Below are 71903 nucleotides of genomic sequence, written 5' to 3' on the forward strand. Positions count from 1 at the left end.
ATTAGTTCTGTGTGAAGACTATGTATTAGAGAGAGTGTATGAGAGTGTATTATTTGTGTGTATGTGTGTGTCTGTATTTGTGTGTCTGTGTGTGTGTGAGTGAGTGAGAGAGAGTTATGAGAGAGAGAGTTACTCGAACAAGCCCGTTTACTCAGCCCTGCACAGGGCTGCCTGTGACAACGTAGTTTTGAATGTTTCTCAGAATGCTAACTAAAATGTAATAGGCAATGACAATGAAACGTTTCCCCTTGGAAAGTTGGCATGACACCGCTGAACGGTCTGCCACTGCACTGACAATATTTTCTCACCTTTCCTCCTTCTCTTTCCCTGCTCTTCTGTTGGCTGTCCAAACCTTAATTTAGTTTGTTGCAACTTTTTCATTTTGCACTCGGGTAAAGCCCTATAATGCTATGTGACTATTAGCCTACGTTAGGTTAGGTAGGCATATGTAATAGAGTGTAGACCACTGGCGGCTCGTTAATAGGGGCGATTTGGGCGACGCACTCCCAAACAGGGAGGGAGATTTTTTTTTTTATCTACTCCTACTACCACGGCAACAGTAATGTCATTGTCCAATCAGGCTAAGGTCGCGCCTGGTGTAGCCACGCCCTTTTGGGGAGATTTCTGTCAGGTTCAGATTTGCCCCAAAATCTCCCATTGACACTAATGGTACGTACGTTTTTTTCGAAAATCATGCTCCCAATGCATTTTCTATTAGGTTTTATGTGCTCGCACAAGCAGCGTGCTTACGTCATACGCCTGTTGCGCCGCGCAAGTGTTGCCAGATTGTGCATTTTGGCGGGTTTTGAACATAATTTTGGGCTGGAAAACGCAACTTGCGCGGGAAATGTGTGAACATTCTATGAAGAAGATGGCGAGTATTGAGTGCAACAATACGATAGCGTCTCTGAAAGAAGTTCCCTTTAGTCGTCGTACCAATGAGGAGAAAACGGCAATCAAACAGCTAGGACCTCCTAGACCGAATTTAAACATCAAGCAAGTGTCTACGAAGGGGGAGAAGACCTACTCAAGAGGTTTTAACCGGAAAACTTGGCTAGCTGGCTGTGATGTAGTCAATGCTCTTTTTTGTTACCCTTGCGTTCTCTTTCACCCTGGAAGTAGCACAGCAGACGGTACAGTGATATCTGATATTTTAATTTACTAGGCAAAAGGTTTTGTGTGTGTGTGTGTTACCAATGGCAGTTGTTTTACCAATGGCAGTTTAACATTGCCATGCTTGGAATATTTCAGTAGCTTCAAGTTCTCTCTGACTTGGTGTAAATTAAGCATATTTTCAGTTTTTATATATTGTACAGTATGTGTTCATTGGAGCCAGCAGCACCTTACCTTTTTTCCAACTTGTTAAGCCAAGTTGCACTGACTACAAAACCTTGTGTAACCTTGTGTGTATATAGCTAAATAACTAAAGCCTTTTGTGTTCATTGACATGTTTGTAATACTTTAAATTTCCTTTTAAGGCATGGCTTTCTGGAGGAATTCTTGGGAAAAAAACTGCAGAATTTATTTAGAATTATTATTTGTTGTTAAAATGGAGCAATTCCATATAAAAAAAAACACATAATTAAGCTGCACATGTTTGTTTGATGGTTATGCTTTTCTTCATCTTTTTCAAAACTTAAATAAACACTTGTTTTGGATTTATATCCTGCCACTTTAATTGCATTCTTTAGAACTGAAGAAATTATAATATGTTTATAATTAAGAATTTGTGTCTACTTATTATAGAATACTGGAATAATATGAGAAAATAAATGAGTACTGTAATATTAATTGATTGTGATGCCAAATGCTTTGCTTTGAAGGCTTCACAATGAATCTTCCTTAGTTTTAGCCTGGCAAGCCAGACTAAATGTGAATATTTGCCACTCGTAGGCAAAAATATTTTTGGCCGCTAGGCGGGTGGGTCTAGTTTACTAGGCTACCTTAGTTTGCCACCTTTAACTTGTTTAGTGTTGCCACCTAGTGGAGAGAAGAGATATTGTCTGTATTGATATCTGAATTTACCAGGCAAAAACAAGTTCGGCCAATTGATTTGCTACCTAGGTCAATTTACTTCAGTCCTGTGGACGTTTACAGTCCGTGTAGACATAACGGGGGAAAATTGCCCCCCCCTGAAAAAAAATTCAGGAGCCGCCACTGGCGTAGACTACACCCTGCCTGTTTTATCCAAAGCCCAACTTCCCCGGCCAACACTAGTATAGGCTATGTCGCGTGATGCTGCGTTAGACACAGCAACAATGGAGATAGAGGCTGAGAGATTTCAGATGACATTAGACAATGTGAGTTTTATTGGGGGGAAATACAGATGACATGTGGATGTGGACGCTGCATTTTACATTGATCACTGCTCGAATTCAGCGTAGTCCAATTTGAAATTTCTGAAAAAAATACCGAGGACATGACCTCAGTGTCCTCAATGGTAGTTACGGCCATGCTTGACTGTTGTCCAGAAGATGATCACTGATGCCCTCCACAAGGAGGGTAAGCCACAAAAGGTCATTGCTGAAAAGGGTGGCTGGAAAAGGTGCACAAGCAACAGGGATGGCCGCAGTCTTGAGAGGATTGTCAAGAAAAGTTGATTCAAGAACTTGGGAGAGCTTCACAAGGAGTGGACTGAGGCTGGTGTCAGTGTATCAAGACCCATCACGAACAGACATCTTCATGAAAGTGGATACAACTTTTGCATTCCTAATATCAAGCTACTCCTGAGCCAGAGACCATGTCAGAAGTGTCTTATCTGGGCTAAGGAGAGACAGAAATGGATGGTTGCTCAGTGGTCCAAAGTCCTCTTTTCAGATGAAAGTACATTTTGCATTTAATTTGGAAATCACGGTTCTAGAGTCTGGAGGAAGAGTGGAGAGGCACAGAATCCAAGGTGTTTGAAGCCCAGTGTGAAGTTTCCACAGTCTGTGATGATTTGGGATGCCATATCATCTGCTGGTGCTGGTCCACTGTATTTTATCAAGTCCAAAGTCAACACAGCCATCTACCAGGAGATTTTAGAGCACTTCATGCTTCCATCTGCTGATGAGCTTTTTGGAGATGCTGATTTCCTTTTCCAGCAGGACTTAGCACCTACCCACAGTGCCCAAACTACTACCAAATGGTTTACTGACCATGATATTACTGTGTTTGATTGGCCAGCCAACTTGCCTGACCTGAACCCCATAGAGAATCTATGGGGTATTGTCAAGAGGAAGATGAGAAACACCCGACCCAAAAATACAGATACGCTGAAGGCCACTATCAAAGCAACCTGGGCTTCAATAACACCTCAGCAGTGCCACAGACTGATCACCTCCATGCCACACCACATTGATACAGTAATTCATGGTAAAGCAGCCCCAACCAAGTATTGAGTGTATAAATGAATATACTTTTTAGAAGTTGGACATTTCTTTATTGTAAATCCTTTTTGAGATTGATCTTAGGGAATATTCTAATAATTTGAGATACTGGATTTCTGATTTTCACGAGCTATAAGCCATAATCATCAAAATTAAAACAAAAAAGGCTTTAAATATTTCACTTTACATGTAATGAATATAGAATATATGAAAGTTTACCTTTTTGAATTAAATTATGAAAAAAAAGGAATTTTTCATGGTATTCTAATTTTTTGAAATGCACTAGTATATATATAGTGTATGTGCAAATATGCTTTGCCCGTAGCCAGGGCGTGGCCAAGGACGTCATGGCACCCCACCCCAACTGCCATGAAATTGCATTGGGGGTATGTGCTGACATGCTACAGCTGCTCCATATCAGGTGGAATAATGCCAAACTCATGGTCATGTGAACCTTTTTACTACAAATTTTCAATAATTACACCAGTATAATTGAATGCCAGTCTTTTCTATCCTTCCTAAGCCGTATTCAAACACCAACAGTTCTGGAAGCGTTTTGACTATTTGAAAAAGTAAACTACATTAAAACTTATTAAACAATGTATTTCAGTTCGAAAGACAAAACTCAGATTCCACAATTTCTTCAAAAATGTACCTTTTTGCATGATGGGTCACAAATTTTGCTGCAAGTAACAAACTCTGGCAAGTTACTTGGGTGACAAGTCTTCACAACAAAAAGTGTCAGACTGAAACTATCCATTTCCTGTAAAAAAAAAATATATATATATATATATATATATGTATATATATATATGTGTGTGTGTGTGTGTGTGTGTGTGTGTGTGTACATCACAAAACACATTTATGCTAACGTGTCTAGACTAAGTTCTTCAAAATGTGTTTGGACAGTTAATGGACTAACCTCAGATACGCCATTCTTGCAAGGTAGACCCAGATAATCTAGGCACAGCCTGTAGTTTGACAGGTCCCTCTGCTGCCTGCTGCTGTTGGCCAGGAGGGAGAGGGCAGCAAAATGACCTATGACAGTCTCCCCTTCCTTGGAATTTCCAGGATTTGGAATCAATTGTTCTGGAGATGAGTGGCGGTGCTCATCCAGCTCCATCATGTATCTGTACAGCCCTTCCATCCTTTCATTCATCTGAATGATGCCATCCACCAAGTCATTCTGGACTTTCTGTTAATAAGACATGAATTCAAAATCATTAGAATATGAAGTAATTTTAAACAAGAAACAAGCAGGAGCTCACGTAATTATAAATGAACTGTGTGGTTTTCAACTCCGCATTTGAAAAATTTGCAAAACTATATATCCTAATTTTTGATGGAATTTTTACAATATAAATATAACAGAAAATAGAATTTATGCATTCTAAAAATGAAAAGAAAAAACAATTTTTAAAATTTCAAAATGGAACTTATGTTAAAGGAATACTCCGGAGTGAAATGTGGGTGGTAGAAAAGGGCAACTGGACTTGCTTGAAGATTCTTGAAAACGTTTCACCTCTCGTCCGAAAGGCTTAGTTCTGTCTGACTAATAGGGAGTATCAGATATTTATCCTCTCCTGGATCAGAATCAGAATTCTGATAACCAGCTCATCTAAGGTGGGGTTTACATTAGACCGTATCAGCGGATCATCAGATTAACGTTTTTAAAAACGATTAGCGTGCACACAGCAACGCCAATACACGATTCGCGTGCACACAGCAACGCCAATACACGGATATGCTAATCACATGACTAATTCGGCACTTAAGTTGAGAAATGTGTCAGTGCAGCTCATCGCTTCCTCCTCAGCGGCTGCGCTCCAAATCACTCCGCCCTGAACAGCGAGTGCCCTCTGGAGGGTGCGCACTCCGGCCCTGCGCAGCTCACAGAGCGCGCGAGTGAAGTGCACGAGCAGTGATTTGGGACTGAGCCGCTGTGCGCAAGTCACTTACCACTTGCAAGTGGAAGGATGGCAAGCCTAAAGACAATCATAACTACACAATGGGCAGTATTTGCATCAGTATTTGCAGTATTTTCATACTTTTATACTCTTTAATGAAAGGTGATACAAGGCGGAAGTCCGCGCCGTTTTTCAGCAGTCGCGTCACATGACCAACGCCAGCGAATCAGGAAGGTGGATGTCACAGTGACGTTGTCCAATGACGACGCCAGCTAGAGCTCAGCACAGCGTATCCGCGTATCTCAATGTTTACACAGCACCGGACCAGACACGATCTGGATTGAATACGTGGACCCTGGCGGATTCCCGTTTCCCGGCGTTTCCAGGCGTTTTAATGTAAACGGACAGTGCATCCGCGAAGAAAACGAGACAGATACGGTCTAATGTAAACTTGGCCTAAGGTGTCATTGAGGCATCATGTTGGTGTGGGTCACTGGAGGCTGGGTGTGAACGGCGAGTCATTAGGGTGATCAAAGGATTGCCCATTAGGGTGATCAATGGAAAGCTGACTCTCTCTGTCCTCCTGTGAGTCACTGAAAACAGCTGGGTCCTGGCGTACACCCAGCCGTCTGGGAAGAGTGTCCAAGACCGCATTGTAGATGGTTGATAAATGATGTCTTAGACCCGCACCTCTGTTCAGTGATGGCCGTTCCAGGTTGACAAAAATGGCTTCTTTAACTCCTCGCTCATACCAACGATCCTCTCTGGCTAAAATGCGTACGTTACAATCCTGAAATGAGTGTCCTTTGTTGTTAAGATGAATATAGACAGCCGAGTCCTGGCCTGAGGAGCTGGCTCTCCTGTGTTGAGCCAAGCGCCTGTATAGCGGTTGTTTCGTTTCCCCAATATACGAGTCCGTGCAATCCTCACTGCACTGAATTGCATACACTACGTTGTCCTGTTTGTGAAGAATCTTCAAGCAAGTCCAGTTGCCCTTTTCTACCACCCACAGTTTACTATGACCTGGATGATTGAGAATCTTCACAGACATGTCCGGAGTGAAATGCTTTCTAGGTCTATTTTCACATTTTTGAGAGAAAAATGTCTGATTACAACCCGAATCCACCAAAGCCTGATGTGTACCCCCTTGCATACTCACAACTATCCTGTATGCCCCCACTTGATCAGGGGAAGCCTGAGGTGCATCGGGAATGCGAATCAGTAGCCCCACCTCCTTGCAGAAGCGCTGATTCCCCCCGCCTTCCCTCCGTGCCTACAAACCTGCCCGAGCTCGCTCTCGGTTCTGGTGGGCATGGATGAGTTCATCTTTGGAGAGAAAGAAGGTTAATGGCAGCACAGACACAGAAGGAGAAGGGAGAGTAGAAACATGAGGATAGACATGGGTGCAGGGAGCGGGTTTCAGGGTAGTTGGCCCCTGTCTCTGCGGGGCTGGGATAGGGGAGGGGTGAGGAGAGGAAGAAGGAGAAAGTGAAAGTGATTGAGAGAGAGGGAGTTGTAACAGAGCCTGCTTCCAGATATGCCATCAGATGATCCTCAGCCAGTTGGACCGCCTCCTCCAACGACGTCGTTCGGTGACACCGGACCCATGCTGATGTCCTGCTTGGCAGCTGAGCAACAAACTGCTCCAGTGTCCACAGAAGCCATGGTTGGCAGGCATCTCAGAGCTGTTGGGTGAACAGGAACAGCCAGCCCACTTCGCCATAAGCCAGCAAGCTGAAGCACTGGTGCTGCTCTTCTAGGCCGCGGCCAGCCCGCTGTAGGATGGTTCGCTTCAGGTTGGGGTACTCCAGCATGGTAGTGGGTGGGAGCTGTTGAGCTGCGAGCTGGGCTTCCCGACAGGAGCGGCAGTAGGCGAGCTACCCCCTGTGAGGTTGGCTGGCCAGGAGCTCACCTCTGTGACATGCCTGAACAGCTCGTGGAAGGCATCGGGGTCGTCCTGCAGCCCCATCTTCACCAGCTTAACGGGCACCCTGGCCGCAGGGACGATGGCTGGAGCATCTGCAGACTGGACCCAGCTCCTTATCACCTGCCGATCCTCTGCCTGGGCTTCAAGCAGAGCCCGGAAGTGCCAGCCCTGGTCCACGGACAGTGCAACAAGGGTGTGCTGCTGGCACTGGAGGTTGTCGGCAAGCGGTTGGAGGAGTTCTTGGACTGGTTCAGATCTCATGGTGGCGTTCGTTCCTCAAATCCTGGGTTTTGGGAAACAGGAACGCGAAGCAGGTTTCAGAACAGGTGAGTTCATTTTATTGTGCACACTTTTCAGTGACTATTCACTAAACATAAACACACTAAACACACACGTGGTGGGGTGTCACAGCTCTCTCTCTTGTTCCTGACTGTCTGAAAGACACTCAGAGACACAGGTTAATAGACAGCCAGTAATTCGACACAGGTGCACCTCATCACGTTACCTATTCGTTCAACCTACCTCCTCGACGTTCACAGCCGACGCTCAACCGCACCCCTGCTGCCACATTGGTCCATGATGCTTTGGATACCTGACAATTTAATAGTCACCACATATTTGGTACACAAAAGTTTCCAAAACATTATTCCTGAAGAAGGAAGTTTATTGCTGGACTTATGAAGATTCATTACAAAAACAGCCATTTGAAAAAATAAAGACGGAACCATTGACATGATATTGGTTGGTATAATTGCTCCTTGAGTTTAGTGACCACAATATGCAGCATTACACAGTCAAAAGAAATTGTATCTTCTTTATGTAAAACGTCTGATAAAATATGCATTAATCATTATGCTAATCAGTGGAACATTTTTTAAATAGGAATGCAAAAGACAAATAGGGCTAAAAATATGTTTACACAATGCTGGTCTAAAATATACACTGCATTTTTAAAACCTTTTTTATTACCATGAAGTAGTCACCAAAATCCTAGCCACTGAACATTCTATTTATTAATTTAGCACTGCAAATAACTAACACTTCACAGCTAAAAGATAAGCACACTTTTTTTTTGTTTTCATGTTAAGATCAGTTTCTTGTTTCCTCAAGATTTATTTTCAAATACGTTATGAATGCAATAATTCACCCATAGTCTCAGTTCATGGTTATATTATTGAGCCAGTCTCTCTCACTTCAAACTCGCATTCATGGACTTCTACTCCTCTGTATTGACTTGTTCCAGAATGTACTCAGACAATTGGTTGATGTCTGTAAGAGCTGGGTAGCACTGTAGGGTCATTGTAACCACACTCTCCTGCCCTGGAAAAATCTGCACTAAATCCTGTTTCAGCCTGAGTGTCTCCTCTGCTGACCTCTCCATCTCCTTTCGCTCCTGAGAATGACCTCTGATTGACCCGTGAGCTCTGCTGATGCCTCCAGGTGTCCGGTCACGGTACTTCAGTACTTCTGTCTGAGCTCTGGGTTGAGAGGAAGGTTGGGGGAAATTTGAGGCCATACCAGCAAATGTGTGTCTGCTTGGAACAGCAGGCCTGGGTAAAAATAAAGACAAAGAAAGGGTGTGTGTGTGTGTGTGTGTGTGTGTGTGTGTGTGTGTGTGTGTGTGTGTGTGTGTGTGTGTGTCAGGCTTCCAATAATCATTAATATATGTTTGTAAGTATGAATATATGTGTTTCTCTACTCTTGTTCCCATGCAAGCGTATATCGATCCAGGCACGAACCTGTTCTGTATCCGTAAGAAGTCATTAATGTGAGGTCCACTTCGGCCTAGAGGATCATCCGGCACCATAAAGAGGTCTCCTGCAAACACATACTGAAGCAACCTGCAGAGACAGTGTCAAATATTTCTATTAGAAATAATATAAATAATGCCTGTATTTCACACAGACTTTATTGAACATTTATAGGAGAAATTACAGCACTATTACCTTGTTTCTGGTGAGTACTATGTTTATACAGTCTGGCATGTAAATCTCATCTCATTATCTCTAGCCGCTTTATCCTGTTCTACAGGGTCGCAGGCAAGCTGGAGCCTATCCCAGCTGACTATGGGCGAAAGGCGGGGTACACCCTGGACAAGTCGCCAGGTCATCACAGGGCTGACACACAGACACAGACAACCATTCACACTCACACCTACGGTCAATTTAGAGTCACCAGTTAACCTAACCTGCATGTCTTTGGACTGTGGGGGAAACCGGAGCACCCGGAGGAAACCCACGCGGACATGGGGAGAACATGCAAACTCCGCACAGAAAGGCCCTCGCCGGCCACGGGGCTCGAACCCGGACCTTCTTGCTGTGAGGCGACAGCGCTAACCACTACACCACCGTGCCGCCCTGGCATGTAAATGACATTACAAATTCCTGCTCAATAATAATAATAATAATAATAATAATAATAATAATAATTTTTATTCAAAGAGCACTTTTCATAAATGTGCCTCAAAGTGCTGTACAATCAAATAATAAAAATTAATACATATTAAAAAATAATGTAATTGTTGAAAGTGAAATGATAAAAGATGAAGTGAAATTATAAGTACAAAAATAAGTGTAAGCTAAAATAATGAAATGATAAAAATTAATGTAATAGAATGCACAGAATAAAATAATTGTCTGAGTACCCTGACCACTATCAATTAACGATCAGCAGTATAACCCTTTCAAACCATGATAACTTGTTGTTTCAATGTGTGTTCGTCTTACAATATGTACATATATTTTGACTTGATGAGATGGACTTAGAATGCACAGCAGTTACAACACTGTCAGATCTTCAAAATATGAAAAAAGTCCAATTATAAAGTAAAAATAAACAAGAAAGGAAAATAATCAAATATCTGAGAACCACCCATTTTTATGTTGAGTTGAGTTAATACTGTCGAAGTGGAATGCCCATGATTCTCTGAGTAAAGCTTACTGATTGCATATAATACTAGTTCATGTTGTATAATACTCACTGGCCACTTTATTATGAACACCCATCCACCTGCTGTTTTATGCAGTTATCTAATCAACCAATTCTTTGACAGCAGCACAATACATCAAATCATGCAGATACAAATGAAGAGCTTCAGTTAATGTTCACTTCAAACATCAGAATGGGAAAAATTGTGATCTCTGTGACTTTCACTGTGGCATGGGTGTTGGTGCCAGATGGACTGGTTTGAGTATTTCAGAAACTGCTGATCTCCTGGGGTTTTCACACACAACAGTGTCTACAGTTTACACAGAATGGTTCGAAAAAAAAAAAAAAAAACACTGAGTGAGCGACAGTTCTGTGGGTGGAAACACCTTGTTGATAAGAGAGGTCAGAAGAAAATGGCCAGATTGGTTCGAGCTGCCAGGAAGGATATAGCAACTCATAGTAACTCTTTACAACCATGGTGAGCAGAAAAGCATCTTGGCATGCAACAGCAGAAGACCACATTGGGTTCCACTCCTGCCAGCCAAGAACAGGAATCTTAAAATCAAGAACAAGTTCCTATTAAAGTGGCCGGTGAGTGTATATTGTCTTATATTTCCATATCATCATAACACCTACCCCATGCCAATCTTTCTTTTAAGTTTTTGGCTCTTAGGAGTTCTAATTCACCTTGTCTTGATGATTTCTTTCCATCCAACTGACTCATCCACAAGGTCTCTCATGTTGTCATTCGTTACAATCACTCCATCTGTCTGCCTTGCAAGCTGCAGCATAAATCTGAAAGCATGTTACATGGATAGTTTTGTGGGATATCATCAACATGGTGCTTTGTATGATGATGATGAAAAGTACCACGATCTGTATGGACAGTGGATTTAATTCCACTATACCCTGGAACACTGGTTAAAAAAACATAGAGGTATAGAGTTTATAACTGCTCTCAACAAGAGATTTCTTCAAACTACTCTTGCAATTTTGCTTGTACCTGCGTACAATATTTTCTAACAAATATAGTTGCAGGTTTGACCACTGACCACTTATATGTTAAAAAATCTCCCACTGGCATGCCTTTTTTTGTTGTGGGGTCACATTTTCAACGTAGAACTCTAGTCTCAACTAGATGAACATTTTGGGCAAGCTTTAAAGAAAATGCAGAATGAATATTTTATAAAAAAAAAACAACAACAATATGCTAACAACAGTAAGTTGAATATCATTCAGAAAGAGGCAGAAAAAAATAGTTGCAGTGATGTGTGGATATACCTGTCATCATAGGAGTTTATCCTCTGTCCTTTAAACTCTCTAGATGGGGTAAACGAGAGGAGACCAAGATCTTGCAGTTGTGCCATAAAATGCTGCTCTTTAAAAGAGAAGATGCTATGAATATATACAAACCCACCAGATAAAGTCTTAATGGAAATATGTAAGTTATATACTAATTACCTTTTATTTTTGGATCTTTCTTCTGTCTCCACTGAGGAACAAGTGCTGTGATTTTGCGATGGCCTTGGTTCCAGAAGTACTCCACAGCCAGAGCAATGCCTCGACAGGAGAAAAATATTCCCAAACCATGCCTTGGGACAAGTACAGTACATTTCATTACATTACAGGTATTTAGCAGACATTCTTATACAGCATACCCAGAGCAGCCTAGGGAGCAGCTAGGGGCTAGGAGCATTGCTCAAGGGCACATCAGCCATTCCTGCTGGTCCAGGGAATCACACCGGTGACCTTTTAGTCCCAAAGCTGCTTCTTTAACCATTAGGCCATGGCTTCCCCACAATATGAAATCAATATTCATAATGATACCACATGATACAGTAAAATATAATGTGCATAGCTTTCTTCTGTTATATGTTTCGCAAATTACTCCATATCAAATGATTGTGGCTTGATGGCATTTGTTTAGGTAATGACTGAATGTTGCTAGTGGCACATACTGTATATCTAACAGCTATAGGAAACATTTCCCCCCTTAAGAAGTGGCGGCATATGTTACGATGTACAATCTAGCCAAAAACAGGTACACATCTCAGGTAAAATTCTGTGTTGGGTACTAGCTGAACAATTATCCAGCTACAAAGTGAAGTTTAGATAAACTTTTGCTTGCTTATTCCTTTCCTGGAGTCTGAAGCTGGTTAGTTGGATAGAATATGTAGTAATATTCAAATTCAGGCATTTGACATCACTTTTAACAGTATTGCAACTGTTAAAGATCTATTCTATGCAGTCTACTCTCATCCAAATTTAAGACATGGAAATGACCAAAGTTGTCATTCTCTATCTCTTGCTTTTCGCTAATCTGGTTTGATGTGGTCAAGCCTCTTCTGCTCTACTGTCTTTATCCTGTCCCTTTATTCTTAATTTAAATTGCTTGTTTACTCAATTTGTCCTCCTTAACTATTTTCTTACGTCATGGCAACATTGCTCCCATCAATGATGATCTGCCGCAGCCCTGGGTCACCATGGTCATCCTTCAGTTTGAGGACAAATGGTGTCTCTAAGCCTTCCAAGAAGCGTTGCTGTCCGGTGATGACTGCACCTGATTTGCTTGGTAGAGCTTTGTGTTTAGGCCTGAGGAAAGTGGGCTCTACTGGGGCAATTTTTTCTTCTGAGATATTGGTGTGCAGTGGAGATGGGTAAGTCAGCTGAGGAGGCCCACATACAGAAGGTGGAATGGTATGGAATGGGGGCTGATTTTGAGAAGATGAAAAAATATCTGGTGTAGTCCTTTCCAAGTCCATCGTGTCTGGCTCAGTTAAGTGTCCTGGTAATCTTGGTCCCACACTTGACCTTCCTCTCCGATGTGCTGGCACATCCTGCTTCTTTTTAGTCACTCCTTCTAAACTTGTTCTTTTTTCATTCTCAGTTTTTTCTACATTTGTTAGTCCACTCTCCCCATGAATTCTCTCAGTTTTTTTCTCATCCTTTAAAGGTCCTTCTTTGGCTCTTTGAAGGATGGCTGCGTTTCTCCCCGGCTCCTCTATTTCTTCTGCTTTCTTTCTCTCGCTATCATTCCTGGCACTGGGTTCCATCATACCCTTTTTCTGAAGTTCCAGGATCAGCTCATGTGGTTTCAATTCAGGGATGTTGCTGTAAATCTCAGCCACCTTCTCCTCGGTGTACCCACAGCTGGCTGCTGCTTTCTTCATCACACCAAGGACAAAATCATCATCTTTGGCCCCTGTAGCCCCATTCACCTCCTGCTTTAAGATCTGAATCACTGTTTTATCCTGCTCTTGCTGGATCAGGTCAAGAACCTGGGAGGGTTCTCTAGGTCCAGTACGGGCCAAAACCCTGCATACCACCTCATCATTGAACCCCATAGCAGTGAAGAATTTAAGTAGGTGCTCATTTTCTTGTTTGCTTGCTGTGGACAACAGGCTTTCTCCATGTTGATCCTGCTGATTTAACTGTTCTTCCTCCTCTATATCATAGGATACACCTTCGGACCACTTCTGCACTTCACTGTCTTGTTTCTTTACATCTGTACTTGCAGTACCAGGCCTTGGTTCTGTGCCTGCTACAAAATAGTTGAAGTAGTGACTTGGAGGCTTTTGTTTATTAACTTGTTTTCCTGTATCATTGATTCTAGAATCTGGAAAGTTAAAAAAAGGTGTCCCACTTGCTCTGGGAGAAACTGTGGCACTCTTTGAAATCTCAAGGTTCTGGTTCTCCTTAGATTCTCTTAGTATCAGTCTATCCATGCACTCCTGAAGTTTTAGAGGTTCTGTGGCTCCGACTGAAACTACACTACTGTCCAACGTGTTGGGATCTAGTCCTGACTGCTTAACTAAGTCCAGAAGAACTTCTTTAACCATCACTGGCAGGACCAGCAGTTCCAAAGTGTAAGTGTCCTCCAGTCTCTCTGCCAGGGATTTGAAGGCCCGACGAGAATCCATGCACTCACTTCTTGCCTCAGTGGGTTGTGCTTGGCTACAATTGTACTTGTCTACTAAGTCTATGACAAGGGAGTAAGCCTTAACAACAGGCTCGGTCAACCCAGAGATGAGGAGACACCCAACTGAGCCCACCTGGGGAAAGGTAACACAAAGGTAAATGCATACACTAATAGTAAATATGAATTGTAAAGAAGACAAAGTAGACCCATTTCACCATTCTAACCCTACTTACTATTATATGCGCTGAGGTAATTCTAATCAGGCAGTCAATAAACAACTCCTTGGCACCGCAGAACACACAGTGAAGGACTTGTGGATATTGAATTTCCTTCTGAGCTTCCTGGTTTACAACACCTTTTATAAAAATCTGACAAGAACAGACAACCAACAAGACATATAATGAAACAAAAACAACTGTGACAAATATTATTTTAAGTAATGAGTGTCCAACTATTCCTGGAGGCCTACCACTGCATGCATATTGACATATCTAAGGAAGTCCTTTAGAACTATCTGCTAATAAAGACTATGTGGAAATTGGCATTGAAAGCACCCAGTGCAAATGACATACAAGCCTGAATGTCAGTCATCAAGCAAGCACTGATAATTAAGATCAGCTTCCACTAAGCACTGTACTGCAAAGCTGCTTGGTGAAGGAACATTTTAAGAATGAAACCACAGTGGTTTGTGTAATAGAACAAACCCACCTTTGCTGCCTCAACGTCTTCTTTCCTTCCCTTCAGTTGGAGCCAAATTTGTCCATCCTGAGAGGGATATGAGGTGTCTTCCCCACCAATTCTCAAAGTCACACCAAACACTCGTTCCACTGTGGGTTTCAGAGAGAGCAGAGACCCCTGCAACACACCAGGGCAGGCAAACTCGTCCTCCACTTGCTGCTCTCCTGCCATCTTATCCCTCCATTCTGGGATGGCTGAAACAGCCATGATGGGGTTGAAGTGTAGGTAATAGTCAAGATTTACTTGTCTGTATTTACGTTTGTCCAAATAGTGGAGAGAGAAACAGACAGATATCACAATCATTTGTCAAAAAGTACAGTTGCAGAATAACATTATAACAATAACACCAACAGAGTTCATAATTTGCTGCTTGAATCCCAACAGAAGAATACTAACTACATTGCTATGAATATTTCTGCTAAGCAGTTGTAACATGTTAATTACTATTGTATATTTGGTCTGTTTACAAGAATATCTGGTCATTCATTTTCTGGCTAATCTGCTCATCCATTGCGGATTGTGGGTGAGCTGGAGCCAATCCCAGCTGACACTGGGCGAGAAATAGGGTACCCTGGACAAGTGGCGGATTTAGCAAATTGGGGGCCCCAGGCGAAGGTATGTATGGGGCCCCCCTCATCCGATCCGAAACAAAAAAAAAACAAAAACAATGTACCGAGTGCATGGTGGATAGGCAGGTAAAGCTAATCTATTGGGAAGTAAAGGTTGGAGAGGAGAAAAAAACATTCCCCTTTAAACCCTGCATACACTTCTTTACTCCAAAATGAAGATGGAAAGCAGAGAACACACAAAGTGTAGCACTACACGACCGCTGGTGGGGGGCCCCAAGCAGCCGCCTACCTATGCCTCTATGTTAAGACCGCCCCTGCCCTGGACAGACTTTCCAGTCTATCATGAGGCAAAAATAGAAACAGACAGTCACATGCGTTCAGGCAATTTAGAGAAGCTAGTTGACCTAATCTGCATGTCTTTGGACTGTGGGAGGAAACCAGAGCACCCAGAGGAAACCCACACAGGCACGAGGAGAATGTGCAAACTCCACACAGAAAGGGCCCCAAAGGTTGATTAGCAGGTTCAAACCCACAACCTGCTTGCTGTGAGGTGATAGTGCTAACCACTGGACCACCGTGACACCAAATCTATTCGAAAAATACAAAATCAACAGTTAGATGTCAGTTGAAACGTTACACCACGGGCTTACTTCCAGCATACTGAACCTGGCATGTGGACAACTTCTTTATACATTAGCTATGAACAATATGAACATGTATACCTGATTTCTGGTTAAACAGATAAAACATTATAAATGAAAATCATATGATTTTTATTTACAGTTTTTGTGTGACAATAGAAAAATCAGAAGTTACACAATCTACCCAATAACGTTACAGGAAAGCATACTAATAAGACAATAATTAGCATTCAGTGTGATTTTAGAAATGTTTACCATGGCCACTTCAGCACTTTAAACCGCACCCTTCAATCTTCACCTTTTTCCAGGTTTAAGTTTCGATTGCAGCATATCTACAATCTGTCTTCTGTAATTCTATGAAAGGCGATTGGGTCCAAAGTTCAACGTCTAATTCGCACCGAAGCTGTGTTAGTGATCAGTTATAAACATTATTCATATCGTTTTAAATACTGAACTGTTTTTGTTTTTTTTGACAATTCTCTGATGGCTTGCGTTTAAACCTCCGTCCCCACTCAGAGCTCAGCTTGTTGTTGTTGATAAAGTGAAACTTGGGGAAACACGAAGGAGGCGTGCAGAAGTGTAACTACCGTAATACAGGGATGTGATGTCGCCTAATTTATTTCTTCGAAAAGCTCCCTTTGGTATTTGAGACCTTGATACTTTGAGACTCTTATAGTCTGACCCAGATATAACCACATGACGATAATAAAGACAATAACCTCTTCAGCGAGAAAGCACATGTCCTGTTGTAAATCCGCTGCGCATATATTGTTGATACGTAATGTGGGAAATTCCACTGACGTCAAAATGAAATTTCCGTTTTGTGTAAACAGAAATGTATGGAAGCCTGTTTCCTCCACTATAATAATGAAAGGTTTCTCAGAATTTTGACTGAAGTTCTTATAACAATGACTGAGTATCTCACAACAATGAGATAATTTTCCCTCATACTTATGACTTAGTATCTCATGACTTAAAGTGCCATTCCACCATTGGATGTATTTTTTTGACATAAAATACAATATATTTTATGACAACATGACTAGACAGAGAAATCTTTTAGCTTCAAAATGATATATCAAACGGGCGGCATGGTGGTGTAGTGGTTAGCACTGTCGCCTCACAGCAAGAAGGTTCTGGGTTCGAGCCCCGTGGCCGGCGAGGGCCTTTCTGTGCGGAGTTTGCATGTTCTCCCCGTGTCCGCGTGGGTTTCCTCCGGGTGCTCCGGTTTCCCCCACAGTCCAAAGACATGCAGGTTAGGTTAACTGGTGACTCTAAATTGACCGTAGGTGTGAATGTGAGTGTGAATGGTTGTCTGTGTCTATGTGTCAGCCCTGTGATGACCTGGCGACTTGTCCAGGGTGTACCCCGCCTCTCGCCCGTAGTCAGCTGGGATAGGCTCCAGCTTGCCTGCGACCCTGTAGAACAGGATAAAGCGGCTACAGATAATGAGATGAGATGAGATGATATATCAAACGGGCAGCATGGTGGTGTAGTGGTTAGCACTGTCGCCTCACAGCAAGAAGGTCCGGGTTCGAGCCCTGTGGCCGGCGAGGGCCTTTCTGTGCGGAGTTTGCATGTTCTCCCCGTGTCCGTGTGGGTTTCCTCTGGGTGCTCCGGTTTCCCCCACAGTCCAAAGACATGCAGGTTAGGTTAACTGGTGACTCTAAATTGACCGTAGGTGTGAATGTGAGTGTAAATGGTTGTCTGTGTCTATGTGTCAGCCCTGTGATGACCTGGCGACTTGTCCAGGGTGTACCCCGCCTTTCGCCCGTAGTCAGCTGGGATAGGCTCCAGCTTGCCTGCGACCCTGTAGAACAGGATAAAGCGGCTACAGATAATGAGATGAGATGAGATGATATATCAAACGGGCAGCATGGTGGTGTAGTGGTTAGCACTGTCGCCTCACAGCAAGAAGGTCCGGGTTCGATCCCCGTGGCCGGTGAGGGCCTTTCTGTGTGGAGTTTGCATGTTCTCCCCGTGTCCGCGTGGGTTTCCTCCGGGTGCTCCGGTTTCCCCCACAGTCCAAAGACATGCAGGTTAGGTTAACTGGTGATTCTAAATTGACCGTAGGTGTGAATGTGAGTGTGAATGGTTGTCTGTATCTATGTGTCAGCCCTGTGATGACCTGGCGACTTGTCCAGGGTGTACCCCGCCTTTCGCCTGTAGTCAGTTGGGATAGGCTCCAGCTTGCCTGCGACCCTGTAGAAGGATAAAGCGGCTTGAGATAATGAGATGAGATGATATATCAAACATAATTTTTTTGACAACGACAAGCAGGGGTGTAGTGGGCGTGGTACGCGGGGGTACGCCGTCCACCCACTTCTCCCGAGGTGAGATTCAAAAAATGTGAAATGACAATAAATTTAAAGAAATACTCAAGTCTTTAAGAAGGAGTGCATGGTAGGGCTTAACCCAATGGCTGCATGTCATGTATTTTGTATACGCAGGTGCCTCAATCGCGCCAGACTAAATGCTTGATTTATTCGATTGGTGCCTTTTATAATAAATTTCAGCCCATTGCTGGTTTGTATGCGATGTGAGTGAGTGACGTGACTTTTTTTGAACTTCTGGACACATGCTGTAGCTGTTGCCACGGCAGTAAGTAGGCTAGTAAAAATATCGAATTCCGAATGCAGCTCGGCTCAAATGAACATGAATCGAACATGAACAAAGGTGTTTGTGTATCATAATTTCCAATATTTTGGCTTCACGCCTGATAGTCCATGTTAAACCTATGCAAGGTTTATGTTGAGTTCCAGCAGCAGAGTGGTGCTGTCTACGACGATGCATTCGGAAGGAGAAGGCGAATTTGTTCCTCTTTAGCCATTTCGGCATATTTATTGGAGACAAAATAAACCACGGCTTTTCGCCATAACAGTTGGGCTGTACTGACAAACACAAATGAAAATTGCACACATAAAAATGTCTGAAAAAAAGTGTCTTCTTGTGCCCTCTTGTGTTGTTAAAAGAACGTAACATTTATACAAATCATTCATACCAAATATAGGCGACCAAACAAAGGCTACCACTTCTGACATGATATCAAATCGATGACATCACGAATCGCGTACCCCCACTTTAAAACTCTCCACTACACCACTGACGACAAGTATATTAATTTTGCGACCAAAGTCACCTACCCTTTTAATTTCTGCGCGGTAGTGAAACGTGATGTCATCGGCAGGTTCCCCTTCTTGTGTACCACGTCACGTGTGACGTGGCACAGATTATCAGCAATGGCGGATAGAACGCGATTGTCAGCTTCGGAAAAGAAGCGAAGGAAAATAGCAAGTGATGCCCAAAGGAGACGGTCGATGGTGAATATCGGCACAGCAATCGACAAGTGGAAATTGCGTTCTATCCACCATTGCTGATAATCTGTGCCACGTCACACGTGACGTGGTACACAAGAAGGGGAACCTGCCGATGACATCACATTTCACTACCGCGCGGAAATTAAAAGGGTAGGTGACTTTGGTCGCAAAATTAATATACTTGTTGTTGTCAAAAAATTATGTTTGATATATCATTTTGAAGCTAAAAGATTTCTCTGTCTAGTCATGTTGTCATAAAATATATTGTATTTTATGCCAAAGAATACATCCAATGGTGGAATGGCACTTTAAGTTCTCATAATAATGAGATAATTTTCTCATCATGATTTTCGACGTCATAATAATGAGATCCAATCTTATAGTGACTTACAGTGGTGCTTGAAAGTTTGTGAACCCTTTAGAATTTTCTGTATTTCTGCATAAATTTTAAGAGAGTAAATGTTAGAACAACTATGAAAAGTATGTGCATAACAGTCTGTGGGGTGCAATTGTGGAATGGTCTGGAAAATGAACTCAAAAATAGTACCAACATAAAACTGTTTAAAAAATTATACAAAAACATGTACATAAAAATATATGAGAATGAGGACAGGCAGACTATATAGGTGATGATGAAATTGAGAGCAAGTCTGTGACTGGTCTCCTTGGATTTAGTGTACAGCTATAGGTATGTGTATATGTATGTACTGTATATATGTATTGTATGTGTGTATATATGCATAACATAAGTATCTGTATATATGATTTGATTTGGTCGATATTATACCATGTCGGTATGTTTTGGTATGCGGGTATGTTTTCTTTTTTGTTTATTGATTTTGTTTTCTTTTGTATATATAGTTTATTATGGTGGAAAGTGACATTTGATTAGCGGTGGTATAGAGGGTTAGGATTGGATAAGTTATTACTTCTTCCTAATCCTTTCTGAACATTGTTATGTTATTGCCTTGTGGCTACGCTATTCTGTTTGTTTATGACGATGTTTTGATTATTGCATTTTTTAATTTAAATTTTTTATTTTTATATCTTTCTTCTTTATTGTTCAGAATAAAGTAATCAATCAATCAATAAATATGACCTAAAACATCATCAGATTTTCACACAAGTCCTAAAAGTAGATAAAGAGAACCCAGTTAAACAAACGAGACAAAAATATTATACTTGGTCATTTATTTACTGAGGAAAATGATCCAATATTACATATCTGTGAGTGGCAAAAGTATGTGAACCTCTAGGATTAGCAGTTAATTTGAAGGTGAAATTAGAGTCAGGTGTTTTCAATCAATGGGATGACAATCAGGTGTGAGTGGGCACCCTGCTTTATTTAAAGAACAGGGATCTATCAAAGTCTGATCTTCACAACACATGTTTGTGGAAGTGTCATGGCACGAACAAAGGAGATTTCTGAGGACCTCAGAAAAAGCGTTGTTGATGCTCATCAAGCTGGAAAAGGTTGCAGAACCATCTCTAAAGAGTTTGGACTCCACCAATCCACAGTCAGACAGATTGTGTACAAATGGAGGAAATTCAAGACCATTGTTACCCTCCCCAGGAGTGGTCGACCAACAAAGATCACTCCAAGAGCAAGGCGTGTAATAGTCAGCGAGGTCACAAGGGACCTCAGGGTAACTTCTAAGCAACTGAAGGCCTCTCTCATGTTGGCTAATGTTAATGTTCATGAGTCCACCATCAGGAGAACACTGAACAACAATGGTGTGCATGTCAGGGTTGCAAGGAGAAAGCCACTGCTCTCCAAAAAGAACATAGCTGCTCATCTGCAGTTTGCTAAAGATCACGTGGACAAGCCAGAAGGCTACTGGAAAAATGCTTTGTGGATGGATGAGACCAAAATAGAACTTTTTGGCTTAAATGAGAAGCGTTATGTTTGGAGAAAGGAAAACACTGCATTCCAGCATAAGAACCTTATTCCATCTGTGAAACATGGTGGTGGTAGTATCATGGTTTGGGCCTGTTTTGCTGCATCTGGGCCAGGATGGCTTGCCATCATTGATGGAACAATGAATTCTGAATTATACCAATGAATTCTAAAGGAAAATGTCAGGACATCTGTCCATGAACTGAATCTCAAGAGAAGGTGGGTCATGCAGCAAGACAACAACCCTGAGCACACAAGTCATTCTACTAAAGAATGGTTAAAGAAGAATAAAGTTAATGTTTTAGAATGGCCAAGTCAAAATCCTGACCTTAATCCAATCAAAATGTTGTGGAAGGACCTGAAGCGAGCAGTTCATGTGAGGAAACCTGCCAACATCCCAGAGTTGAAGCTGTTCTGTACAGAGGAATGGGCTAAAATTCCTCCAAGTCGGTGTGCAGGACTGATCAACAGTTACCGGAAACGTTTAGTTGCAGTTATTGCTGCACAAGGGGGTCACACCAGATACTCAAAGCGAAGGTTCACATACTTTTGCCACACTGCCGCCCAATCAATGTACTCGTGAATCTCATACAATTAGAATATCATGAAAAAGTTCATTTTTTGCAATTTAATTTAAAAAGGTAAACTTTTATATATTCTATATTCATGACACATAAAGTGAAATATTTCAAGCCTATTTTTGCTTTAATTTACGTAGATGATTATAGCTTATAGCTTATGAAAAGTAGAAATCCAGTATCTCAAATCATTAAAATATTTCCAAAGATCAGTCAAAGAAGGATTTACAATACAGAAATGTCCAAAAGTATGTTCACTGATACAATCAATATTTGGTTGGAACTCCTTTACCATGAATTACTGCATCAATGTGGTGTGACATGGAGGTGATCAGCCTTTAGCCCTGCTGAGGTGTTATTAAAGCCCAGGCTGTTTTGATTGCAGCCTTCAACTCGTGTGTATTTTTTGAGTCAGTTGTTTCTCATCTTTCTCTTGACAGTACCCCATAGATTCTCTATAGGGTTTAGATCAGGTGAGTTGGCTGGTCAATCAAGCACAGTAATATTATGGTCAGCAAACCATTTGGTAGTAGTTTTGGCACTGTGGGTAGGTGCTAAGTCCTGCTGGAAAAAGAAATTGGCATCTCCAAAAGCTTTTCAACAGATGGAAGCATGAAGTGCTCTAAAATCTCCTGGTACACGGCTGTGTTAACTTTGGACTTGATAAAACACAGTGGACCAACACCAGCAGATGACATGGCACCCCAAATCATCACAGACTGGAAACGTCACACTGGACTTCAAATACCTTGGATTCTGTGCCTCTCCACTCTTCCTCCAGATTCTAGGACCTTGATTTCCAAATGAAATGCAAAATTTACTTTCATCTGAAAAGAGGACTTTGGACCACTAAGCAACAGTCCAGTTCTTTCTCTCCTTAGCCCAGGTAAAACATTTCTGATGTTGTCTCTGGTTCAGGAGTAGCCTGATATTAGGAATGATACAGTTGTAGCCCCTTTCCTGAAGACGTCTGATTATGGTGGCTCTTGATGCACTGACACCAGCCTCAGTCCACTCCTTGTGATTGTCTTCTGGACAACTGTCAAGTCAGCAGTCTTCCCCATGATTGTGGTTGTGTGTACTGAACTAGACCAAGAGATTCAAAAAAGTTCAAAATCCTTTCCATGCCATGTGGCGCTGCTGATCCCCATAGCCCTCAGCCTCTCGCCTATTACATAGCTAGGGTTACAGTGGGGGGCTGGTCCTCTGGTCACCGCAAGATTTTGACTCTCCACTCGCATCTGTATTGCAGCGTGCCTTGCCAGAGAGCAGGTATCATTTTTATGATGGTCTTTGGTATGACCCGACTATGAGTAGAACTCGCAATCTCCCAATCAAGAGGCGGACACGCTAACCACTAGGCCAACTCGCAGTGCCAGACCAAGAGATATATGGTATTTATGCTGTTTTACTCAAACTCGAAATGAAATATTAAAATATTTTGAGATATGATCTTTTCTTTTGGGCGGCATGGTGGTGTAGTGGTTAGCACTGTTACCTCACAGCAAGAAGGTCCTGGGTTCAAGCCCAGTGGCTGGCGAGGGCCTTTCTGTGTGGAGTTTACATGTTCTCCTCGTGTCTGCGTGGGTTTCCTCCGGGTGCTCCGGTTTCCCCCACAGTCCAAAGACATGCAGGTTAGGTTAACTGGTGACTCTAAATTGACCGTAGGTGTGAATGTGAGTGCGAATGGTTGTCTGTGTCTATGTGTCAGCCCTGTGATGACCTGGCGACTTGTCCAGGGTGTACCCCGCCTTTCGCCCGTAGTCAGCTGGGATAGGCTCCAGCTTGCCTGCGACCCTGTAGAAGGATAAAGCGGCTACAGATAATGAGATGAGATGAGAGGCCATAATTTTTAAAATTAAAAAAGAAAAATACTTGAAACATTTTAGTTTACATGTAATGAGTCTAGAATATATTAAAATTTCACTTTCTTACATAATTGATGGAAAATATTGAACATTTTCCACGATATTCTGATTGTTTGAGATGCACTAGAGTGGAAAGGAAATTCTATTTTCAGGTAAGCAGGTAGACAAGACCAGACGTGTTTAGACCGCCCTCTGGAGGCAGTCCCTGGTACTGCATGCTTTCTTTTATCCTCTTTCTTCCTTTGAGGAAGCGAAAGAAATGGACAGACTGTATCAGAGTCGGGTGATTTGTTGATCGTCGCCATTTCAGTATGTCAAATTTCAGTAAAACAGCAGCCGCTTGGCAATGAAATCGCATGTTCTGAAACTCCACAACCAGTTTTATTGAGAAGTTCGAGTGCCGATTTATGTTTAAGTCTCACCAACCTCATCAAGGGTAAGTTGAACTTGTTCAGCCATGTTGGTTATACATAATTCATTGTTGACGTGACTTTAAACAATTTATCATAATTCTAGAGTTGTAACTTTTGGGGTTAAACTCAGTGTCAGCTCTTTTCAGGGTAAACTATTTAATGCATGCCGAAAAAGTTGTTAGAAGTCGCCATTTGACGTCATGGGTCGAATTGCGCAATCATAGCTTCGTCACCATTATTTGCAGAGCAAAACATGAAAACCTGATGCGAAATGAAGAAGGAAGATTTTCTCATTTAAAGGAGTGACACGACAGTTTAAGCCAGTATCTCACTGGGCTGCGGCAGCTTGCGACAAATTGCGAATGTCATTCGTGAGAGAGTTTCAAAAGTGTCTTGAAACATTCGCTTCTCAATTTCCTCGTATGAGTCGCAAAGTGTCGCTCCTTCGTCGCTGAAATTTTGAACACGTACAAAAAATTCGTGCGACAAAATTTCTCTCAAAATAGCCGCAAATGCGTCTCTGGTGTCGCAAAGCCGTCGCGAACCCTTCTCAAGCCGTGAGGCTTCCTCGACTTTCCTGCCTGCCGAGGGAAAGCCGGGCTGTGACAGCCTGCGACTAGTTGGAGACACAACATTCATGTCATTATCTCTAGCCACTTTATCCTGTTCTACAGGGTCGCAAGCAAGCTGGAGCCTATCCCAGCTGACTACAGGCGAAAGGCGGGGTACACCCTGGACAAGTCGCCAGGTCATCACAGGGCTGACATATGCCCCTTTTCCACCAAAGCAGTTCCAGGGCTGGTTCGGGGCCAGTGCTTAGTTTGGAACCGGGTTTTCTGTTTCCACTGACAAAGAACTGGCTCTGGGGCCAGAAAAACCGGTTCCAGGCTAGCACCAGCTCTTTGCTGGGCTAGAGGAAAGAACTGCTTACATCAACGGGGGGCCGGAGTTGTTAAGATCAACAACAATAGCAAGACCGGGAAAGGTCGCCATTTTTAAGCGACGAGAAGCAGCAGCTGTACAAACGCAAAGTTATCCATTATTGTTGTTGTTGCTGCTTCTTCTTCTCCGTGTTGTTGTTGCTTCGATGTTCACGCCAAGATTTATGCAAACACAGCAACGTAACTGATGTATACAGCGACGTAATGACGTGGCTCCCTTTAGCACCGTGAGCTATGGAAAAGCAAACTGGTTCTCAGCTGGCTCGCAAGTTGAACGAGTTGTGAACCAGCACCAGCACTGGCTCCAAACCAGCCCTGGAACTGATTTGGTGGAAAAGGGGTACATAGACACAGACAACCTTTCACACTCACACCTACGGTCAATTTAGAGTCACCAGTTAACCTAACCTGCATGTCTTTGGGGGAAACCGGAGCACCTGGAGGAAACCCACGCGGACAACATGCAAACTCCACACAGAAAGGCCCTCGCCGGCCACGGGGCTCGAACCCAGACCTTCTTGCTGTGAGGGGACAGCGCTAACCACTACACCACCGTGCCGCCCAGAGACACAACAATTACGATAAAATATGCGAATTAGCGACAGTTTCCACTTGGAATCACACTGAATTAATATTCGCATATTTTATCATAATAAGTAGAGGAAGCCTCACAGAAACTGACTTGAGAAGGGTTCGCAACGGCTTTGCGACACCAGCGACGCATTTGCGGCTATTTTGAGAGAAATTTTGTCTCACGAATTTTTTGAACATGTTCAAAATTTCAGTGACGAAGGAGTGACACTTTGCGACTCATGTGAGGAAATTGAGAAGCCCCTCGAATGTTTCAAGAAACTTTTGAAACTCTCTCGCGAATGACGTTCGCAATTTGTCGCAAGCTGTCGCAGCCCAGTGAGATACTAGCTTTACTGTTGACAGTGTAAGATTGTGTTGACATGATGTTATCTGATGAAGTCGCTGTTGAGGAGATCTTCCTGATTTCCCTAATTTGATTTGTAGGAATTGCAAGTTGACGAGATGTTTTCCAGGGTTTTTCCTAGTTGGAGATCAGAAATCCTGAATTATGAGCTTCAATTGGACACAGCATTAGAATAGACCAGATTTGATTAGACAAGAATAGTTTCATCAGAACAGAAAATTATTTTTATATACAGTGGTGCTTGAAAGTTTGTGAACCCTTTAGAATTTTCTATATTTCTGCATAAATATGACCTAAAACATCATCAGATTTTCACACAAGCCCTAAAAGTAGATAAAGAGAACCCAGTTAAACAAATGAGACAAAAATATTATACTTGGTCATTTATTTATTGAGGAAAATTATCCAATATTACATATCTGTGAGTGGCAAAAGTATGTGAACCTCTAGGATTAGCAGTTAATTTGAAGGTGAAATTAGAGTCAGATGTTTTCAATTAATGGGATGACAATCAGGTGTGAGTGGGCACCCTGTTTTATTTAAAGAACAGGGATCTATCAAAGTCTGATCTTCACAACAGATGTTTGTGGAAGTGTATCATGCCACCAACAAAGAAGATTTCTGAGGACCTCAGAAAAAGCATTGTTGATGCTCATCAGGCTGGAAAAGGTTACAAAACCATCTCTAAAGAGTTTGGACTCCACCAATCCACAGTCAGACAGATTGTGTACAAATGGAGGAAATTCAAGACCATTGTTACCCTCCCCAGGAGTGGTCCACCAACAAAGATCACTCCAAGAGTAAGGCGTATAATTGTCGGCAAGGTCACAAAGGGCCCCAGGGTAACTTCTAAGCAACTGAAGGCCTTTCTCACATTGGTTAATGTTAATGTTCATGAGTCCACCATCAGGAGAACACTGAACAACAATGGTGTGCATGGCAGGGTTGCAAGGAGAAAGCCACTGCTCTCCAAAAAGAACATTGCTGCTCGTCTGCAGGTTGCTAAAGATCATGTGGACAAGCCAGAAGGCTATTGGAAAAATGTTTTGTGGACAGATGAGACCAAAATAGAACTTTTTGGTTTAAATGAGAAGCGTTATGTTTGGAGAAAGGAAAACACTGCATTCCAGCATAAGAAACTTATCCCATCTGTGAAACATAGTGGTGGTAGTATCATGGTTTGGGCCTGTTTTGCTGCATCTGGGCCAGGATGGCTTGCCATCATTGATGGAACAATGAATTCTGAATTATACCAGCGAATTCTAAAGGAAAATGTCAGGACATCTGTCCAGGAACTGAATCTCAAGAGAAGGTTGGTCATGCAGCAAGACAACGAGCCTAAGCACACAAGTCACTCTACCAAAGAATGGTTAAAGAAGAATAAAGTTAATGTTTTGGAAGGGCCAAGTCAAAGTCCTGACCTTAATCCAATCGAAATGTTGTGGAAGGACCTGAAGCGAGCAGTTCATGTGAGGAAACCCACCAACATCCCAGAGTTGAAGCTGTTCTGTATGGAGGAATGGGCTAAAATTCCTCCAAGCCGGTGTGCAGGACTGATCAACAGTTACCGGAAACATTTAGTTGCAGTTATTGCTGCACAAGAGGATCACACCAGATACCGAAAGCAAAGGTTCACATACTTTTGCCACTCACAGATATGTAATATTGGATCATTTTCCTCAATAAATAAATGACCAAATATAATATTTTTGTCTCATTTGTTTAACTGGGTTCTCTTGATCTACTTTTAGGACTTGTGTGAAAATCTGATGATGCTTTAGGTCATATTAATGCAGAAATATAGAACATTCTAAAGGGTTCACAAACTTTCAAGCACCACTGTGTATATATATATATATATATATATATACACACACACACGAGGGGAAGTCAAAAAGTTCTTAGACAAATTGAAAAAAAATCTTTATTTATGAAAATAACAAAGCTATTTCTTTACATATCCTCCATTTAAGTCGAAACACTTCTGCAAGTGGGGGCGGCACGGTGGTATAGTGGTTAGCGCTGTCATCTCACAGCAAGAAGGTCTGGGTTCGAGCCCCGTGGCCGGCGAGGGCCTTTCTGTGTGGAGTTTGCATGTTCTCCCCGTGTCCGCGTGGGTTTCCTCCGGGTGCTCCGGTTTCCCCCACAGTCCAAAGACATGCAGGTTAGGTTAACTGGTGACTCTAAATTGACCGTAGGTGTGAATGGTTGTGTGTGTCTATGTGTCAGCCCTGTGATGACCTGGCGACTTGTCCAGGGTGTACCCCGCCTTTCGCCCGTAGTCAGCTGGGATAGGCTCCAGCTTGCCTGCGACCCTGTAGAACAGGATAAAGCGGCTACAGATAATGAGATGAGACTTCTGCAAGCGGTGTTTCCATCAGAGAATTCCTTCTTTGTAGAATTCTGGGGGACGTCTTTCACACCTTTTGAAATTATAACATCTGTCTGAGATCTTTATGACTTACCCTCATGTATATATGTGTGTATACAGACAGTGGTGCTTGAAAGTTTGTGAACTCTTTAGAATTTTCCACATTTCTGCATAAATATGACCTAAAACATCATCAGATTTTCACACAAGTTCTAAAAGTAGATAAACAGAACGCAGTTAAACAAATGAGACAAAGATATTATACTTGGTCATTTATGTATTGAGGAAAATGATCCAATATTACATATCTGTGAGTAGCAAAAGTATGTGAACCTTTGCCATTAACTTTTTTCTTCTTTAACCATTCTTTGGTAGAACGACTTGTGTGCTTAGGGTCGTTGTCTTGCTGCATGACTCACCTTCTCTTGAGATTAAGTTCATGGACAGATGTCCTGACATTTTCCTTTAGAATTCGCTGGTATAATTCAGAATTCATTGTTCCATCAATGATGGCAAGCCATCCTGGCCCAGATGCAGCAAAACAGGCCCAAACCATGATACTACCACCACCATGTTTCACAGATGGGATAAGGTTCTTATGCTGGAATGCAGTGTTTTCCTTTCTCCAAACATAACGTTTCTCATTTAAACCAAAAAGTTCTATTTTGGTCTCATCCATCCACAAAACATTTTTCCAATAGCCTTCTGGCTTGTCCACGTGATCTTTAGCAAACTGCAGACGAGCAGCAATGTTCTTTTTGGAGAGCAGTGGCTTTTTCCTTGCAACCCTGCCATGCACACCATTATTGTTCAGTGTTCTCCTGATGGTGGACTCATGAACATTAACATTAGCCAACGTGAGAGAGGCCTTCAGTTGCTTAGAAGTTACCCTGGGGTCCATTGTGACCTCGCTGACTATTACACGCCTTGCTCTTGGAGTGATCTTTGTTGGTCGACCACTCCTGGGGAGGGTAACAATGGTCTTGAATTTCCTCCATTTGTACTCAATCTGTCTGACTGTGGATTGGTGGAGTCCAAACTCTTTAGAGATGGTTTTGTAACCTTTTCCAGCCTGATGAGCATCAACAACGCTTTTTCTGAGATCCTCAGAAATCTCCTTTGTTCGTGCCATGATACACTTCCAGAAACATGTGTTGTGAAGATCAGACTTTGATAGATCCCTGTTCTTTAAATAAAACAAGGTGCCCACTCACACCTGATTGTCGTCCCATTGATTGAAAACACCTGACTCTAATTTCACCTTCAAATTAACTGCTAATCCTAGAGGTTCACATACTTTTGCCACTCACAGATATGTAATATTGGATCATTTTCCTCAATAAATAAATGACCAAGTATAATACTTTTGTCTCATTTGTTTAACTGGGTTCTCTTTATCTACTTTTAGCACTTGTGTGAAAATCTGATGATGTTTTAGGTCATATTCATGCAGAAATATAGAAATTTCTAAAGGGTTCACAAACTTTCAAGCACTACTGTCTAGGTACTATAATAACACTCATGAAACATGTCAAAAATGGCTATTTTTTGTAGTACTTTTATAATGTCTGTAAGAAATGTAATAATTAACAATACAACTATTCCTACATAATAGAGTAAAAAAGAGTAGTACGAGATTCCAAGTAACTTTGTCACAAAATTACTTTTAAAATGACTCAAAACTAGACATATCATTTGGCATTCAGACTAAAATCTATTGGATTAGAACTTAGAAAATAGAAGAAAATAAAAACTCTATTAACATATAAATAAATATCCTCCAAAGCATATGACTGTGACTGTCATTCTTATTATGAATGAAAAAATAAATACACATAATTGTAACAACATAACCATTGATTGGCAGTTTGGCACTTAACATAATACTGTACTGCAAAGTTTCATGTAAACTGAACTCTTAATCAACTGACTGGATTAATCAAATACTGTCAACCCTAAAACACTAGTTCAACTGCATTGTGCAAGTAAAACAACAGTGAATACTGAGCGTATTATTATTGTCTTATTTAGTGTGCCACTCGGGGAGAGGGAGGTGCCTGTAAATTTTGGCGGGGCTCATATATAATATATACTAGTGCATCTCAAAAAATTAGAATATTGTGAAAAAGTTCAATATTTTCTATCAGTTATTTAAGAAAGTGAAAATGTTATATATTATAGACACATTACACATAAACTAAAATGTTTCAAGCATTTTTCTATTTTAATTTTAATCAGTATGGCATACAGTACAAAAACATAAAAAAACATCTCAGAATATTAGAATATTTAATTTCGAGTTCGATTAAAACAGTATGAATACAGTATCTCTCGGTCTAGTTCAGTACACACAACCACAATCATGGGGAAGACTGCTGACTTGACTGTTGTCCAGAAGATGATCACTGATGCCCTCCACAAGGAGGGTAAGCCACAAAAGGTCATTGCTGAAAAGGGTGGCTGGAAAAGGTGCACAAGCAACAGGGATGGCTGCAGTCTTGAGAGGATTGCCAAGAAAAATTGATTCAAGAACTTGGGAGAGCTTCACAAGGAGTGGACTGAGGCTGGTGTCAATGTATCAAGACCCATCACGAACAGACATCTTCAAGAAAGGGGATACAACTTTCGCATTCCTAATATCAAGCTACTCCTGAGCCAGAGACAATGTCAGAAGTGTCTTATCTGGGCTAAGGAGAGAAAGAAATGGACTGTTGCTCAGTGGTCCAAAGTCCTCTTTTCAGATGAAAGTACATTTTGCATTTAACCCTTTGATGCAAAACATGGGTCAAAAGTGACCCGGCTGAGTTTTTATCTTCTATATCTTTGCAATAAATTAATTCCATCATTCAGTATTCAAGGTATTCCTCAATTAACTTGTTTTTGATCATCATACATCCTTATTTTATTTTTTCCTTTCTTACTTTTTGAATAAAAACCCTTTTTGTATCACTTCCCTTCTAATGCACAACATGGGTCAAAAACGACCTGCATTCATTTTCCAGGTTATTTCATGTATGGCTGAGTGTTTCTATGATATACTTTTGAAATAAATTCATTTTGTCATTTACTTTTCCAAATATGCAGTAAATATCTTGTTTTTGTTTAGCACAAATCATCATTTTTATTTTTCCTTTCTTAAGTTATGAACAAGCACAGCTTTTGTAATTCTACATCAAGTTTACACACATGGGTCAGAAACGACCCGCATGCATTTACTCCAGCGTTTGGTGGGAACTGTGAATTGTGCTTGTGTCAGACATTTCGCAGCTCAGCACAGCGCCCTTTGCCCATCTAATTCATGTAAGTAATGTTTTTCAATTGTTCTAACATTACCTTAGAAAAAAATTGATTATGTTTAGGTTACCTTGAGAGTGAGTAGATTACTTGTCAGAAAGTTACAAGTAATTACTATTAGCTACCTAGCTGTTGACATATTCTACTTTAGTTAGCTAATTTTATTGTAGTTGGCTTAGCTAACTACATAGTTAATAAATAAATAACTGGCCCCATTCACTGCTAAAGTAATTACTTGAAACAAATTATTATTATAGTATTAAGACATTTAATTTTAAATCACACTTGGATGACCCATGTGTAGTAATATAAAAAGTATTTTTGTTCATAAAGTAGGAAAGAAAAAATTAAATTAATGATTTGTGGTAATTAAAAACAAGATATTTAAAGAATACTTGGAATATTCAATCATAAAATAAATTGATTTCAAAAGATAGAGCAAAGAAAAACTCAGTCAGCATGAAATAACCTGGAAAATGAATGCGGGTCATTTTTGACCCATGTTGTGCATTAGAAGGGGTGTGCATACACAGCAAAATCCCCAGTGTTGAATTAACACCCACACTGTAAAACCCGATAAGGTCACTGAGCTCAAAAATTTTATTGAAACCGATTACGTAAAAATTTTTGAGGTAAGTAACTTAAATTTTTTAAGGTAAGATTTCTTAAAAATTACAAGTAAGTGTAACTATAGTGTAATTTTTAAGAAATCTTACCTTAAAAAATTTAAGTTACTTACCTCAAAAATTTTTACGTAATCGGTTTCAATAAAATTTTTGAGCTCAGTGACCTTATCGGGTTTTACAGTGCAGAGTGTTTATATAGGTCCAGTTGGACCTATATAAACACTCTGGGTGTTAATTCAACACTGAGGAATTTGCTGTGTATGTTTTGCATCAAAGGGTTAATTTGGAAATCACGGTTCTAGAGTCTGGAGGAAGAGTGGAGAGGCACAGAATCCAAGGTGTTTGAAGCCCAGTGTGAAGTTTCCACGGTCTGTGATGATTTAGGGTGCCATGTCATCTGCTGGTGTTGGTCCACTGTATTTTATCAAGTCCAAAGTCAACACAGCCATCTACCAGGAGATTTTAGAGCACTTCATGCTTCCATCTGCTGACAAGCTTTTTGGAGGTGCTGATTTCCTTTTCCAGCAGGACTTAGCACCTACCCACAGTGCCCAAACTACTACCAAATGGTTTGCTGACCATGATATTATTGTGTTTGATTGGCCAGCCAACTTGCCTGACCTGAACCCCATAGAGAATCTATGGGGTATTGTCAAGAGGAAGATGAGAAACACCCGACCCAAAAATACAGATATGCTGAAGGCCACTATCAAAGCAACCTGGGCTTCAATAACACCTCAGCAGTGCCACAGACTAATCACCTCCATGCCACACCGCATTGATACAGTAATTCATGGTAAAGGAGCCCCAACCCAGTATTGAGTGTATAAATGAATATACTTTTCAGAAGTTGGACATTTCTGTATTGTAAATCCTTTTTTTGATTGATCTTAGGGAATATTCTAATAATTTGAGATACTGGATTTCTGATTTTCATGAGCTATAAGCCATAATCATCAAAATTAAAACAAAAAAGGCTTTAAATATTTCACTTTACATGTAATGAATATAGAATATACTGTATGAAAGTTTACCTTTTTGAATTAAATTATGAAAAAAAAGGAACTTTTTCATGGTATTCTACTTTTTTGAGATGCACTAGTATACCGTATGCGCGCACACACACACACACACACACACACACACACACACACACACACACACACACACACACACACAAAGAAGACATTTTTGGTCATGGTACCACAATCCAACTATGTACTACACAATCATTTCTACCAAGAACTCAGAAATGAAAGACGTATAGAAAATTTTATTCTCTGTTTGTGTCTGCATACAAATTAAATGTTCATTTTGTGGAAATGAATTTCTAGCTGTCTGAAGTGCAGACATGGAAAAGCAGACAAATGAGGAAGTGGTATCGTAGGTAATAGACAGGAAAGAAAGCAGTTTTGGAAGGACTGACAAAAGGTTATTATGAAGTCCATGGGTAGGACAAACGGTGTGCGGTCAGTGATTGGGAACAGCGGTGATCAGTGATTGGTCATTGGGAAAAAAATGTGATCACTTGTTATTTGTTGGGAACATTGGCGTGCACAAGTGCAAGTGATTCAGCCTTTATGAATTGGTGGATAGTCAACTAAACCTGCTGTTTCATCTTGTATAACCAGCAGCTGTGATGTGAGCTCAAGAGCAGTTTAGTCATTGACATCTATTCAAAAAGTCACTAGATATTTTGCTAGGTTCTTTTTTAAATAAAGCTCCTTAAAGATTCTAAAAGGTTCCCAAACCTCGCGACAAAGTTTCTGAGTTTGCAACATTTGGAATTGACCTTTTTCAAAGTCTGTTTTATATTAATACAGATACATGGACCAGCCCAGCTGCTCTGTGCCTACTCTGGTTGATGATGACTGTCTGGAGTCCTGGCAGTTGATTGGCAGTGGTGGATTTGGACAGATCCATAAGGCAAAACATAAAAAATGGAGGATGGAGGTTGCCATAAAGTTCCTACATTGTAATGATGGGTAAATATATACCGTATGTCTCATGCTTAAGACATATGTCTTCCTCGGTAGGCCAACTTTGCGGTTGATTCATACTGACGTAAAATAAATGAAAATAATTAACAAATTAAAAAATGATCAGCTGACTGTTTAACACTCAGTGGCCACTTTGTAGTTGCAGTTATTGACCATATGCCATTTCTTTCAACGCACAATTTGAAAGGCCCCCCTTTCTCCTTATACTGTCAGAAAAAAGGTCCCAAACTGTCTATGGCTTTGTCAGTGGGGTAATACCATCAATGGTAAATGGTTTGAACCTTTATTGTGCACCTTTTACCAAAGCATGTGATGTACAATTAAGGTACATAAGTGACCCTTTATTATTATTATTATTATTATTATTTATTTATTTATTTTTTATTTATATTTTTTAAACATTAAAAAATATATTTTACAATTATTTTAAAGTTACACCATATTCCTGTTTTCAGGTAAAATATATTAAAAGTAAAAAATATATATATATATATATATATATATATATATATATATATATATATATATATATATATCTACTGGTGGCACTACCTCAGCAACAAAGAAAAGTACCTGTTACCTGTTGTTACCTTTATTTCTGAGATTGTACAACTCAGAAATAGAGAACTTTCAGTTTGCTGTGATGTCAGCCATTGACCTTCACTCTTAGAAGAAAGGGTTCCTCAAGGGTTCTTTAAGGGTTTATTGGCTAATTATAGGTTCTAATTGTCCAAAAGAAGCTTCCACTTGGAAACTTTTCTTTTCACAAAACACTCACTTTCTGACCACAGGACACTAATAGCTGAATATATATATATATATATATATATATATATATATATATATATATATATATATATAGGCGAGGGCCTTTCTGTGTGGAGTTTGCATGTTTTCCCCGTGTCTGTGTGGGTTTCCTCCGGGTGCTCCGGTTTCCCCCACAATGCAAAGACATGCAGTTAAGTTCATATGGGACGGCCTTGGGCTGAGGTGCCCTTGAGCGAGGCACCTAACTCCCAACTGCTCCCCGGGCGCTGTTAGCATGGCTGCCCACTGCTCTGGGTATGTGTGTGTGCTCACTGCTCACGTGTGTGTTCACTGCTTCAGATGGGTTAAATGCAGAGAGGAAATTTCACAAGTGTGTGATGAATAAAGTTGTGCTTTCTTTCTTGTCTTTCTTTCAGTAATGGCACTGAGTTTTTTGAATGTCTCAACAGCACTGCTGTGCCTGATACAGTCATACCACTTTTTTGTTTACTACATTATTCCAAAAATGTTCCATATGCTATTTCAGAGTTTTGATGTCTTGATGATTGTACTCATCTCATCTCATTATCTACAATAATGAAAATAGTCAAAATAGAGAAAAACCTATGAATGAGTCAGGGTGTCCAAACTTCTGACTGGTACTGTAGGTGAACCTGCTAAATAACCTGGGATGGACCCCGACATTGGGCACTTTATCCCTTACCTCTGTTTTCCTCCCTAGCTCTGACTTGAGTCTCCTCAAAGAGGCGGACTTGATGTATCAGGGTGGGAACCCCAACGTGTTGAGAATTCTGGGTGTTTACAAAGGACAAACTCGAGGAGACAGGTCTGCCATTCAGATGGGTTTAGTCATGGAATACATGGAGAGAGGATCTCTGGCGGATCTCCAGCTGGCTTTGAATGGACCCCCGCCCTGGCCGCTTGCCTTTCGCATTATTAACCAGATTGCCCTGGGAATGAACTTCCTCCACCAGTTGAATCCACCTATTCTGCACCTGGACCTCAAACCCAACAATGTGCTCCTGGATGACAGTCTCAATGCCAAGGTCAGAGATATGAAAAAGTTTATTGATAGCTAGTGACCAAGTGGTTAAGGAACTAAAAGGAGTCTGACATCTTTGAGCAGTCCCTTTGTTTATCTGTCTTGTTCACTCCAGCTCACAGATTTTGGTCTGGCCAAAATAGTTAAAAGTACTTCCAAAATGATTGGAGAGAAAGATGAGGAGGCAGGTGGGACCACCAGCTACATGCCCCCAGAAGCGTTTCATTCCTCTCAATATGTCCCTACCTTTTCCTCTGATATTTACAGGTAAAAAGAATGTTCAGTAAAATATTTTATGACTAACCATGAGAGGGTGATACCTTCAGTGCATTTAATGACATTGGTTTTTTTTCCAACTGTTGTCTTAGTTACAGCATACTGTTGTGGTCAGTTATCACTGGAAAGCAGCCATATTCCAGTGAGTCTCCAGTGCTTTCTCTAACTGCAAATTAATTACAAACACAGATTGCTGAAGGTCTTTATTTGCTCCTTTAGATTCTCGCTGCTTCAGTCTCTCTCTTTTTTCACTTCTCTAGCAGTTAACATCTCCAGTTTGGTACGGTTTCGTGTCCGTGAAGGTGACAGGCCTGATCTGACATCTCTAGATCGGAGCAAGACAGATGGACTCGGTGATGTAATTGATCTGATGATACGCTGTTGGGATTCCAATCCCCCAAAAAGACCCTCATTCATTGGTGAGCTGTGGCTTTAATGTGTATGTAACACTTGTGTTGCACCTTTGTCATCTTTTTGAATTAGAAGGCTTAAAGTCAGTTGCTCAGTGTCATAATATTCATGTTGACATGGACACAGTAAATTTAATCAGTGAATGCAAATTTTTCACTGAATTCAGGACAGCAAGGTTTAACAATAACTTTGAAGTCTTATCAAGGAAAAGGCCAACGTTGATACATGTAATATTTTGCAAGTTTGTTTTTAGTCTTTCGTGTTTCTTTGGATGTAGAAATTCACAGCTTTAAGCTGAGTGTGTGCCTGAATCTTCCTTTTATTCAAAAACCGATTTGTGTCAAATGCATCAGCATTCATGCATCCTCACATATATAGTGTCTTGCAAAAGTATTCGTCCCCCTTGGTGTTTGCCCTGGGTTTTTTTGCATTACAAGCTGGAATTAAAAAGGATATTTGGAGGATTAGCACCATTTGATTTACACAGCATGCCTGCCACATTAAAGATGCAAACTGTTGTTTTACTATGACACAAACAATAATTAAGATTAAAAAAAAACAGAAATCTGGAGTGTGCATAGGTATTCACCCCCTTTTATATGAATCCCTAAAATAAGAGCTGGTCCAACCAATTCACTTCATAAGTCACATATTTAGTTGATTAAGATTCACGTGTGTGCAATCAAAGTGTGTCAAGATCTGTCACATGATGTCTGGATAAATCAACCTGTTCTGGAAGGACCCTGACTCTGCAACACTACGAAGCAAACAACATGAAAACCAAGGAGCACTCCAAACAGGTCAGAGACAAAGTTGTGGAGAAGTATAGATCAGGGTTGAGTTATAAAAAATATCCCAAACTCTGAATATCCCAGGGAGCGCCATTAAATCCATTATTGCAAAATGGAAAGAATATGGCACCACTACAAACCTGACAAGAGAAGACCACCCAACAAAACTCACAGACCAGGCAAGGAGGGCATTAATCAGAGATGCAACAAAGACACCACAGATAACACTGAAGGAGCTGCAAAGATCCACAGCGGAGATGGGAGTATCTGTCCATAGGACCACTTTAAGCCATACACTCCACAGAGCGGGGCTTAATGGAAGAGTGGCCAGAAAAAAAGCCATTGCTTAAGAATACACATTTGGAGTTTGCCTAACAGCATGTGGCAGACTCCCCAAACACCTGGTAGAAAATTCTCTGGTCAAATGAGACTAAAATTGAACTTTTCAGCCATCATGGGAAATGCCATGTGTGGCGCAAACCCAACATCCTGAGAACACAATTCCTACAGTGAAGCATGGTGGTGGCAGCATCATGCTGTGGGGATGTTTTTCATCTGCAGGTACAGGAAAGCTGGTCAGGACTGAAGGAAAGGCAGGACTAAATACAGGGCAATTCTGGAGGAAAACTTGTTTGAGTCAGCCAGACGTTTGAGACTGGGACGAAGGTTCATGTTCCAGCAGGACAATGACTCTAAACATACTGCTAAAGTTACACTGGAGTGGTTTAAAGGGAAACATTTAAATGTCTTGGAATGGCCTCATCAAAGCTCAGACCTCAATCCAACTGAGAATCTGTGGCATAACTGGAAGATTGCTGTACACCAATGCAACCCATCTAACTTGAAGGAGTTGGAGGAGTTTTGCCTTGAGGAATGGGCAAAAATCCCAGTAGCTAGATGTGCTAAGCTAATGGAGACATACCCCAAGAGACTTGCAGCTGTATTTGCAGCAAAAGGTGGCTCTACAAAGTATTGACTTGGGGGGGTGAATACCTATGCACACTCCAGATTTCTGTTTTTTTTTTTCATCTTAATTATTGTTTGTGTCACAAAAAAAAACAACCCCCCCCCCCCCCCCCCACACACACACACACAGTCTGTACCTTTAAAGTCGTCGGCATGTTGTGTAAATCAAATGGTGCTAATCCCACAAAAATCCATTTTAATTCCATCTTGTAATGCGACAAAACAGGATAAGCACCAAGGGGATGAATACTTTTGCAAGACACTGTAAAATATACTGATATATTGTTCTTTATTTTAGAGGTTTCTTAGTATGCATTTTCATTTGATTTGCTTTTTATTTATTCCTTCCATATTATTTTCAGATTGTATTGAGGTCACAGACAATGTGTACGAGTTGCATAAACAACATGTGCCTGATGCTGTCAACATAAGTCTGAAACAACTGGTACAAAACTTTGCAATTCCAGTTAAATCTTTATATGACAAGATTCTTATTCATTATTAACCTGAAATTAACTATCATTGATGTTACAACATTGTGTTACACTCATGCATTCCAGTTCGTATTGTTTATTTGATTGGATATTTCATGTATTCTTCATGAATTAATTCGATACAGTAGACACAAATACAATACAGATACAATAAAATATATACACTGAGATACAGTATAATAGATATTCCAACTTAGACATTATAATCTATTTCTCTTTCTTCCCTACAGAACAATAAAGACAAAAACAGTTCCAGTTTTTCATCACCCTATACCAACACTCAAACAAAGAATGGTACATCTTCAACTATACTGTACATTCATCTGTCCATGTGGCTAGCATTTCGCTGTATTTAATTGACAATTTGTAGCATGCAATGCAATTCTTTAACTCTTCTATAAGTTAAATAATGATCTATTGCCTGTCTTCATCCATATTTCCAAAATATGCAGTACATTATTTGATCAGTGAATTGAAATTGTGAATTGTTTTCAAATATGGATTTTCTTTAGAAATGTTAATGCATAAAATCCCCATTTCTTAATTCAAACATTAAACATTAATTCACATTATTATACAGTATTTTTCATATTTTTTCTAAATCCAGTAGGACTGAAAGAACCCACCAATCCTACTGTGAAGACTCAGGCAACTCCTACACAGGTATTAATTTCTAAACAACTTCAGAAAAGCATGAAGTGTTGTGTAGTGTTAACAAAATTCCTAATAAAGAATACCTTGAGTAAAACCCTTTTAATTAATGTATGTGCTCAATTAAAACTGTCTGTTTTAGAAAATGGGTCCTATCCCTACAGCCACCGGAGCAGGTAATGTGAACCAGGGTACAGTACATGATGCTAGATTAGGGTGACTAGATTAAAGTCGTGCCACATCCTCTCTGGATTTGTATAATAGAGCTGGCCCATGTTTTTGTGCACAAGTCCATTTTATGGATCTGTGCCAAAGCAGAGGTACAGTCGTGTGAAAACATATGTACATCCCATGGAAACTGTAGATTTTTCTCAACATATTTAAACAAGCAAACATTTCACTCTCCTTAATACAGTCCCTACAGATAAAGATGATATACACCAACAAACGACACATAAAATTGACATTTTGTAGTCATTTTCATCATTTAAATAAAAAAAAATCAGTAAAAAAAAGTAAGGAAACCCTGCAAAAAGTACGTGCACCGTTACATTTATCACACTTTAAAGTCCATAAAATTAGAATCAGGAGTTCCAGATTAGGTGCCATTGATGAGAACCTTCTACAGATCAAAGTGCAGGTGGAACCCATCTTATTTAAACCTTACATCTAGAGTCTCGTGCTCTCTTTGCTATTGAAGTGTGTGGTGTCATCATGCCAAGATCTAAAGAGCTCTTCAAGGACCTCAGAAAAATGGTTGTGGATGCCTGTGAAACTGGCAAGGGGTTTAAAAAGATCTGTAAATTATTAGAACTAAATCTGTAAGGAAAATAATCCACAAGTGGTGTAGATTTCAAACAACTGCCTGTTTGCCCAGGACTGGCCGCACCAGCAAATTCAGCCCAAGAACAGACCGTATGATGCTAAAAGAAGTATCTAAGAACCCCAGAATGTCATCATTGAATCTACAGGTAATTCTTGCAACTGTTGGTGTGAAAGTACACACGTCTACAATCAGAAAGAGATTGGACAAAATTTTATCTGCCTGGGAGGCGTGCCAGGGTGAAGCCTTTGCTGTCCACAAGGAACGTTAAAGCAAGACTCCAGTTTGCCAATGAACGTATGGGCAAAGACCAGGCCTTTTGGAATAACATGCCCTGGAGAGATGAATCAGATGTCTTGTGCAGACCGAAGACGGCTTTTCAGGAGAAGAACCTCATACCAACTGTGAAGCATGGTGGTGGAGATGTTATGGTTTGGGGTTGCTTCGCTGCCTCAGGGACTGGGAAGCTTGCATTCATTGATTCAACTCTGAATTCTGAATCATATCAAAGAGTGTTTGAAGATAATGTGAGGCCATCTGTTCAAAAGTTGAAGTTGAACCTGAAGTGGTCCTTTCAGCAAGATAATGATCCTAAGCACACGAGCAAATCCACCAAGGAATATCTCAAAAAGAAGAAATGGAGGGTTGTGGAATGGCCTCGTCAAAGCACAGATTTAAGCCCCACTGAAATGTTGTGGGGAGATTTGAAAAGGGCAGGACATGCAAGAAAACCCTCAAATATCTTGCAACTGAAGTAATTTTGCATGGAGTGGTCAAAAATTTCAGCAAGCTGATGTCCGAGACTGGGGGACAGTTATGCAAAATTTCTACAAGAAGATATTTCTGTTCATACTAGCTTCTGAAGCCAAGGGGATATCTACTTTCTCCACAGACGAATGTTGCATCTACAGTGTCTTGCAAAAGTATTCATCTCCCTTTGTGTTTGTCCTGTTTTGTCGCATTACAAGCTGGAATTAAAATGGATTTTTGGAGGGTAGGCACCATTTGATTTACATAACATGCCTACAACTTTAAAGGTGCAAATTGTTCTTTTATTGTGACACAAACAATAATTAATGAAAAAACAGAAATCTGGAGTGTGCATAGGTATTCACTCCCTGAAAGTCAATATTTTGTAGAGCCACCTTTTGCTGCAACTACAGTTGCAAGTCTCTTGGGGTATGTCTCTATAAGCTTAGCACATCTAGCCACTGGAATTTTTGCCCATTCCTCAAGGCAAAACTGCTCCAAATCCTTCAAGTTAGATGGGTTATGTTGGTGTACAGCAATCTTCAAATTATGCCACAGATTCTCAGTTGGATTGAGGTCTGGGCTTTGATTAGGACATTCTAAGACATTTAAACGTTTCCCTTTAAACCACTCCAGTGTAGCTTTAGCAGTACATTTTAGGGTCATTGTCCTGCTGGAACTTGAACCTTCGTCTCAGTCTCAAACCTCTGGCTGACTCAAACAGGTTTTCCTCCAGAATTGCCCTGTATTCAGTGCCATCCATCTTTCCTTCAGTCCTGACCAGCTTTCCTGTCCCTGCAGATGAAAAACATCCCCACAGCATGATGCTGCCACCACCATGCTTCATTGTAGGGATGGTGTTCTCAGGGTGTTGGGTTTGCGCCACACATGGCATTTCCCATGATGGCTGCAAATATCAATTTTAGTCTCATTTGACCAGAGAATCTTCTTCCAGTTGTTTGGGGAGTCTGCCACATGCTGTTGTGCAAACTACAAATGTGTTTTCTTAAGCAATTGCTTTTTTTTCTGGCCACTCTTCCATAAAGCCCCGCTCTGTGGAGTGTACGGCTTAAAGTGGTCCTATGGACAGATACCCCCATCTCTGCTGTGGATCTTTTTAGCTCCTTCAGTGTTATCTTTGGAGTCTTTGCTGCATCTCTTATTAATGCCGTCCTTGCCCAGTCTTTGAGTTTTGGTGGGTGGCCTTCTCTTGTCAGGTTTGTAGTGGTGACATTTTCTTTCCATGTTGCTATAATGGATTTAATGGTGCTCCCTGGGATATTTAAGATTAGGGATATTTTTTATAACCCAACCCTGATCTATACTTCTCCATAACTTTGTCTCTGACCTGTTTGGAGGCTCCTTGTTTCTCCTGTTGCTTTCTTAGTAGTGTTGCAGAGTCAGGGTCCTTCCAGAACAGGTTGATTTATCCAGACATCATGTGACAGATCATGTGACACATTGATTGCACACAGGTGGATCTTAATCAACTAATTATTTGACTTATGAAGTGAACTGGTTGCACCAGCTCTTATTTAGGAGTTTCATACGAAAGGGCGTGAATTCTTGGGTTTCACGTGATGTCATATCCACCTCATTAGTTATTCAAAACTTTGATTATGAGAATACTCTGATAAGTTATCTCTAGTTGTTTGCACTATGGTGGCCTTTTTGTTTTGCTTGACCACCAGCTGTTTTACTGGAAGTGAAATTGCGAAGAAAAGTCACATGACTGAAACCCAAGAATACCTATGCACACTCCAGATTTCTGTTTTTTTCATCTTAATTATTGTTTGTGTTACAAAGAAAACAAACAGACAGTTTGCACCTTTAAATTTGTAGGCATGTTGTGTAAATGAAATGGTGCTAACCCTCCAAAAATCGATTTTAATTCCAGCTTGTAATGCAAACAAAACAGGACAAACACCAAGGGGGATGAATACTTTTGCATGAGACTGTATGTATATTTTTGCTGAATAAATGATTGAAAGAGCTTGTAACGCAGCAATGACAGACCAGGCGCTCGTGGATGTAAAATGAAAACAAGGCTTTAATGAGAGGACAATCCCAAATCAATGTACAATAACCAGGCCAGGTCAAAATCAAGAAATCCAATTGAGTAATGAGGGCTAGACAAATCGTGGTCATGAAACGGGCAATAGTCCAAGAACCGGGTATCAGGAAAACACAGGCAGAATAAACACAACGGCTAGGCAAATCGGAGTCGAGAAATAGGCGGAGATCGAGAAACCGGGAAACGAGAGAAAAGAGCAAACAAACAGAAGGGCTAGGCGACACAGGAAGAAACTGAAAGGCAAAAAGGGTCATACACGGAAATGCAATCGGATATAAACGCTCAGTAGGCTCACAGAAAATGTGGAGGCAATACTGTGCAATGAACTGAACAGACAGAGGGGTATAAATACAGAAACAAAAGAGGTACAGGTGTTAATTAGAACTCAGGGGAGCCACTCCTAGGAAGTGGCTCCGGGTTGGTTGATGGAGGGTGCGTGGTAGTGTCAGGTGTGTGAGTGGGATTGTGGGAAGTGGAGTCCAGAGTGTTAGGTGAGCCCGGGAGCATGACAGAGCTCATTTTCCTTGTTGTTTTGTTCATGTCTATCACCTTTATCTGTAGGCACTGTATCAAAAGGGTGAAATGTTTCCTTGTTGAGAAAAGTTGACAATTTCCATGGGATGGACTTATTTTTTCACGTGACTGTATAGCAGAGTATTGTTATGTCTGGCTCTAAACTGATGCAGGTCCAAATGTGGCACAGACTCAGTTCAGAAGTGGATAAAACCCCAATCAGTGAAATAAAACAAAACAAAATAAAAAAAATCTGGTTTATAGAAATAAAAGTGTAAACATGGCTCCCAAGTGGCACGACAAAAAGTTGTTAATCCTATTGATTGGGAGATTATCTGTTATCCAAGTTAAACTATTTGATGACATTTGTTCCTTTTTTTGAACCACTTCTATAGACATACAGTAATCAGAATGTTTGTACAACCCCGATTCCAAAAAAGTTGGGACAAAGTACAAATTGTAAATAAAAACGGAATGCAATAATTTACAAATCTCAAAAACTGATATTGTATTCACAATAGAACATAGACAACATATCAAATGTCGAAAGTGAGACATTTTGAAATTTCATGCCAAATATTGGCTCATTTGAAATTTCATGACAGCAACACATCTCAAAAAAGTTGGGACAGGGGCAATAAGAGGCTGGAAAAGTTAAAGGTACAAAAAAGGAACAGCTGGAGGACCAAATTGCAACTCATTAGGTCAATTGGCAATAGGTTATTAACATTACTGGGTATAAAAAGAGCATCTTGGAGTGGCAGCGGCTCTCAGAAGTAAAGATGGGAAAAGGATCACCAATCCCCCTAATTCTGCGCCGACAAATAGTGGAGCAATATCAGAAAGGAGTTCGACAGTGTAAAATTGCAAAGAGTTTGAACATATCATCATCTACAGTGCATAATATCATCAAAAGATTCAGAGAATCTGGAAGAATCTCTGTGCGTAAGGGTCAAGGCCGGAAAACCATACTGGGTGCCCTTGATCTTCGGGCCCTTAGACGGCACTGCATCACATACAGGCATGCTTCTATATTGGAAATCACAGAATGGGCTCAGGAATATTTCCAGAGAACATTATCTATGAACACAATTCACCGCGCCATCCGCCATTGCCAGCTAAAACTCTATAGTTCAAAGAAGAAGCCGTATCTAAACATGATCCAGAAGTGCAGACATCTTCTCTGGGCCAAGGCTCATTTAAAATGGACTGTGGCAAAGTGGAAAACTGTTCTGTGGTCAGACGAATCAAAATTTGAAGTTCTTTATGGAAATCAGGGACACCGTGTCATTCAGACTAAAGAGGAGAAGGACGACCCAAGTTGTTATCAGCGCTCAGTTCAGAAGCCTGCATCTCTGATGGTATGGGGTTGCATTAATGCATGTGGCATGGGCAGCTTACACATCTGGAAAGACACCATCAATGCTGAAAGGTATATCCAGGTTCTAGAGCAACATATGCTCCCATCCAGACGACGTCTCTTTCAGGGAAGACCTTGCATTTTCCAACATGACAATGCCAAACCACAGACTGCATCCAATGCCGGGGTGGCCCTATATTTAGCCGGGACCATCCCCGGCCCAAACCATCAATGGTGGCCTGCTTGGAGCATGGGGAAAATAATTTTCACTAATTTTGGTCACTGATCTTATTCTTGCATTAATCATCAATTCAACTGCACTCTGCATTTTCACATGGCAGCCCAGACGCCGACAGCATCGCAGCAGATTAAATAGGCGCTACCAAATAAGGAAATTCTCCCCTCCCCTCTATTGCAGTTGGTTTGGTCCAAGACTCCTCCTCTGTATTGCAGGGAACTTAAACAACATTGGCGCGAAACAGCGTGCGTCAGTGATGGAGGGCAGAAAGAGGCCAGGTGGAACCGAAAGGGCGAAGCTTAAAAAAAGGAAGGAGGTGGCAGCAAAATGTGCCAAATTGACAGATATGTTCTCAAGACCAGCTGGTAGGTTACGAAAGATATGGAGTATGATAACCCTGTTTGTCGATTTTATCAGTCTATGCTAGGCCTATAATGTGTCAATAGTTTGCGATGTCAATTCAGCTTTTTGATGTCATGTGAAATCTCGCAATTTACGCGGTATAGATGTGGTGTATGTCTTAATTCTAAGAAGAACCGGACATTGCTTTACATCCCAGTTATTAACAATTTTAGATGAACAGGTCCCAAATGTGCTGTTGCGCGTTATTTCCTCATCCAGCCTATTTCATCTCGCTGTCACACCGTGCATTTCCACAGGCATGCGCACATTGTGGTTATGAACACATAGGCCTAGAAGTCATATTTGATGTTAAATAATTGTTGTTAAATATATAACTTAGAAGAGGTGTATGCATATGCCAATATTCTAAGCAGAATCGAACACTTGCTTTAGCCTACATTTCATTTAACCGTTTTTGAGTTGCCTAATGCGCCCTCACGCTTTATCTGCCGGTTGCTGAGTACCCAGCATTGTTGATTTGCCATTATTTTCGAGGCGTATGCGGCATGTAATGCACAAGCATTGGTTCAAATGCACGCGAGATGGGTGCTTTCGTTATTTTAAGACTATGTGACTAAAAATGTGTTGTGTAATTCGTCTTAAATAACGCGAAACAATCAGCCATACTCGCTGCTTTGCTATTTGGAGTAGCAGTCAGCTGGATTTCGCCCCCGACGTAAAAGTTCATTCCCACACCCGGGCCGAAGATGCCGATTTCTGAAGATATATGTCCTTTGGATGTGTTTTCAAATATTTTCACTAAGGAACTTTGGGACATGTTGGTGACACAGATAAATGTATATGCGGATTAGACACGCGGCCACACACCATCCAATTTTAAGTGGAGCCCCGTCTCATACTAGATGAAATCGTTCGTCGGTCTCTGCATTACGTTTGTGGTCATTAAACTACCGCGTAATGGAAGTTTTATTAACCCTAAAGTAATGCAGAGAACGACGAACAACATACATTGTCACTACCTGAATTTAAACCAAATAAAAAGCATTGTGAAAGAACAGTTATTTGTTTTATCTTTTTTTAATGTACTCAAATTCCTCCTCCATTTCAAAGTGGCCTGAATGTGAATTAAACTCCCGGACTGAAAACAGGGCCCACTCCGGCCCTGACTGCATCAATTACAGCATCATGGCTGCGTAGAAGAAGGGTCCGGGTACTGAACTGGCCAGCCTGCAGTCCAGATCTTTCACCCATAGATAACATTTGGCGCATCATAAAACGGAAGATACGACAAAAAATACCTAAGACAGTTGAGCAACTAGAATCCTACATTAGACAAGAATGAGTTAACATTCCTATCCCTAAACTTGAGCAACTTGTCTCCTCAGTCCCCAGACGTTTACAGACTGTTGTAAAGAGAAAAGGGGATGTCTCACAGTGGTAAACATGGCCTTGTCCCAACTTTTTTGAGATGTGTTGTTGTCATGAAATTTAAAATCACCTAATTTTTCTCTTTAAATGATACATTTTCTCAGTTTAAACATTTGATATGTCATCTATGTTCTATTCTGAATAAAATATGGAATTTTGAAACTTCCACATCATTGCATTCCGTTTTTATTTACAATTTGTACTTTGTCCCAACTTTTTTGGAATCGGGGTTGTAGGTGCTACATCCAAGTGGATAACTCGGATCTGGAGAATGGCAGAATTGAAGCTGTTGAATTAAAATTATTGTAATAAAATTAACATGTAATTTTACATTATTTTATAAATGTGGCCTTAACTTCATACAAGTCTGCATCATGGATGCTATTCCCAGGACTAATTCATGACTCCTATAGTTATTTGTCCCAAACATGTGTGCTGTCTAGGATTTTAGTGTACTCTGACTGAGTCTTTTGAATCCTGTACTGTGACAGAGTTATATTCTACTCCTGCTTCTGTATTTGTCTTCATGGGTGTAGTCATTTTCTCATTTATGTTCTCCAGCATTACCAGGAATGCATTGCAATCCAGCTGCAAGAGCTCCACCCACCAATTTTAAGCCCCAAAATATGCAGGTTTGGAAAGAAACCTTATTGTTATTACATTATTATACATTAATGTATATTATTACATAATGTACATTATTGATGTATTGTGTTTCTTGCTTTATTTACTCCTGCTATCATACACATTGGTAACCTAAAACCTTTTTTTCTTTCCTGCCAGCGGCAATACTCAAGTCCAAGTAAGTGCTACTCCAACCTGTTACTTGTGGAGTGACAGAGGTCTCATTATTTCATCAAATGGCTTTTTCTCTCAACATAAAGAGGAACCAAAAACAGTAAGTCAGAAAAATACAGACTTCCTTTTTTTCTTCTTTTGTTCCTCCCAGGCACTGTGAGCATCTGCCTATCCAATGTCACAGGAGTACAGATTGGCAACAACAACTACATGAATGTGAATATTCAAAGAACAAGACAACGTCAGAGACACCCAACAGCACCCTCAACCACACATCAACCTTTCAACCGTCAGCAGAATCCCCCCAATATCAAACCCTGAGATCATCTGTTGGGTCTTTGGTGCAGAAGGCAATAGCAGTTGTTCTCAAATAGTTATAGAGCCAAATTCTACAGTATTTTCTACTTTCGACCTATTGCTTGTTCTTTAACTCAGTTTCTTTTTACTCAGAATCCTTTGGTCTGTGTGGTTTCAAAAAAAAAAAAAAAAAGCATATTGCAAAAGGTTAAGTAGGTGGATGCTCCATGCTCTGTTCTCCATTATATTTTTATGTACCGGTATGTACATCCAGGATATGTTCCTGCCTAGTACTTTGCCTTGGGATAGGTTCTAGATCCACTGCAACCCTAACTAAACTGTTTGATTGTACTATGATATTGCTGTGATGGTACTATGAAAATTGTTGCTTTTTTAATTTTCAGAGATTCACAATTTCGAATATAGATATTTAGGCACTGCTTAAAATCAGAGCTCCCGATGAGTGTATGAGCAAAATATTTGCAAAGGCACAAAATCAACCTGAATAGAATAATAATATTATAGCATATGAACCATCAAATTGTGTAGTGTAGTGTATTTCACATCAATAAATTGCTGCATTGTCTTGTGACAGTGATACCAATAATGAGATACACATTGCAGTTACGAATACATATTTATTCCTTTCTTTGACACTGCATGCCATGCACCAGAAACAACACCACGACATTTATTATGGTGTGACTCTGCTGGGTGCCTGGTGGACAGCAGTGAACTAGCACTTTCACTTTAGATCATTACTATAGAGTTACGATTGAATGTTATCAGACATAAGAACTAATCGATATCAATCTGTGGGGGTTTTAGATTATCTGAAACTAAGGAAAGATGCTGTTAATTGCTATTGAACTATACAATAATTGTGTTTACACGAATCTGCAGGGTAAGAAATCACTCAGGTAAAAAAGCAGACAATGCAAAGATACGTTGCCTGCTGTGAAAAAAACAGTAAGATAAAAACCTTCGAGAAAAGAAAAAGCCTACTGGAAAACATCCTCCCCGACCAAAGAGCTCAGAGGATGAGCTGCAATCTTGATGTTTTAAACCTGAGCTGTCAAACAGTTGTCTGGTTACAGCTGTCAATTTTCCAACAAGCTAGTGGACTAATAAAACTGTTTTTAACTAGTTTTCTATGAAAGTGTCGTGAATATTTTCCATAAAATGTGTTAGTAAATAATTGTATGTTATTTTTTAAAAAGCAAATTAAAACTAAGTGCTGGATAAAAGCCTGTCTAGCTTATGTAAATAAAGATACAAATTTTGCCAGTATCCCCATGTTTATGCTTTTTGGGAGATAAAACAGAAATTCTGAATGTGACAAAAAGTGTATATTCAGTTTTGATGGTTGGCATGGTCTCAGCTGCCAGAATTATATTGAGATATTGGAAATCACCCACATGCCCAACACTTCGTGAGTGGAGGGTACTGATGAGTGAAACCATATCATACGAGGTGATGTTGGCTAGGACAAAGGGGAAAGGACCTGTGGCATTGGGAACCTGGGATTACTTCACGGTTCATCTGACCTCCAACTAGAAACCTTATCGTCAGAAAAAACAAGTTGTGACAAACTGACTTGGTGCATGTTTTTGTTTGTTTTTGCCCCCCCCCATTTTTGAGTCACTTAAGTACCAAATTTCCTCTACATTTATCCTGTACTTTTTTTTCCTCCAGGATCACTTGTTTCTTTCCTGATATGCCATTTCACTGTCTGACTTTTTGTTAGTATCACATGAGATATCATGTATTTTGAATTCTGAAAATAAAAATTTAAATTACAAAAAAGATCAAGTGTTTATGAGATATGATGCCTTGCAGTTACGATCGGGTTCCCTGTGGTGGTACAAGTATGTTGTTTGGATGTACGTACAGATGTCGTATGGTCACAAAAGCCATCAAAAATTAGGTCAATGCATTACCACATTCTCTTAAGTATGGAGCTTTGTGATCAAAATATACTAAAATTTAATACCTGTTTCCACCTCTCATCTTTTTGTGGCAAGGCGTCAATTTGTATTAAGCCATGTCCTTTGTAAGGAGTAACACACAATGTGTCTTGTTACAGTGAAATAATTCATGCCAGGGTGATGTGATATCACCATTAACACCCCTACATTTACTATTTTATTGTACCAGAATGACCTGAAGTACTGTATATTATTCTTCTTATATCCAGGAAATTATGAATTTATTAATGAATAACGGGGTGGCGCGGTGGTGTAGTGGTTAGCACTGTTGCCTCACAGCAAGGTTCTGGGTTCAAGCCCAGTGGCTGATGGGGGCCTTTCTGTGTAGATTTTGCATGTTCTCCCCGTGTCTGCGTGGGTTTCCTCCAAGTGCTCCGGTTTCTCACAGTCTAAAGACATGCAGGTTTGGCTAATTGGTGGCTCTAAATTGACCGTAGGTGTGAATGTGAGTGTGAATGGTTGTTTGTCTCTATGTATCAGCCCTGCAATGATCTGTCCAGGGTGTACCCCGCCTCTCACCCATAGTCAGCTGGGATAGGCTCCAGCTTGCCCACGACCCTGCACAGCTACAGTAGATAAGCAGTTATGGATGGATGGATTAATGAATAACAGATTTTTAACTGTTTAAAGTTAGTATACACCGATCAGCCATAAAATTAAAAACACTGACAGGTAAAGTCAGTTGATTATGTTGCTACAATGGCACCTGTCAAGGGGTGGGATATATTAGGCAGCAAGAGAACAGTCAGTTCTTGAAGTTGATGTGTTGGAAGCAGGAAAAGTGGGTGAGCGTAAGGATCTGAGTGACTTTGACAAGGGCCAAATTGTGATGGCTAGATGACTGGGTCTGAGCATCTCCAAAATGGCACATCTTTCTGTTTTAGCCAGCATTAACTTTTTCAGCAGTTTGTGCTACAGTAGCTCTTCTATGGGATTGGACCATATGGACTTAGCCTGGGCCCGCCCATCCTAAGTGTGACGCAACACGAGGGCCTGTTGCGAGCTTAGTCTGGCAAGGCAAGCTATCTCCAGCTCTTCCAAGCTCCCGAAAAATTGGGAGCCAATCAACTTTGAGCATCTCCAACGGCCCTGGGTAGAGGCGTGTTCAAGGCAGTGACGTAGTAGAACTGCGACCGGAAGCCATAGATTGTTTACAGAATCTATGCTGGAAGCACTTCATTCACATCACAAACATGGAGCAGCGGCAAGCCTTTGACACAGCGGTAGATGCTGTATTGAAAGCATTCAACGGGAAGTTCTCATTGAAAACGGAGCAAAGAGCAGCCCTGGAGGTATTTATCTTCTTCCTGTTACTCAAGCAGTTTCCGTTGCGTCACATACGTCAGAGGAAAGAGTGATGTGATTGGTTTAAGCTTCATCACAGCCTTTTCTGGCTTCGACCAGTAGCAAACTGAGGCATTTCAGGGAGGCGGGTCAACCACGCCTTTGGGAAACGGTTGGGCTTAATATCTTTGCCAGACCAAATGCTCGCAGAGCTTTGAAGTTGCGTTAGCCAGACTAATATGGACTAGCCTTCATGCCCCATTCGAATCAATGAGCATTCGACACCCATGACCCTGTTGCCGGTTCACCAGTTGTCCTTCCTTTGACCACTTTTGGTAGGTACGAATCACTGCATACCGGGAACACCCCACAAGATGTGCCATTTTGGAGATGCTCAGACCCAGTCATCTAGCCATCACAATTTGGCCCTTGTCAAAGTCGCTCAGATCGTTACATTTGCCCATTTTTCCTGCTGCCAACACATCAACTTCAAGACCTGACTGTTCTCTTGCTGCCTAATATATCCCACCCCTTGATAGGTGCCACTGTAATGAGATAATCAATGTGATTCACTTCACCTGTCAGCGTTTTTAATTTTAATTTCAACTCCCTCCCTGTTCTGCCCCTCCTCCCCCCTCTGCCACAGATTCTGCCCATACACCCCCCCGCCCCCCCTTCAGCATCTGACATCATATCACCCTCACAGTTCCCCCCCCAACACACACACACACACACACACACACACACACACCACACACACACACTCAACATTCATTCTCACACTGAACGCAGGTACTGCACATTTCACTTTACCTCGCTCATTTGCACTATTCTGCACTACCTCACCTTAACAGCTATTAGTTTATTGTTTATACTGCTTATCTCATGTTTACCTGCTATACCTCAAGTGCCCTTGACTGTTTATTTTATGTCCTTTTGCTCCAATTTATGTGTGTGTATATACAAACACGATTCCAAAAGAGTTGGGACAAAGTACAAATTGTAAATAAAAACGGAATGCAATGATGTGGAAGTTTCAAAATTCCATATTTTATTCAGAATAGAACATAGATGACATATCAAATGTTTAAACTGAGAAAATGTATCATTTAAAGAGAAAAATTAGGTTATTTTAAATTTCATGACAACACATCTCAAAAAAGTTGGGACAAGCCATGTTTACCACTGTGAGACATCCCCTTTTCTCTTTACAACAGTCTGTAAACGTCTGGGGACTGAGGAGACAAGTTGCTCAAGTTTAGGGATAGGAATGTTAACCCATTCTTGTCTAATGTAGGATTCTAGTTGCTCAACTGTCTTAGGTATTTTTTGTCGTATCTTCTGTTTTATGATGCGCCAAATGTTTTCTATGGGTGAAAGATCTGGACTGCAGGCTGGCCAGTTCAGTACCCGGACCCTTCTTCTACGCAGCCATGATGCTGTAATTGATGCAGTCTGTGGTTTGGCATTGTCATGTTGGAAAATGCAAGGTATTCCCTGAAAGAGACGTTGTCTGGATGGGAGCATATGTTGCTGTAGAACCTGGATATACCTTTCAGCACTGATGGTGTCTTTCCAGATGTGTAAGCTGCCCATGCCACACACACTAATGCAACCCCATACCATCAGAGATGCAGGCTTCTGAACTGAGCGCTGATAACAACTTGGGTCGTCCTTCTCCTCTTTAGTCCGAATGACACGGCATCCCTGATTTCCATAAAGAACTTCAAATTTTGATTCGTCTGACCACAGAACAGTTTTCCACTTTGCCACAGTCCATTTTAAATGAGCCTTGGCCCAGAGAAGATGTCTGCGCTTCTGGATCATGTTTAGATATGGCTTTTTCTTTGAACTATAGAGTTTTAGCTGGCAACGGCGGATGGCACGGTGAATTGTGTTCACAGATAATGTTCTCTGGAAATATATGCTCATTTTGAATTTGATGTCAGAAATAATTTTCAAAATAGTTGGGACAGAGGCATGTTTACCACTGTGTTGCATCACCTCTACTAACACCTATGGGGAATTCTGAAGAGAAAAGTTGAGCATCACTCTCCATCCAGCATCCAGTCACTAAAAGAGGTCATTGTTGAAGAATGGGGAAAGATTGATGTTGCAAAATGTCGCCAACTTGTTCATTCCATGCCTAGAAGACTTGGTGCTGTCATTAAAAATCAATCATGGAGGCCATACAAAGTACTAGATGTAGTAGTTTTTGTTGTGGGGTGTACTCATTTTTGCACCACCCTAATTTGAGGGAAACTGAAAAATGTGTAATCTAAGTTTATATTATTAACCTTATTTTCACGTTATAAGTTAAACAGATGTTATATTAAACTTTGTCTTTTCAACATTTTGAAAATTGTGTCACTGAGGTATTGTTTAAAATGTTACTTTTCAAAGGGGGTGCACTCATTTACGCTGAGCACTGTATTTGTCTTTGTACTAATTTAAATGAAATATAGGGTTTCCATGATTTGCAAATCTTCACATCCTGTTTTTATTCATGTTTTACACAGTGTCCCAACTTTTTTGGAATTGGGGTTGTACTATATACTATAGCTTCTTTGTATCTGTCTTTTGAAATTAATAAGACACAGCAAAATACAGCTTGTCATGTTACCAAGAAATGAGAAAGCCCAAACTACTTTGTACTAAATGACTCATTGACTATCCATCCATCCATTATCCGTAACCACTTATCCTGTGCAGGGTCAAGGGCAAGCTGGAGCCTGTACCAGCTGACTATGGGCGAGAGGCGGGGTACACCCTGGACAAGTTGCCAGGTCATCGCAGGACTGATACATAGAGTCAAACAACCATTCACACTCGCATTCACACCTACGGTCAATTTAGAGCCACCAATTAGCCTAACCTGCATGTCTTTGGACTGTGGGGGAAACCCACGCGGACACGGGGAGAACATGCAAACTCCACACAGAAAGGCCCCCGTCAGCCACTGGGCTCGAATCCAGAACCTTCTTGTTGTGAGGTGACAGTGCTAACCACTACACCAGCATGCTGCCCCCTCATTGATTATGAGTTTATTAATATACAGTGGTGCTTGAAATTTTGTGAACCCTTTAGAATTTTCTATACTTCTGCATAAATATGGCCTAAAACATCATCAGATTTTCACACAAGTCCTAAAAGTAGATAAAGAGAACCCAGTTAAACAAATGAGACAAAAATATTATACTTGGTCATTTATTTATTGAGGAAAATGATCCAATATTATATATCTGTGAGTGGCAAAAGTATGTGAACCTTCGCTTTCAGTATCTGGTGTGACCCCCTTGTGCAGCAAACTGCACCTAAATAACTGCACCTAACTGTTTCCGGTAACTGCAGATAACTGCACCTAATGGCCCTTTTCCACTATCCTTTTTCAGCTCACTTCAGCTCACTTCAGCCCAGCATGGCTCGCGTTTCGACTGCCTCAGAGCAGCACGACTCAGCTCACTTCAGCCTTACTCAGCACCCAAAACTCGCACGGTTTTGCAGTGAGGCTGAGGCGAGCCAAACCAAGCTGAGTGAGGCTAGGGGCGTGAGGAGACACTCCCCTGTGCACTGATTGGTGAGGAGGAGTGTCCTCACATGCCCACACACGCCCCGCGAGCACGCTGGGAACCACCATCTGTAAACACCGTAAACCCGGAAGAAGAAGAATTACGACAAATTATGCGCCTCGCCTCATCTATACGCTCTTGCCAGTATCTGTTGGCGTTGTCAGTGACAACAAGCCACAGCACCAAGACCAGCAACACTAACGACTCCATGTCCTCCATGTTTATTATTTACTATCCGGGTTGTGAGACTACCGCTTAAAAGTTCACTGATGTTACTGTTTGCGCCGCCTAGCGACATCACGTGACGTCCACCCACTTTTGCTAACTCCACCCAATGTGTCCACCCACTTCCAGCCAGCATGATTCAGCGCGGTTGTAGTCGAAATGCAATGCCAACAGCCCCGCTCAGCTCGACTCAGCACGGCACGGCTCAGCCCAACTCAGCCGCGTTGGTAGTGGAAAAGGGCCATTAATGTTTCTGGTAACTGTTGATTAGTCCTGCATATCGGCTTGGAGGAATTTGAGCCCATTCCTCCATACAGAACAGCTTCAACTCTGGGATGTTGGTGGGTTTCCTCACATGAGCTGCTCACTTCACGTCCTTCCACAACATTTCAATTGGATTAAGGTCAGGGCTTTGACTTAACCATTCCAAAACATTAACTTTATTCTTCTTTAACCATTCTTTGGTAGAACGACTTGGTGCTTAGGGTCATTGTCTTGCTGCATGACCCACCATCTCTTGAGATTCAGTTCATGGACAGATGTCCTGACATTTTCCTTTAGAATTCAGAATTCATTGTTCCATCAATGATGGCAAGCTGTCCTGGCCCAGATGCAGCAAAACAGGTCTAAACCATGATACTACCACCACCACCACGTTTCACAGATGGGATAAGGTTCTTATGCTGGAATGCAGTGTTTTCCTTTCTCCAAACATAACGCTTCTCATTTAAACCAAAAAGTTCTATTTTGGTCTCATCCATCCACAAAACATTTTTCCAATAGCCTTCTGGCTTGTCCAGATGATCTTTAGCAAACTGCAGATGAGCAGCAATGTTCTTTTTGGAGAGCAGTGGCTTTTTCCTTGCAACCCTGCCATGAACACCATTGTTGTTCAGTGTTCTCCTGATGGTGGACTCATGAACATTAACATTAGCCAATGTGAGAGAGGCCTTCAGTTGCTTAGAAGTTACCCTGGGGTCCTTTGTCACCTCACCAACTATTACACGCCTTGCTCTTGGAGTGATCTTTGTTGGTCGACCACTCCTGGGGAGGGTAACAATGGTCTTGAATTTCCTCTATTTGTACACAGTCTGTCTGATTGTGGATTGGTGGAGTCCAAACTCTTTAGAGATGGTTTTGTAACCTTTTCCAGCCTGATGAGCATCAACAATACTTTTTCTGAGGTCCTCAGAAATCTCCTTTGTTCATGCCATGATACACTTCCACAAACGTGTTGTGAAGCTCAGACTTTCATAGATCCCTGTTCTTTAAATAGAACAGGGTGCGCACTCACACCTGATTGTCATCCCATTGATTGAAATCACTTGACTCTAATTTGACCTTCAAATTAACTGCTAATCCTAGAAGTTCACATACTTTTGCCACTCACAGATATGTAATGTTGGATCATTTTCCTCAATAAATAAATGACCAAGTATAATATTTTTGTCTCGTTTGTTTAACTGGGTTCTCTTTCTCTACTTTTAGGACTTGTGTGAAAATCTGATGATGTTTTAGGTCATATTTATGCAGAAATATAGAAAATTCTAAAGGGTTCACACACTTTCAAGCACCACTGTAAACCTATCATTTCTGTTTAAGCCAGAACCACTGTCAGAGCTGCTGTTATAGAAAGTTAATGCATGCCATTTGATTCAAGAATTCAACATTGCTGTGGTATAAGTATTTTCAAAGTGTCTGAAGAGTGTCCTCTTTCGTACAAATCCCCTATAGAGCCATGGAACTCTGATACTAATAAACAATGACAGCATGCATGGTGTAATCACCAGGATTCTGGCAACACCAAGTAACTATCCGCCAACTCCTCCATCTGTTACCGGAATTTCATGGATGGTGAACTGCATGATCAGCATCGTCCCTGCACGATGCTCAATATCCCAGCACTTTTAATGGGGGGGGGGGGGCTCTTCCTGATTATGCAGAAAGGAACAGCTGTAAGTATACTGAAGATTACAAATGAATGACACCATGCAAATGTTCTATAGAGTATTTTTTTATTATAGAACAGGACTGTCTATGATGACATCCAATACTCTACGTATATACATATCTAAACATTCCATTTAGCTTCTATGAACTGTGATACTACCCCTAATTTGTTAAAAACAAAACAGCCAGTGCAAACACCATGCTTTTAATGTATGATCACAGCCGAGCCAAGTCTCCTGGCAAAGCACTCAGCCTTTTATTTGGCTCTCTGCTGATCTGTTTTGCCAGATTAACAGATGGCTCTGGTGATAATAAATAGAAATGAGGATGCGGCCATGTTTCCATCTGTAACCACTTGCACTTTGATCTCAATAAAATGCCCACATCAGGATGTCGCTCATTTGTTCCACCGTCTTCATCTGAACTGTTTCAGATGTCATTGACATAGACATGCAAATCATAGGAATATGCTGATAACAAATAGCTGTTGAAATCACCAGCACAAAACGGACAAGAGAATGAAATTGTGGTACATGAACAGTTCTGAAAAATGCCTTCTATAAAGGGAAAACAAGAAACCCAGAAAAAGTCGAATACTTCCAGCCACCCATCAGGTTTCCTCGCTCAAGTTTGAGGTAGGCCTTGTCTCCTCTTTCCATGGTAACCAGTCCTGCATTGGTTGCTGCCTCACGTGTCACATCCTGATCCCCTGCAAAGGCTGAGATCACTGGCCAACCATTCAACACCAAGCTTACCTGAGGGGAGAGATGGGTCATGGGAAATGTGAATAGGCTGTATTCACTTTCCAGGTGAATGTGCAAGTAGTGTCAACTCTGAATAATGGTGATATGGTAAGTTTCTCAACTAGGATGAAAAAGAAGAGGAATTGAATCTAAAATACATGATGTTGGGATAATAGTTATAATTGTTTGTGGAGAGTTGCTATAGAAACTATGGTGTAAAGTGGAAATTAAAGATAAAATTTGAGCCTCCAAGGAATAAAGGATTCCCTGGACAGTTAATAACTTACACTCACCGGCCACTTTATTAGGTACACCTGTCCAACTGCTCGTTAACACTTAATTTCTAATCAGCCAATCACATGGCGGCAACTCAGTGCATTTAGGCATGTAGACATGGTCAAGACAATCTCCTGCAGTTCAAACCGAGCATCAGTATGGGGAAGAAAGGTGATTTGAGTGACTTTGAACGTGGCATGGTTGTTGGTGCCAGAAGGGCTGGTCTGAGTATTTCAGAAACTGCTGATCTACTGGGATTTTCACGCACAACCATCTCTAGGGTTTACAGAGGATGGTCCGAAAAAGAAAAAATATCCAGTGAGCGGCAGTTCTGTGGGCGGAAATGCCTTGTTGATGCCAGAGGTCAGAGGAGAATGGCCAGACTGGTTCGAGCTGATAGAAAGGCAACAGTGACTCAAATAACCACCCGTTACAACCAAGGTAGGCAGAAGAGCATCTCTGAACGCACAGTACGTCAAACTTTGAGGCAGATGGGCTACAGCAGCAGAAGACCACGCCGGGTGCCACTCCTTTCAGCTAAGAACAGGAAACTGAGGCTACAATTTGCACAAGCTCATCGAAATTGGACAATAGAAGATTGGAAAAACGTTGCCTGGTCTGATGAGTCTCGATTTCTGCTGCGACATTCGAATGGTAGGGTCAGAATTTGGCGTCAACAACATGAAAGCATGGATCCATCCTGCCTTGTATCAACGGTTCAGGCTGGTGGTGGTGGTGTAATGGTGTGGGGAATATTTTCTTGGCACTCTTTGGGCCCCTTGGTACCAATTGAGCATCGTTGCAATGCCACAGCCTACCTGAGTATTGTTGCTGACCATGTCCATCCCTTTATGACCACAATGTACCCAACTTCTGATGGCTACTTTCAGCAGGATAATGCGCCATGTCATAAAGCTGGAATCATCTCAGACTGGTTTCTTGAACATGACAATGAGTTCACTGTACTCAAATGGCCTCCACAGTCACCAGATCTCAATCCAATAGAGCATCTTTGGGATGTGGTGGAACGGGAGATTCGCATCATGGATGTGCAGCCAACAAATCTGCGCCAACTGTGTGATGCCATCATGTCAATATGGACCAAACTCTCTGAGGAATGCTTCCAGCACCTTGTTGAATCTATGCCACGAAGAATTGAGGCAGTTCTGAAGGCAAAAGGGGGTCCAACCCGTTACTAGCATGGTGTACCTAATAAAGTGGCCGGTGAGTGTATAGCTTACTAACAGGGTTATACTTAGAATCCTCTTTCACAGGAAAACACTCTGCTGGAGGGTTCTCATAGGACCTTGAAGAGGTCCCCAAGAGGAAACAATAACAAAACAACCTTCAAATTTTTTTAGAGTTTGATACAGTTTTTAAGCCTTTTGAATGTTATTAGATGTATCTCAGAACTAATAATACATTTTTTAAACTTGTTATATTTTAGGGTGATATATTCAATGCACATGGTGTTCTGGTTTACCTGTATCGTCTGTCTATTGTAAACTTTGACCACATGGAAACTGAAGCTGTACACCCCTTTTCTAGGTGCCAGGAAGATGCTCCGTGCAGGGTCAAAATGGCTGCCAATGTTTACCAAGACCTTACATTTAAAACAGGAAATATACAGTAATAATATTTAGATAACCAACAAACAAACCTGTTTTTCCTTCATTCACCCTTTCAATCTCTCTGCAATTATTTTGTTCCTTTCCCTCAAATTTGTTCAACTAAGTTCAGGCGTTTACTCTATTGTCCTATCCAGTGTGTCCATCCATCCACCCATCCATCTGTCCATGTTATTCTAAATAAATTCAGTCTGATGTTGTTTCTTTCTCATGTTATCTCAGGGAGTTTTTCCTTGCCACTGTTGCCTCTGCTCATTTGGGCTCTAAATCTTCACCATATTGCCAAAAGCCATATGTGCTTGTTGAACACCTCATTATAATCTTATTATAGATTTAATACTTCCCACCAACCACCCCCCCCGATGTTGGACAAGAAGGCCTGGCGTGAAATTGGTCTTTCAATTCATCACAAATGTGTTCATTTCGACTGAGTTCAGAGTAACCAAGGCTATATGGACCTATGCTGGGCATTGTATCATTGTCATGCTGAAACATATTTGACTAGGCCTCTTCCAGTGAAGGGAAATTGTAATGCTACAGCCAAAGAGAAAAAGACATTCGAGATAATTGTATTTTTCCAAGTTTGTGGCAACAGTTAGGGGATCTAAATCTACACCAGATTGCCAAAAGCCATATGTGCTTGTGAGACACCTCATTATTATCTCATTATAGATTTAGTACCGGCGGGACGGTGGTGTAGTGGTTAGCAATGTCGCCTCACAGCAAGAAGGTCCGGGTTCAAGCCCTGTGGCCGGCGAGGGCCTTTCTGTGCAGAGTTTGCATGTTGTCCGCGTGGGTTTCCTCCGGGTGCTCCGGTTTCCCCCACAGTCCAAAGACATGCAGGTTAGGTTAACTGGTGACTCTAAATTGACCGTAGGTGTGAATGTGAGTGTGAATGGTTGTCTGTGTCTATGCATCAGCCCTGTGATGACCTGGCGACTTGTCCAGGGTGTACCCCGCCTTTCGCCCGTAGTCAGCTGGAATAGGCTCCAGCTTGCCTGCGATCCTGTAGAACAGGATAAAGCGGCTAGAGATAATGAGATGAGATGAGATTTAGTACCCCACCCCACTTTACCCCACCAAATCCCCCTTCCCCAGTGTTGGACAAGAAGACCTGGCATGAAGTGGGTCTTCCAATTCATCCCAAATGTGTTCATTTCGGTTGAGTTCAGGGTCAGGTGTCCACATACATTTGGTGATATAGTGTACATTCAGTTTTCGGTAAAACTGCTTTATGGCATTGTGCCTCATTTATCAAGCTGGATATGAATGGATTTATTCGTAAATTGTTTGTACGAGCAATTACAAAAGAAATTTAGTATTCTTGAAAATGTCATAATTTTGGAAAAAAACACAATTTCCCTAATTTGGCACCAGATTTTAAACTTTTCAGACACTGTTAGGCTGTTAAATAATTTAAAAAATATATTTCTGTAGACATGGGAATAAATTACTTTTACTTCTATCTCTGACAAAGTGTTTTTTACCATTCAAACTTTTAGCTGTGTGAGCTTTGCCCTTTATTGAGTTTTGTCAGCTGTGCCATGCATGCACCTGGCAATCTACATGTGATTGGCATTCATCATGCGAGTATGAAGAAAATCAATGTTGCTGAAACTTTTGTTAATCTGATGGAAATTCTTTTTTTCCTGTTTGTCTTACATAAACATTTACATACAATCTCCATTGTTGAAAGTGCTATATAAATATCATTGAATTGAATTAAAAGTACTGACCTGATCAAAGTAAATAGTCATTGTCCGGTTGCTCATCTCAGATGGTTCAAGATTAGTGTTGCGGATGGCAGAAAAGGCAATGCGCCCTGTACCAGAGCGAACTGACATTCCCAGTGCGTTACCTCCTGGTTCTGCAGCTGGAGTGGAGTCACACACCACCAAACACTTCCCCTCGAGTACAATGGGCTCTGTGTCATTCTGAGTTTTCACCACCAGAGGACACAGTAGAAAGGTCCCACAGAGAGAGAGAAAGAGGTGTCCTAATCCTGTACCATTCATCTCCTTATGCTGAAATGATAGATTTGACTATTTTGCTTTCTTTGATGGTGATTGTAGATAATTATGTGAAATGGAGTAATAGACACAAATTTGTAAACATATTGTGCTTATCAGAGATGTGAATTGACAGTTTATAGCATATGCTTGAGCCTCAAATCATTGGATAAATCCAGTTCTATGGAGCTAATTTTTCAATTTTATCCATATACCATTCACTGTACAACTCCCTGCCATTTTTCTTTCATTTCTATTTTAGAGATATTCTATCAGGCATATCAGACAAACAGCAATGTGTTCACAAAAGCAGACTGATCAGGGTTGAAACAGGAGATATGCTGGACCTGTCAAGCTTGGAATAGAGTTTGTTCTGAAACGAGACGAGAGAGAAAAAGACAAACATACAGTATGTTTGCATTCATTGTCTGATTTAATTAACTTGACTGGAACTCACTTGAAACTAGTTAAATTTATCAAGTTCTTAAAATCATGTGGCATGGGTTATTTTGAAGAAAAAAAAACCCTAAACAAACATAGAACAGTTTGGCACACACCTCAAAGGAAAGAAAACACTACAGAGGGTGCAAGTTGATGATCTCATGCTTTGGCATAGAAAATCAAGAACATATGCGCACAAACATGCGGACCAGCGGGCACCTACTGAGAAACCATCTGACTACTACACTCCATAACATTCCTTAACACAGACAAACTTCAAAATCCTTTCAAAAGCACCAAAATGCAAAAATGTTGTACATGCAGAATTACACAGTGGACCTTCAAAAACATAGGAAAACATGTAAAAATTCACCCAACTACACACACATAAAGAACATAAATAATGATTTACAAAGGGATTGTACAGTCTGTGTATTACATACAGATATTAGTAGATTATAGCACTTTTGCTATATTTCTTTTGCTTTCTTTTACATATACAAAGCATACTATAGCACTTAGCCTAAATAGCCTAAATGCATGAATTTTCCCTCTAAAAACACTTGCCATAACAGTTTCAATACATACTCTTCCTATATTTGTAGCCATCCTTTTTACATCCAATGACCAATAAGAGGAGGAGACAGTGTTCAAAAATAAGAGGAATAAGAAATGCTTACCAGTGAATGTCCACAGTTTACTGCAGAGACTAGGAACCTAGGAACCATTCAAAGCGTGGGCAAATCATAACTGTCCCACAGTCTTTCCCTGCATCACCTCTCTCTCTCTCTCTCTCTCTCTCTCTCTCTCACACACACACACACACACATATCTTCCCTGTCCAAACAAACATTATGTCATATCTACAGTGGTGCTTGAAAGTTTGTTAACCCTTTAGAATTTTCTATATTTCTGCATGAATATGACCTAAAACATCATCAGATTTTCACACAAGTCCTAAAAGTAGATAAAGAGAACCCAGTTAAACAAATGAGACAAAAGTATTATACTTGGTCATTTATTTATTGTGGAAAATTATCCAATATTACATATATGTGAGTGGCAAAAGTATTTGAACCTCTAGGATTAGCAGTTAATTTGAAGGTGAAATTAGAGTCAGGTGTTTTCAATCAATGGGATGACAATCAGGTGTGAGTGGGCACCCTGTTTTATTTAAAGAACAGGGATCTATCAAAGTCTGATCTTCACAGCATGTTTGTGGAAGTGTATCAGGACACAGAGAAAGGAGATTTCTGAGGACCTCAGAAAAAGTATTGTTGATGCTCATCAGGCTGGAAAAGGTTACAAAACCATCTCTAAAGAGTTTGGACTCCACCAATCCACAGTCAGACAGATTGTGTACAAATGGAGGAAATTCAAGACCATTGTTACCCTCCCCAGGAGTGGTCGACCAACAAAGATCACTCCAAGAACAAGGCGTGTAATAGTCGGCGAGGTGACAAAGGACCCCAGGGTAACTTCTAAGCAACTGAAGGCCTCTCTCACATTGGCTAATGTTAAATGTTAATGTTAATGTTAAATTCTAAAGGAAAATATCAGGACATCTGTCCATGAACTGAATCTCAAGAGAAGGTGGGTCATGCAGCAAGACAACGACCCTAAGCACACAAGTCATTCTACCAAAGAATGGTTAAAGAAGAATAAAGTTAATGTTTTGGAATGGCCAAGTCAAAGCCCTGACCTTAATCCAATCGAAATGTTGTGGGAGGACCTGAAGCGAGCAGCTCATGTGAGGAAACCCACCAACATCCCAGAGCTGAAGCTGTTCTCTATGGAGGAATAGGCTAAAATTCCTCCATGCCAGTGTGCAGGACTGATCAACATTTTCCGGAAACGTTTAGTTGCAGTTATTGCTGCACAAGGGGGTCACACCAGATACTGAAAGCAAAGGTTCACCTATTTTTGCCACTCACAGATATGTAATATTGGATCATTTTCCTCAATAAATAAATGGCCAAGAATAATATTTTTGTCTCATTTGTTTAACTGGGTTCTCTTTATCTACTTTTAGGACTTGTGTGAAAATCTGATGATGTTTTAGGTCATATTTATGCAGAAGTATAGAAAATTCTAAAGGGTTCACAAACTTTCAAGCACCACTGTATTTTTCTCCCACTTTTCCACACCCCTTTCTCTCAGTGTCAGTCTTTTCTCCTATCTATTTTCTTTATACACACTGTCATCCACCTGGCACAAATCAGCAAATCAGCCATTGTGCCAGTCCTGCTTGTGCCTTCAAGACATTTCTGACCCATCAAGGCATGAACTCCACCAAAACCTCTGAAGGTGTGCTGTGGTATCTGCTATCAAGATGTTAACAGTAAATCCTTTCAGTCCTGTAAGTTGTGAGGTGGGGCCTCCATGGATGGGACTTGTTTGTCCAGCACACCCCACAGATGCTCGATCAGATTGAGATCTGGAGAATTTGGAGGCCAAGTCAACACCTTGAACTCTTTGTCATGTTTCTCAAGCCATTCCTGTACAATTTTTGCAGTATCGCAGGGTGCATTATCCTGTTGAATGGGGTGTACTTGGTCTGCAACAATATTTAGGTGGAGTGCCAGTCAAAAGGTTGGACATACCTACTCATTCTCAATAGTATTTTGACTATTTTCTACATTGTAGAACAATACTGAAGACATCTAGAATACTGTAAACACTTTTTTGTAATTTTCTCTCTCTCACACACAGACTTGATAATAATTAGAAAAAAACATGGCTTGTCATTTTCTCAAGAAACTGGAAAAGCACAGTCTTCTTCTCTCCTGAAGACCCTCAAGTGAAACTGACTGTTACAAAGCACAGACACACAATCTTTCTTCCATAGATGCTTTAAAGGTATCTTTACAGAAATCTTCACTATATGAATGGTTATAGGTTTCTTTTCATGAAATAACGTTTATTTAAACTGATTATTATAACTTCAGCTGTAGATTTTCTATCATACAAATTATTATAGAAATGATAATGTATTCAAACAAGTGCTTTGTTTCCCTGAACCATTTTGGTCCGATTACTTTTTTTTTGTGTATGACCATGATTTTCTCTTACTGTCTGTGAATCTGTGTCTTGGATTTCCCCCTTGCCTTAACCTTGATATTCTGTGTGACCACATTAATTAGATTTCCCTTTTGGTACTGATATTGTTCCTGCTTACTTTGTACAACCTTTTGTGACTTGTTTATTGGAACCTGTGTACATAGATCCTCACCACCTGTCTGATTTACAGGCTGCTTCTCTACTAGTATACTACAAAGGTATTATGTCATCAAATGAAACATGGACAGAGGGATGTACCAAAACATATTAGAAGACTTTTTTATTTCATTGACGAAGAAATTGAATCTGGGGAGAAGATGGACATTTAAACAAGATGGTGACACCAAAGATACAGACAAAATAAATCAAGACTGGTTTTAATAAAAAAAGAAGGTGAAATGTGTGCACAGCCTAATCAATCTCCTGACTTTGTTTATGGAAGATTTTGAATAGATTATTCATGATAGGGATCCTCATGACCTTGGGGAACTGGAGATGGTTTGCTCCTGGTGCCATTATAAAAGATGTTGCCATTGGTTGGGAATGTTTCAGGCAGTAGCTATTAAATGTATACCCATTAAATATAAATGTAAGAGTGAAACTTCAATTTCAGATTGGAGATTACTGTTTTGCTATTTTGCAAACCATGAACATTAGATGCATTTTAAAATTCAATTTCAGATGTATAGGATACAGTGTGATACTATCATGCCATTGCTGAAAAAGGTGCATTTCTGGACTACATTTCCCATCAGCCACTGCACCCAGTCACATGCCTCTGATCACAAGCACCTTGTTTTGCACATTAGTCACATTATTTAAGTTCAAGTTTTGTTAAGTTATTCCATGCTATGCCTCGTATTATGCACGTTCTTGCTTTTGTTCATGTCCTTTGTTTTTACCTTTTGTTTCTAGCTTTATTTGAATAATAACTTTATTCATCATATGCTTGTGAAATTCCTCTCTGCATTAAACCAACACATGCACGTCAGTAATGAGCACACACATACCCAGAGCAGTGGGCAGCCATGCTAACAGCACCCAGGGAGCAGTTGGGGGTTAGGCACCTAATTCAAGGGCACCTCAGCCCAAGGCCGTCCGATATTAACCTAACCATGTGTCTTTGAACTGTGGGGGAAACAGGAGCACCCAGAGGAAACCCACGTAGACATGGGGAGAACATGCAAACTCCACACAGAAAGGCCCATGCCAACCGCTGGGCTCGAACCCAGAACCTTCTTGCTGTGAGGCGACTGTGCTAACCACTTACACCACTGCAAGTGGTGTAAACAATTCTGCAATTGCATTCACATGCTGTGCCTAAAACCTGACGGCTACAAATTCAGACCGGTAACATTTAAATTCAGATTTTGCATTCATCTGAAATTTTCTAATGGCATGATTCCAAGTCAGAAGTGTCCTTAGATCAACAAGTGATGTCTTACACTGTGATGCTGCCTGTGTATATCAACCTAGATCCTCACACTATTTTACCTTTCCACCTATCACTTCCTTGGGGCTAAGAAACTGTTTTAGGTCTGGAGGGAAACACTACATTTGACTGACTGGCCAGACTTTGTGCAGCATCAAAGAATTTAACAAATAATAAAAATGTAATGAACTTGAGCTACAACAATTCAGAAACTTTATGAATGTCTCAATTAAGTAACTGACTTAGGACAGCGTCTTTTCATTTGAATTATTTTTTATTTAGCACCATCCAGGTATTGTAAACTGTATAAGTCATCTTAAAAGATTAAGTTGATTCAAGGTGGTATTTTTGGGGGGGTTGTGGAGGTCACTCTTGTTTAGTAAATTTTATTTGTATTAATTTGTAAATAAAGATTGTTGATTCACATCAGTCATGGGCTAGTTTGGATTACTGGATTTGTAAGGGTGTGGTGATTTTTACCAATGGATTGTGCGCATTACACTACACTAATTTTGATAAATTTCAGCTTTAGTTTAGGTACTATAAAAAGGCCTGTTTTATAATGAAATAATATTTTTTCTTTTACTTTCATCTTTTATAACTGCTTTATCCTGACAAGGTTTGTAGTGGACAGCTGTGTGGAAACTGACATGGACATGGGCAGAAGATGCAAAACTCCAAACAGGAAGAAATCTGAGTTCAAGTTTGAACTGGGGACCCTCAAGCTGTGAGGCGAGAATGTTTCCTGTTGCTCCATTGTGCCACGCCATAATGAATTCCTGTCATGCGTTTGATTTGGTGTATAGAGATGTCTAGTCATACGTAACTATGTATAATGCAAGCATATAGCCAAAGATGGATATAAATATATTTATTCAATTAATATTGCATCAACATGCAGAAGAAATTTCAGTGCATCTTGTCTGATAGATGCAAATGTTTACAAACATTAATTGCATTAACATTAAAATGTATAACTATTTAATCAGTGTCTTACACGCATTCATTCAAAAGATTTTAAGCACCATATATATATATATATATATATATATATATATATATATATATATATATAAAAATCAGTTATAAACCATTATCTTTTAAGTTGTTTAATATTACGACTAAATACTAAATCATTAAAATATTTTGAAATCATATATACACATTGAATAAATGATTAAGCCACTGTTAGAACACTATACAGTCATGGGGAAAAAGAAAGTAAAGCCTCCTTCAATTCACCAACTTTTAAAAACAAACAAATAACTAAAGGGAACAAAAAAAGGATCACAATTCATAGTCATTTTTCTGAAAAACTAAACCAACATTCAGAAACCAGGTGGGAGAAAATATGTACACCCTTCGTACTTCCAGAATCATTAAGAGAGTAATTAGCAGCTAGATGTAATTAATAAAATACACAAGATTAGTCATTCATCAAGAAGTGTGACTACCTCTATAAAAGCAGAGCTTTTGGGCTGTTTGGTGTTTTGGAGCACTCAGCTGTGTGTCTACATCATGCCAAGAAGAAAGGCCATCAAGCATGACCTCAGAGCAGCAACTGTTGCTACTCCTCGAACTCGTAAGGGCTATAAGGCCATCTCCAAACAATTTGAAATTCATAATTCTGCAGTGAGAAGACAGTTGCTCATCTTCCCAAGAAAGGAGTGAGCATCCCAGAAAATTCAGTCCAAGGTCAGACTATTTAATGCTCAGAGATATAGGCTAAAGAAATACCCAAGAGCAACATCATGTGACCTTCGAGCCTCTATTAGCACATTAAATATTTATGGTCAGGACAGCAGAATTAAAAGAAAAAATTAACAAGTATGCATTTCATGAAGGGTGTCTAGGAAAAATCCCCTTCTCTCGAAACAGAATATGGCCCACCTGGTTACTGAATGTCGAGTTACTTTTTGGAAGAAGAAAAAAAGACTTCATATTGAAATCTGTTCCTTTTTTGTCACCTGAGGTTATTTGTTTGCTTAAAAAAAGCCAGTGAGGACTATACAATTGTTATTTAGACCATGATAAATAACATTTTAGGGAGGTGTGTTTTCTTTTTTTCATGACTATATATTGTAAGGGTACAATGTAATCATGAGTATGCACATGAGCAATCACAAGAACGATCTTTTTATTATAAAACAAATAGAGAAAGGAATAAAATAATTTTGCTTCCTTTGTTTAGTTTTCATGAAGTGCTATTTTATGATCTATTGACATCTACAAATCATGTGGAATGTAGAATTATTAATTAAAATGCTTAGGAAAATCTGCTAATTAAATCTGATGTTAATGAGACAGTCCTAAAGGAACTAAAAAGTACAGTCTGTTTAATTTCTATCTTAAGAAAAGAATGTTTAAATTAACCGATTTAGAGTTCAAATTCCAGTTTTATTTTCTATCTTGTGGAAGACCAGGCCATCTGGTTGCTGTTTCCATTTTATGGTGACGTTCTCTGCCATCCCATGCTCCTTCATTTTTTCCATGATCTGAAAAAAATTTCATTTATTACTAAATAAGAAATGAGACTTACAGGCTACTGAATACAATGAGACCGAATACAACAGAAAGATTACAATTACAGCAACGACCATGTGCCACATGTTGATAAAGACGAAAGGGCTCAGTGCTATAAAAGAGAATTGAATGCTAAATTCTGGAGGATTTGTCACACCTTCTGTAAGATTGCTGCCTTTACTGCAGGATCATTCGCATCCTGACTCGATTTAACCTTCATTCTTATGATTCGTTGTTTTATAATATCTGAAAACAGAAATGGACATAGATAAACATCCACAAAATTAAACTGTATTCTAAAAGCCATTGAAAGTAGTAAAAAATTAGCCTGAACAAGACTTTAACTCACTGCCGAGACAGAAGAAAGGCATTATCTCAGAGCATTCTGCAGTGTCAACCTGGCCATTAATAAATTTACCACAATTATCAGTCTTCCCCATACCCCACGGTTTTCCTGACACCCAAGGAATGGCAGAGAAGTTGCTTTGGTCTGACCACTTCCAAAGGTCTCTGGACAGACCAATCCAAGTATTAGAAGTAACTGCCTGTTTAACAATTGTATTTTCTTCTTCATCTCTGGCACTGGCCAGATCTGTGTGATGCATTCTGCAGTAACTCTGAGCATCATGAAATGACAAACCATTATTAATCATAATGTATCTGCTGGACCCGGTGTTCCTGTCTGATAGAATTGAAAAACACATTATTAACTACTGATTCAAAAATGATTAAAACATAGTAAACAGGTTGCTTGATTTAAAACATTCACATTTCATTGACTTTTATTAATTTGTTAGACATTGTACATGTACATCTAAATACTGGGTGTTTCAAAAAAAAAATTATATTATTTGAGATGTAAATATCCCAGAAACTACATAGTCTAGGCAAATGAAACTGAACAGACTTAATGTTGAGCAATATAAGATTTATTCCTCCAAATTTGAATAAGAAATTCAAAGGTATGTGGATTTCATGAACGATTTCACAAATTTTCAATATGCGCACTGCCTGAGACACCGACACATGTCAAGTCGGTAGTCCAGCTCCTGCCAAACACGCTGCAGCATGTCTTTGGTAACAGTCTTTTCTGGTAACAGTGCATTTTTAGAGAATTCTGTCATAAATGCACACTGCACAGTCTTATTCGACTGTGTTCGAGCGTACTCGAACACACAAAACGCCTTTTCTTTTCCAGTAAATGGCATTTCTATACATAAAAAATAAAAACATAAAACATAAAATTTTGACCTGTTTCCACACATGCTGTTAAAATTTGAGGTCAGTTGAATGAGAACTGGCAAAGTTATTAGATTGTGAAATGATATAAAATAAATTGAAACACACTGTACTTTAATTCACTTTACACAAATAAAACTGTGAGGATTTTACAATCAGACTATATTGTATTTAATCAGCACTAGTGGTATTAAGTGTAGTGGTCTATACTGACATTTGAATTGCACAAATGTATGTTTTCCACATGTTTAAGGTTTTGTTCTCTAGAAGAGATCTATAGAATTTTCAGAAAAAGATTCTCAAATCTATACAGATTTGCTGTTTCTCAAAGTTCAAAAAGATGTAGTTTCTAATGCTGAGACATTTTGATAGAAGCAGAAATTGATGTTTGAGCCAGTATTTGTAATAAATACTGTTGTCATGAAGCCATCTTTTCCCTTTCTTCCTTTTGCATCTCAGATTTTAAAAATTCAGAACCTTAAATGTAAATTCCAACAATGAAAATCTCAAAAAATCAGATTTTATGGAAATTAGGTCAAAGATGAACCAAGATTCCCACAGAAAAGTAGACACTCAAACTGATCAGACTCTACATCACTAATCAGTTACCTGCCATGACTGCAAAGTGAAAAGAAGACAAGTGGAGTTACAAAAAAATGTAAGATGAACTGGAATGAAGTAAGCACATTAAAACGTTTGTTTTGAAATATTTAGTTTCTATCGTGATGTTAAGCACTAAATGCTGACTGGATGCCAAAGCTAACTACTTACGCAATATTCTAGCTAGATCGGCTAGATTAATACTAGTTAGCTGGCAATCATTAGTAAGCATCTACTTTCCCCTGGAAATGCTGGATTATTAACTTTGCCAATTTAGTTGGAGGAGGTTATGTTTTTGTCTCCACTTGTTTGACTGTTCCCAGTGTAACTCAAGATATTGAATGGATTTTGAGGAAATGTTGTGGAAAGGTGTGCGATGGGCCAAGTAACAATTGATTAGATTTTGATGCAAATCTGGATATTTATTTGGATCCAGGAGTGTTTTGTCTGTTCCCAACATGACTCAAAAAGTAGTGAATGGATTTTGATGAAATTTGGAGGAAAGGTGGACCATGGGCCAGTTGATTAGATTTTGATGCAAATCTGAACATGTTGCTTGACAGAGCACTCTACTGACTGCCCCTCTAGTTCACCCATCCATCCATTATCTGTAGCCACTTATCCTGTCCTATAGGGTCGCAGGCAAGCTGGAGC

General features: G+C 40.5%; 4 protein-coding genes across 9 annotated transcripts; 1 reads left to right on the top strand and 3 right to left on the bottom strand.

Annotated features, from left to right (window-relative positions):
• Positions 1-7845: 7845 nt before the first annotated feature.
• Positions 7846-16597, bottom strand: khnyn (KH and NYN domain containing). 4 transcript variants are annotated; one of them, XM_060916999.1, is made up of 9 exons: positions 16253-16592; positions 14758-15034; positions 14283-14417; positions 12561-14182; positions 11592-11722; positions 11412-11508; positions 10818-10925; positions 8942-9043; positions 7846-8680 (listed from the first exon to the last, which is right to left on the bottom strand). In XM_060916999.1, the coding sequence occupies exons 2-9, from the start codon at positions 14992-14994 to the stop codon at positions 8419-8421; spliced, it is 2694 nt and encodes an 897-aa protein (XP_060772982.1). In that variant the 5' UTR covers positions 14995-15034; positions 16253-16592; the 3' UTR covers positions 7846-8418. The 4 variants fall into 4 exon arrangements, 3 of the variants coding, with proteins under 3 accessions (XP_060772982.1, XP_060772981.1, XP_060772983.1); XM_060916998.1 differs by having other exon boundaries at positions 7846-8752; positions 16253-16590; XR_009654316.1 differs by lacking the exon at positions 7846-8680 and adding an exon at positions 10517-10685 and having other exon boundaries at positions 8959-9043; positions 16253-16596.
• Positions 16598-23881: 7284 nt separating this feature from the next.
• On the top strand, positions 23882-50088 carry ripk3 (receptor-interacting serine-threonine kinase 3). Of its 3 annotated transcripts, none has more exons than XM_060917001.1 (13): positions 23882-24093; positions 34063-34224; positions 35729-36053; positions 36165-36316; positions 36418-36467; positions 36586-36744; positions 38856-38938; positions 39218-39281; positions 39595-39650; positions 39781-39814; positions 47749-47819; positions 47971-47989; positions 48137-50088. In XM_060917001.1, exons 1-13 carry the CDS (start codon positions 24065-24067, stop codon positions 48304-48306), a joined length of 1374 nt encoding a protein of 457 aa, XP_060772984.1. In that variant the 5' UTR covers positions 23882-24064; the 3' UTR covers positions 48307-50088. The 3 variants fall into 3 exon arrangements, with proteins under 3 accessions (XP_060772984.1, XP_060772987.1, XP_060772985.1); XM_060917004.1 differs by having other exon boundaries at positions 39598-39650; XM_060917002.1 differs by having other exon boundaries at positions 36589-36744.
• A 7767-nt stretch (positions 50089-57855) lies between these two features.
• Positions 57856-61960, bottom strand: si:dkeyp-74b6.2 (cerebellin-1). The gene is made up of 3 exons (XM_060915938.1): positions 61682-61960; positions 59801-59920; positions 57856-58053 (listed from the first exon to the last, which is right to left on the bottom strand). Exons 1-3 carry the CDS (start codon positions 61958-61960, stop codon positions 57856-57858), a joined length of 597 nt encoding a protein of 198 aa, XP_060771921.1.
• A 7272-nt stretch (positions 61961-69232) lies between these two features.
• On the bottom strand, positions 69233-69949 carry LOC132882830 (uncharacterized). The gene is made up of 3 exons (XM_060915939.1): positions 69760-69949; positions 69568-69656; positions 69233-69382 (listed from the first exon to the last, which is right to left on the bottom strand). Exons 1-3 carry the CDS (start codon positions 69848-69850, stop codon positions 69272-69274), a joined length of 291 nt encoding a protein of 96 aa, XP_060771922.1. The 5' UTR covers positions 69851-69949; the 3' UTR covers positions 69233-69271.
• Between the last annotated feature and the right edge of the window lie 1954 nt (positions 69950-71903).

This window comes from Neoarius graeffei, chromosome 3 (genome assembly GCF_027579695.1).
Source record: "Neoarius graeffei isolate fNeoGra1 chromosome 3, fNeoGra1.pri, whole genome shotgun sequence".
Lineage (NCBI taxonomy): Eukaryota > Metazoa > Chordata > Actinopteri > Siluriformes > Ariidae > Neoarius > Neoarius graeffei.

Coding starts and splice junctions, on each gene's coding strand:
- khnyn (XM_060916998.1), bottom strand. CDS start 14,994: ATGGCTGTTTCAGCCATCCCAGAATGGAGGGATAAGATGGCAGGAGAG. Junction 10,926..11,411: donor ATAAACTCCTATGATGACAG/GTATATCCACAC, acceptor ACATGCTTTCAG/ATTTATGCTGCAGCTTGCAA. Junction 8,753..8,941: donor TTCTTACGGATACAGAACAG/GTTCGTGCCTGG, acceptor ATTTTTACCCAG/GCCTGCTGTTCCAAGCAGAC.
- ripk3 (XM_060917001.1), top strand. CDS start 24,065: ATGTTTAAGTCTCACCAACCTCATCAAGG. Junction 36,317..36,417: donor TTTTCCTCTGATATTTACAG/GTAAAAAGAATG, acceptor CTGTTGTCTTAG/TTACAGCATACTGTTGTGGT. Junction 39,651..39,780: donor CTCAGGCAACTCCTACACAG/GTATTAATTTCT, acceptor TGTCTGTTTTAG/AAAATGGGTCCTATCCCTAC.
- si:dkeyp-74b6.2 (XM_060915938.1), bottom strand. CDS start 61,960: ATGAATGGTACAGGATTAGGACACCTCTTTCTCTCTCTCTGTGGGACC. Junction 59,921..61,681: donor TGACTATTTACTTTGATCAG/GTCAGTACTTTT, acceptor TTTAAATGTAAG/GTCTTGGTAAACATTGGCAG. Junction 58,054..59,800: donor ACAATAGACAGACGATACAG/GTAAACCAGAAC, acceptor CTCTCCCCTCAG/GTAAGCTTGGTGTTGAATGG.
- LOC132882830 (XM_060915939.1), bottom strand. CDS start 69,850: ATGGGGAAGACTGATAATTGTGGTAAATTTATTAATGGCCAGGTTGAC. Junction 69,657..69,759: donor GCCTTTCTTCTGTCTCGGCA/GTGAGTTAAAGT, acceptor TTCTGTTTTCAG/ATATTATAAAACAACGAATC. Junction 69,383..69,567: donor AGGCAGCAATCTTACAGAAG/GTGTGACAAATC, acceptor AATTTTTTTCAG/ATCATGGAAAAAATGAAGGA.